Source organism: Bufo bufo, chromosome 2, assembly GCF_905171765.1.
Source record: "Bufo bufo chromosome 2, aBufBuf1.1, whole genome shotgun sequence".
NCBI lineage: Eukaryota > Metazoa > Chordata > Amphibia > Anura > Bufonidae > Bufo > Bufo bufo.
Window position 1 is genome coordinate 747,666 of NC_053390.1, and position 72,089 is coordinate 819,754.

At 48.1% G+C, this 72,089-nt stretch overlaps 1 protein-coding gene across 1 annotated transcript; it reads left to right on the forward strand.

Annotated features, from left to right (window-relative positions):
- The first annotated feature begins 4,855 nt into the window (after positions 1–4,855).
- On the forward strand, positions 4,856–52,500 carry HINT2 (histidine triad nucleotide binding protein 2). The gene is made up of 6 exons (XM_040420662.1): positions 4,856–4,947; positions 12,451–12,563; positions 46,729–46,857; positions 46,929–47,033; positions 52,198–52,270; positions 52,354–52,500. The coding sequence occupies exons 2-6, from the start codon at positions 12,453–12,455 to the stop codon at positions 52,443–52,445; spliced, it is 510 nt and encodes a 169-aa protein (XP_040276596.1). The 5' UTR covers positions 4,856–4,947; positions 12,451–12,452; the 3' UTR covers positions 52,446–52,500.
- Positions 52,501–72,089: the final 19,589 nt, after the last annotated feature.

Genomic DNA, 72,089 nt, shown 5'->3' on the forward strand with positions numbered 1-72,089 from the left:
AGGGGGGGCAGACGTTACAGGGGGAGCAGACGTTACAGGGGGAGCAGACATTAGTGCAGACGTTACAGGGGGAGCAGACATTAGTGCAGACGTTACAGGGGAGCAGACATTAGTGCAGACGTTACAGGGGGAGCAGACATTAGTGCAGACGTTACAGGGGGAGCAGACATTAGGGCAGACGTTACAGGGGGAGCAGACGTTACAGGGGGAGCAGACATTAGTGCAGACGTTACAGGGGGAGCAGACATTAGTGCAGACGTTACAGGGGGAGCAGACATTAGTGCAGACGTTACAGGGGGAGCAGACATTAGTGCAGACATTACAGGGGGAGCAGACGTTACAGGGGGAGCAGACATTAGTGCAGACATTACAGGGGGAGCAGACATTAGTGCAGACGTTACAGGGGGAGCAGACATTAGTGCAGACGTTACAGGGGGAGCAGACGTTACAGGGGGAGCAGACGTTACAGGGGGAGCAGACGTTACAGGGGGAGCAGACGTTACAGGGGGAGCAGACGTTACAGGGGGAGCAGACGTTACAGGGGGAGCAGACGTTACAGGGGGAGCAGACATTAGTGCAGACGTTACAGGGGGAGCAGACGTTACAGGGGGAGCAGACGTTACAGGGGGAGCAGACGTTACAGGGGGAGCAGACATTAGTGCAGACGTTACAGGGGGAGCAGACGTTAGTGCAGACGTTACAGGGGGAGCAGACATTACAGGGGGAGCAGACATTAGTGCAGACGTTACAGGGGGAGCAGACGTTACAGGGGGAGCAGACATTAGTGCAGACGTTACAGGGGGAGCAGACGTTACAGGGGGAGCAGACGTTACAGGGGGAGCAGACGTTACAGGGGGAGCAGACATTAGTGCAGACATTACAGGGGGAGCAGACATTAGTGCAGACATTACAGGGGGAGCAGACATTACAGGGGGAGCAGACATTACAGGGGGAGCAGACATTAGTGCAGACGTTACAGGGGGAGCAGACGTTACAGGGGGAGCAGACGTTACAGGGGGAGCAGACATTAGTGCAGACGTTACAGGGGGAGCAGACGTTAGTGCAGACGTTACAGGGGGAGCAGACGTTACAGGGGGAGCAGACATTACAGGGGGAGCAGACATTAGTGCAGACGTTACAGGGGGAGCAGACATTACAGGGGGAGCAGACGTTACAGGGGGAGCAGACATTAGTGCAGACATTACAGGGGGAGCAGACATTAGTGCAGACGTTACAGGGGGAGCAGACATTAGTGCAGACGTTACAGGGGGAGCAGACGTTACAGGGGGAGCAGACGTTACAGGGGGAGCAGACGTTACAGGGGGAGCAGACATTAGTGCAGACGTTACAGGGGGAGCAGACGTTACAGGGGGAGCAGACGTTACAGGGGGAGCAGACGTTACAGGGGGAGCAGACGTTAGTGCAGACGTTACAGGGGGAGCAGACGTTAGTGCAGACGTTACAGGGGGAGCAGACGTTAGTGCAGACGTTACAGGGGGAGCAGACGTTAGTGCAGACGTTACAGGGGGAGCAGACATTAGTGCAGACATTACAGGGGGAGCAGACATTACAGGGGGAGCAGACATTAGAGCAGACGTTACAGGGGGAGCAGACATTAGTGCAGACGTTACAGGGGGAGCAGACATTAGTGCAGACGTTACAGGGGGAGCAGACGTTACAGGGGGAGCAGACGTTACAGGGGGAGCAGACGTTACAGGGGGAGCAGACGTTACAGGGGGAGCAGACGTTACAGGGGGAGCAGACGTTACAGGGGGAGCAGACGTTACAGGGGGAGCAGACATTAGTGCAGACGTTACAGGGGGAGCAGACATTAGTGCAGACGTTACAGGGGGAGCAGACGTTACAGGGGGAGCAGACATTAGTGCAGACGTTACAGGGGGAGCAGACGTTAGTGCAGACGTTACAGGGGGAGCAGACATTAGTGCAGACGTTACAGGGGGAGCAGACATTAGTGCAGACGTTACAGGGGGAGCAGACGTTACAGGGGGAGCAGACATTAGTGCAGACGTTACAGGGGGAGCAGACATTAGTGCAGACATTACAGGAGGAGCAGACGTTACAGGGGGAGCAGACATTAGTGCAGACGTTACAGGGGGAGCAGACATTAGTGCAGACGTTACAGGGGGAGCAGACATTAGTGCAGACGTTACAGGGGGAGCAGACGTTAGTGCAGACGTTACAGGGGGAGCAGACGTTACAGGGGGAGCAGACGTTAGTGCAGACGTTACAGGGGGAGCAGACATTAGTGCAGACGTTACAGGGGGAGCAGACATTAGTGCAGACGTTACAGGGGGAGCAGACGTTAGTGCAGACGTTACAGGGGGAGCAGACGTTACAGGGGGAGCAGACATTAGTGCAGACGTTACAGGGGGAGCAGACGTTACAGGGGGAGCAGACATTAGTGCAGACGTTACAGGGGGAGCAGACGTTACAGGGGGAGCAGACATTAGTGCAGACATTACAGGGGGAGCAGACGTTACAGGGGGAGCAGACATTAGTGCAGACGTTACAGGGGGAGCAGACATTAGGGCAGACGTTACAGGGGGAGCAGACGTTACAGGGGGAGCAGACATTAGTGCAGACATTACAGGGGGAGCAGACGTTACAGGGGGAGCAGACATTAGTGCAGACGTTACAGGGGGAGCAGACATTAGGGCAGACATTACAGGGGGAGCAGACATTAGTGCAGACGTTACAGGGGGAGCAGACATTAGGGCAGACGTTACAGGGGGAGCAGACGTTACAGGGGGAGCAGACATTAGTGCAGACGTTACAGGGGGAGCAGACATTAGTGCAGACGTTACAGGGGAGCAGACATTAGTGCAGACGTTACAGGGGGAGCAGACATTAGTGCAGACGTTACAGGGGGAGCAGACATTAGTGCAGACGTTACAGGGGGAGCAGACGTTACAGGGGGAGCAGACATTAGTGCAGACATTACAGGGGGAGCAGACATTAGTGCAGACGTTACAGGGGGAGCAGACGTTACAGGGGGAGCAGACGTTACAGGGGGAGCAGACGTTACAGGGGGAGCAGACGTTACAGGGGGAGCAGACGTTACAGGGGGAGCAGACATTAGTGCAGACGTTACAGGGGGAGCAGACGTTACAGGGGGAGCAGACGTTACAGGGGGAGCAGACGTTACAGGGGGAGCAGACGTTACAGGGGGAGCAGACGTTACAGGGGGAGCAGACATTAGTGCAGACGTTACAGGGGGAGCAGACGTTACAGGGGGAGCAGACGTTACAGGGGGAGCAGACATTAGTGCAGACGTTACAGGGGGAGCAGACATTAGTGCAGACGTTACAGGGGGAGCAGACGTTACAGGGGGAGCAGACATTAGTGCAGACATTACAGGGGGAGCAGACGTTAGTGCAGACGTTACAGGGGGAGCAGACGTTAGTGCAGACGTTACAGGGGGAGCAGACGTTAGTGCAGACGTTACAGGGGGAGCAGACGTTAGTGCAGACGTTACAGGGGGAGCAGACGTTAGTGCAGACGTTACAGGGGGAGCAGACGTTACAGGGGGAGCAGACATTAGTGCAGACGTTACAGGGGGAGCAGACGTTACAGGGGGAGCAGACATTAGTGCAGACATTACAGGGGGAGCAGACGTTACAGGGGGAGAAGACATTAGTGCAGACGTTACAGGGGGAGCAGACATTAGGGCAGACATTACAGGGGGAGCAGACATTAGTGCAGACGTTACAGGGGGAGCAGACATTAGTGCAGACGTTACAGGGGGAGCAGACGTTACAGGGGGAGCAGACATTAGTGCAGACGTTACAGGGGGAGCAGACATTAGTGCAGACGTTACAGGGGGAGCAGACGTTACAGGGGGAGCAGACATTAGTGCAGACGTTACAGGGGGAGCAGACGTTACAGGGGGAGCAGACGTTACAGGGGGAGCAGACATTAGTGCAGACGTTACAGGGGGAGCAGACATTAGGGCAGACGTTACAGGGGGAGCAGACGTTACAGGGGGAGCAGACATTAGTGCAGACGTTACAGGGGGAGCAGACATTAGTGCAGACATTACAGGGGGAGCAGACATTAGTGCAGACGTTACAGGGGGAGCAGACATTAGTGCAGACGTTACAGGGGGAGCAGACATTAGGGCAGACGTTACAGGGGGAGCAGACGTTACAGGGGGAGCAGACATTAGTGCAGACGTTACAGGGGGAGCAGACATTAGTGCAGACGTTACAGGGGGAGCAGACATTAGTGCAGACGTTACAGGGGGAGCAGACATTAGTGCAGACGTTACAGGGGGAGCAGACGTTAGTGCAGACGTTACAGGGGGAGCAGACGTTAGTGCAGACGTTACAGGGGGAGCAGACATTAGTGCAGACGTTACAGGGGGAGCAGACATTAGGGCAGACGTTACAGGGGGAGCAGACGTTACAGGTGGAGCACAGATTAGTGCAGACATTACAGGAGGAGCACAGATGACAGGTGGAGCAGACATTACAGGAGGAGCACAGATGACAGGTGGAGCAGACATTACAGGTGGAGCAGACATTAGTGCAGACGTTACAGGGGGAGCAGATATTAGTGCAGACATTACAGGTGGAGCACAGATTAGTGCAGACATTACAGGAGGAGCACAGATGACAGGTGGAGCACAGATGACAGATGTTGCTCTCTGCAGTCCCCCTGCTGCTACACTGTACAGAGTCCCTATCACACTGAGCAGGACGCGGCTGACACCCGGGAGGAGAACATCCGGGTATTCTGTTGTCAGCCGCGCTGCTGCTCATCCCCATCGGGAAAATAGAAGACTACCGGCCCTTTAACTATAGACCCGGACAGATCACGTGCAGAGTGGGGAGGAGGGGGAGACATTGATCACATGACGAGGAAGTACACAGTCACGTGGCTGCAGTGACCTTCTGAGGGGCGTGTCCTGGACTGTGTCTGCTAGAAGTGAGTGTTCAGTATAAGTATACACCCCCCCTGTATGTTATATACACTCTGTACTGCTCATAAGTATACACCCCCCTGTATGTTATATACACTCTGTACTGCTCATAAGTATACACCCCCCCTGTATGTTATATACACTCTGTACTGCTCATAAGTATACACCCCCCCTGTATGTTATATACACTCTGTACTGCTCATAAGTATACACCCCCCTGTATGTTATATACACTCTGTACTGCTCATAAGTATACACCCCCCCTGTATGTTATATACACTCTGTACTGCTCATAAGTATACACACCCCCTGTATGTTATATACACTCTGTACTGCTCATAAGTATACACCCCCCCTGTATGTTATATACACTCTGTACTCCTCATAAGTATACACACCTCTGTATGTTATATACACTCTGTACTCCTCATAAGTATACACACCCCCTGTATGTTATATACACTCTGTACTGCTCATAAGTATACACCCCCCCTGTATGTTATATACACTCTGTACTGCTCATAAGTATACACACCCCCCTGTATGTTATATACACTCTGTACTCCTCATAAGTATACACCCCCCTGTATGTTATATACACTCTGTACTCCTCATAAGTATACACCCCCTGTATGTTATATACACTCTGTACTGCTCATAAGTATACACACCCCCCTGTATGTTATATACACTCTGTACTGCTCATAAGTATACACCCCCCTGTATGTTATATACACTCTGTACTCCTCATAAGTATACACCCCCTGTATGTTATATACACTCTGTACTGCTCATAAGTATACACACCCCCCTGTATGTTATATACACTCTGTACTGCTCATAAGTATACACACCCCCCTGTATGTTATATACACTCTGTACTGCTCATAAGTATACACACCCCCTGTATGTTATATACACTCTGTACTGCTCATAAGTATACACCCCCCTGTATGTTATATACACTCTGTACTCCTCATAAGTATACACCCCCCCGTATGTTATATACACTCTGTACTCCTCATAAGTATACACACCCCCCTGTATGTTATATACACTCTGTACTCCTCATAAGTATACACCCCCCCCCTGTATGTTATATACACTCTGTACTCCTCATAAGTATACACCCCCCTGTATGTTATATACACTCTGTACTCCTCATAAGTATACACCCCCCTGTATGTTATATACACTCTGTACTCCTCATAAGTATACACACCCCCCTGTATGTTATATACACTCTGTACTGCTCATAAGTATACACCCCCCCTGTATGTTATATACACTCTGTACTCCTCATAAGTATACACCCCCTGTATGTTATATACACTCTGTACTGCTCATAAGTATACACACCCCCCTGTATGTTATATACACTCTGTACTGCTCATAAGTATACACCCCCCTGTATGTTATATACACTCTGTACTCCTCATAAGTATACACCCCCTGTATGTTATATACACTCTGTACTGCTCATAAGTATACACACCCCCCTGTATGTTATATACACTCTGTACTCCTCATAAGTATACACACCCCCCTGTATGTTATATACACTCTGTACTGCTCATAAGTATACACCCCCCTGTATGTTATATACACTCTGTACTCCTCATAAGTATACACCCCCTGTATGTTATATACACTCTGTACTGCTCATAAGTATACACACCCCCCTGTATGTTATATACACTCTGTACTCCTCATAAGTATACACCCCCCCCCCCCTGTATGTTATATACACTCTGTACTCCTCATAAGTATACACCCCCCTGTATGTTATATACACTCTGTACTCCTCATAAGTATACACCCCCCTGTATGTTATATACACTCTGTACTCCTCATAAGTATACACCCCCCCCCCCTGTATGTTATATACACTCTGTACTCCTCATAAGTATACACCCCCTGTATGTTATATACACTCTGTACTGCTCATAAGTATACACACCCCTGTATGTTATATACACCCTGTACTGCTCATAAGTATACACACCCCCTGTATGTTATATACACTCTGTACTGCTCATAAGTATACACACCCCCCTGTATGTTATATACACTCTGTACTGCTCATAAGTATACACCCCCCTGTATGTTATATACACTCTGTACTGCTCATAAGTATACACACCCCCTGTATGTTATATACACTCTGTACTGCTCATAAGTATACACACCCCCCTGTATGTTATATACACTCTGTACTGATCATAAGTATACACACCCCCTGTATGTTATATACACTCTGTACTGCTCATAAGTATACACCCCCCTGTATGTTATATACACTCTGTACTGCTCATAAGTATACACACCCCCTGTATGTTATATACACTCTGTACTGCTCATAAGTATACACCCCCCTGTATGTTATATACACTCTGTACTCCTCATAAGTATACACCCCCCCGTATGTTATATACACTCTGTACTCCTCATAAGTATACACACCCCCCTGTATGTTATATACACTCTGTACTCCTCATAAGTATACACCCCCCCCCCTGTATGTTATATACACTCTGTACTCCTCATAAGTATACACCCCCCTGTATGTTATATACACTCTGTACTCCTCATAAGTATACACCCCCCTGTATGTTATATACACTCTGTACTCCTCATAAGTATACACACCCCCCTGTATGTTATATACACTCTGTACTGCTCATAAGTATACACCCCCCCTGTATGTTATATACACTCTGTACTCCTCATAAGTATACACCCCCTGTATGTTATATACACTCTGTACTGCTCATAAGTATACACACCCCCCTGTATGTTATATACACTCTGTACTGCTCATAAGTATACACCCCCCTGTATGTTATATACACTCTGTACTCCTCATAAGTATACACACCCCCCTGTATGTTATATACACTCTGTACTCCTCATAAGTATACACACCCCCCTGTATGTTATATACACTCTGTACTGCTCATAAGTATACACCCCCCTGTATGTTATATACACTCTGTACTCCTCATAAGTATACACCCCCTGTATGTTATATACACTCTGTACTGCTCATAAGTATACACACCCCCCTGTATGTTATATACACTCTGTACTCCTCATAAGTATACACCCCCCCCCCCTGTATGTTATATACACTCTGTACTCCTCATAAGTATACACCCCCCTGTATGTTATATACACTCTGTACTCCTCATAAGTATACACCCCCCTGTATGTTATATACACTCTGTACTCCTCATAAGTATACACCCCCCCCCCCCTGTATGTTATATACACTCTGTACTCCTCATAAGTATACACCCCCTGTATGTTATATACACTCTGTACTGCTCATAAGTATACACACCCCTGTATGTTATATACACCCTGTACTGCTCATAAGTATACACACCCCCTGTATGTTATATACACTCTGTACTGCTCATAAGTATACACACCCCCCTGTATGTTATATACACTCTGTACTGCTCATAAGTATACACCCCCCTGTATGTTATATACACTCTGTACTGCTCATAAGTATACACACCCCCTGTATGTTATATACACTCTGTACTGCTCATAAGTATACACACCCCCCTGTATGTTATATACACTCTGTACTGATCATAAGTATACACACCCCCTGTATGTTATATACACTCTGTACTGCTCATAAGTATACACCCCCCTGTATGTTATATACACTCTGTACTGCTCATAAGTATACACCCCCCTGTATGTTATATACACTCTGTACTCCTCATAAGTATACACCCCCCTGTATGTTATATACACTCTGTACTGCTCATAAGTATACACACCCCCTGTATGTTATATACACTCTGTACTGCTCATAAGTATACACACCCCCCTGTATGTTATATACACTCTGTACTGATCATAAGTATACACCCCCCCTGTATGTTATATACACTCTGTACTGCTCATAAGTATACACCCCCTGTATGTTATATACACTCTGTACTGCTCATAAGTATACACACCCCCCTGTATGTTATATACACTCTGTACTCCTCATAAGTATACACCCCCTGTATGTTATATACACTCTGTACTGCTCATAAGTATACACACCCCTGTATGTTATATACACCCTGTACTGCTCATAAGTATACACACCCCCTGTATGTTATATACACTCTGTACTGCTCATAAGTATACACACCCCCCTGTATGTTATATACACTCTGTACTGCTCATAAGTATACACACCCCTGTATGTTATATACACCCTGTACTGCTCATAAGTATACACACCCCCTGTATGTTATATACACTCTGTACTGCTCATAAGTATACACCCCCCTGTATGTTATATACACTCTGTACTGCTCATAAGTATACACACCCCCTGTATGTTATATACACTCTGTACTGCTCATAAGTATACACCCCCCTGTATGTTATATACACTCTGTACTGCTCATAAGTATACACACCCCCCTGTATGTTATATACACTCTGTACTGATCATAAGTATACACACCCCCTGTATGTTATATACACTCTGTACTGCTCATAAGTATACACCCCCCTGTATGTTATATACACTCTGTACTGCTCATAAGTATACACACCCCCTGTATGTTATATACACTCTGTACTGCTCATAAGTATACACACCCCCCTGTATGTTATATACACTCTGTACTGATCATAAGTATACACACCCCCTGTATGTTATATACACTCTGTACTGCTCATAAGTATACACCCCCCTGTATGTTATATACACTCTGTACTGCTCATAAGTATACACACCCCCTGTATGTTATATACACTCTGTACTGCTCATAAGTATACACCCCCCTGTATGTTATATATACTCTGTACTCCTCATAAGTATACACACCCCCTGTATGTTATATACACTCTGTACTGCTCATAAGTATACACCCCCCTGTATGTTATATACACTCTGTACTGCTCATAAGTATACACCCCCCTGTATGTTATATACACTCTGTACTGCTCATAAGTATACACCCCCCTGTATGTTATATACACTCTGTACTGCTCATAAGTATACACCCCCCTGTATGTTATATACACTCTGTACTGCTCATAAGTATACACACCCCCTGTATGTTATATACACTCTGTACTGCTCATAAGTATACACCCCCCTGTATGTTATATACACTCTGTACTCCTCATAAGTATACACACCCCGTATGTTATATACACTCTGTACTCCTCATAAGTATACACACCCCGTATGTTATATACACTCTGTACTGCTCATAAGTATACACCCCCCTGTATGTTATATACACTCTGTACTCCTCATAAGTATACACACCCCCTGTATGTTATATATATTCTGTACTCCTCATAAGTATACACACCCCGTAGGGTTTCTTATCTATGGGGAGGTTGCTCTCTGGGTCTTATCTATGGGACCGTTACTCAATGGGTTTATTATCTTTGGGGCGGTCACTCTCTGGGTCTTTCATCTATGGGGAGGTCACTCACTGGGTTTCTCATCTATGGGGAGGTCACTCACTGGGTTTCTCATCTATGGGGAGGTCACTCTCTGGGTCTTTCATCTATGGGGAGGTCACTTGCTGGGTTTCTCCTCTATGGGGCGGTCACTCACTGGGTTTCTCATCTATGGGGAGGTCACTCGCTGGGTTTCTCATCTATGGGGAGGTCACTCGCTGGGTTTCTCATCTATGGGGAGGTCACTCGCTGGGTTTCTCATCTATGGGGAGGTCACTCGCTGGGTTTCTCATCTATGGGGAGGTCACTCGCTGGGTTTCTCCTCTATGGGGCGGTCACTCGCTGGGTTTCTCATCTATGGGGAGGTCACTCGCTGGGTTTCTCCTCTATGGGGCGGTCACTCGCTGGGTTTCTCATCTATGGGGAGGTCACTCGCTGGGTTTCTCATCTATGGGGAGGTCACTCGCTGGGTTTCTCATCTATGGGGAGGTCACTCGCTGGGTTTCTCATCTATGGGGAGGTCACTCGCTGGGTTTCTCATCTATGGGGAGGTCACTCGCTGGGTTTCTCATCTATGGGGAGGTCACTCGCTGGGTTTCTCATCTATGGGGAGGTCACTCGCTGGGTTTCTCATCTATGGGGAGGTCACTCGCTGGGTTTCTCATCTATGGGGAGGTCACTCGCTGGGTTTCTCATCTATGGGGAGGTCACTCGCTGGGTTTCTCATCTATGGGGAGGTCACTCGCTGGGTTTCTCATCTATGGGGAGGTCACTCGCTGGGTTTCTCATCTATGGGGAGGTCACTCGCTGGGTTTCTCATCTATGGGGAGGTCACTCGCTGGGTTTCTCATCTATGGGGAGGTCACTCGCTGGGTTTCTCATCTATGGGGAGGTCACTCGCTGGGTTTCTCATCTATGGGGAGGTCACTCGCTGGGTTTCTCATCTATGGGGAGGTCACTCGCTGGGTTTCTCATCTATGGGGAGGTCACTCGCTGGGTTTCTCATCTATGGGGAGGTCACTCGCTGGGTTTCTCATCTATGGGGAGGTCACTCGCTGGGTTTCTCATCTATGGGGAGGTCACTCGCTGGGTTTCTCATCTATGGGGAGGTCACTCGCTGGGTTTCTCATCTATGGGGAGGTCACTCGCTGGTTTTCTCATCTATGGGGAGGTCACTCGCTGGGTTTCTCATCTATGGGGAGGTCACTCGCTGGGTTTCTCATCTATGGGGAGGTCACTCGCTGGGTTTCTCATCTATGGGGAGGTCACTCGCTGGGTTTCTCATCTATGGGGAGGTCACTCGCTGGGTTTCTTATCTATGGGGAGGTCACTCGCTGGGTTTCTCATCTATGGGGAGGTCACTCGCTGGGTTTCTTCTCTATGGGGCGGTCACTCGCTGGGTTTCTGATCTATAATTAGGTCTCTTCAGTGGGAAGGTTTCTCATCTATGGGGAGGTCACTCACTGGGTCTTTCATCTATGAGAGGGTGCTCTCTGGGTCTTATCTATGGGAACGTTACTCAATGGGTTTATTATCTTTGGGGAGGTCACTCGCTGGGTTTATCATCTATGGGGAGGTTACTCGCTGGGTTTCTCATCTATGGGGAGGTCACTCGATGGGTTTCTCATCCATGGGGCGGTCGCTCGCTGGGTCTTTCATCTATGGGGAGGTCAATCAATGGGTTTCTTATCTATGAGGAGGTCACTTGCTAGGTTTCTTATCTATGGGAAGGTCACTCGCTGGGTCTTTCATCTATGGGGAGGTCAATCAATGGGTTTCTTATCTATGAGGAGGTCACTCGCTGGGTTTCTCATCTATGGGGAGGTCACTCGCTGGGTCTTTCATCTAATGGGAGGTCGCTCGCTGGGTCTTTTCATCTATGGGGAGGTCAATCAATGGGTTTCTTATCTATGGGGAGGTCGCTCTCTGGGTCTTTTATTTATTGTGAGGACTGATCTATAAGGAGGTCTCTTCAGTGGGAAGGTTTCTTTTCTATGGGTAGGTCTCTTTCTCTGTCTGTTGCTGTAGATCTTTTCTTGTAAGTGTATTTCCTGACTGTTTTTTAGCAATGCCGATGCTGCCGCTGTGGAGGACGCTGTACACTACCTTTGCAGTAGGATGTGCAGGAACATTTCGCTCATCGTTGGCTTTGGATAAATCATGGACTCGGCAGCAGCAGGTAGGAGGGAAACACAGGTGATCCCACCACCATGATAACTCTCTGTAACTTGTGTGAATGTGTCATGTTACAGGATGGTGCCAATATACAGGCGCAGTGCCTCATATATTATAACGTCAGGTATGGACTAATAGTCAGCTAAAGCAGGCCATTTCCACTCTTGTGGATACTGAACCAATCAGGATATGGAATAATTGAAAACATAACTTTTACTTGTTCCAGAAATTAAATAAATGAGGCTCAAACAATTAAACATAAATTGGTGATAACATTATTTCTTACCACCTCTGGCGTGTGTTGCTGTTTCTTACCAAGTCCAAAGGGGTAGTAATTATCCTGCAAATCCTGGATCTTCCTGTCCGTAAATAATAATATCTTGGCGGGACACTGTGGTTGTTGTAATTTTACATATTAGGGACAATGGCTGTCTCACCCTTAGAAAACCCGATGTGTGAGTTAGGGTTGGGCGATTTACCTGTATCACGATATACCGCAGTATTAAAAAAACGGCGATATCGCTGTTTCCTAATTACCACGGTGTGGCGAAACCAACCTCGCCACTGGGTTTTGGAGAGGCCTGGCTACCAGCCTCTTGCCCCAGGATTATGGGCCCTCTCATCAGCCCATGCAAAACTTAAACCCCATGGGTGATTTGACTGTGTTTGTGGCATCTGAGCGCTCAGATCCAAGCCATATGGGGACATGTGGGGTTTTGAGATGTGTGACAGAACCATCTGTCTGTGTAATTGTATTGTATGTTATGTGATGGTACCCAGATAGCTCATGTTATTGTATTCATGTTGTCTGAGTGCCATTCACCTAATAATATGCACTCAGACTTGAGCTGTCTGGGAATGGGTTAAATGTCTATGTGTAATGTAAAGGGTGGGACATTGTATGTTTGAGTAAGTGATGTCTGTTCCATTGTCCCCACATGTGTATTCGTCTGTCTGTGGTGATTGCATCAACCGAGTGTGAGGTAATTCTATCACGGACAGAGGGGAGGATTTTGTGGGGATGTGTTATAATATATTGATTGGTTGTATTTCAAACCCCTGTGGGCAGTACTATGTTTTTGGTTTGTGAATAAAAGAGGCTGTACGTGAAGTGCAGTGAGTTCATGTTTTACCCTTTATCATGTTGAGGCTGATGTTTGGGTAACTGATCGACTGGGGGATTGCTATACGCTGGGAGATTTGCTATACTCCCCTGGCTATAACTACTAGCTCTTTTTAGAGCTGTTCCTGCTCTCTGGTTTTAGGAGAGGTTCACCCACTGGAGCCTTGGCGTAGGTCCAGGGTGGGTAGGAGACGGCAAGACCTCAACCAAGCTTTGGCGGTTCATGGGGTCTGCAGTGCTGACGGTGTGGAGCGGAGTGCTTGGAGTCCTCGGAAAGCACTAGGAGCACCTATCAACGGAGGTACCCGGTCGGGGTGCAAGGAGTTCCGTTACATTTGGTGGCAAGCGGTGGGATGGCGTCCTAGTGTGAGGAGAAGCAGCTCGGAGACACCGTTCATGGAGTATATTGAGGGCAACGCTAGTATCCGTACAGCACCCCTGGCTACAGCAGGATGAAATCGGCTAGTCTTCGGACAGTGTTCCATGGCGAGGAGGAGGAGGCGGCCGCAGACTACAGGGATGCAGACAGAAAGGAAGTCTGGTATGATGCCCTGGAAAATGCCCAGCAGCGGCGAGGTGAGAGTCTCCCCAGTTATGAGCAGCGGCTACAGAAGAGTGTGGCGATGCGGATGGGTCTCTTGGGAGAGCAGCCCCTGGATGACTGGGTAACAGAGCTCCAGAGCCTGGTATGTAAGGAGCTTTGGCTAGAGGACGCTTACCAGGCCCTAAGGTGGCATGTCATTCAACATTCCCCCTGGGCAGCTGAGCACGACAAGCCAGAGGGAGAGGAGTTTTATGGTCCAGGCTTGTTATGGGAGTCCTTTGCAGAGCCTGACTTCGGGACCCCTGCACAGTCCAGACTTCAGAACATCTTCTACGAGAGTGAGGCTAGGCTGGATTGGGAGGACCCCCACAAGGTAGTGAAAGACCTGGCTCACCTAGCAACCCTGGAGTGGGAACTGGAGCAGGACTACCGAGATCTCTTCCACTCCATTGAGAGGGCTCAGCGAGAGAGCAGAGTGTCTGACCCAGGTCCAGAGCCCTTCAGCTGGAAGGATATTGTGGAGGTGTTCTGGGAAGACCCAACTGAAGTATCCCCTGCTTCAGTGCCAGCTACAGAGGTAGGGGACCTCATAGACTGGTCCTGGGGGGAAACCCATATGGCAGGTGGAGATGGGACTGAGATCTCTCCACCGGCCCTACAGGGATGCTGGGCAGTCGGTCCAGATCCCCAACGGCAGCCGGAGTTTCAGGGAGTAGGGACAGTTGGTCCTGCTCCCCAGCGGCAGTATGTTTTGCAGGCAGAGGAGAGCATCGTCTCCATTCCCCAGCGCAGTGTACTTTGAAGGGAGAGGAGACAACCGGTCTCTCTCCCCAACCACAGGGGGACAGCACCCCTAACTCCGATGGTGCAGATGGGACCGCGGTCTCTGCACCAGGCCTACCGGGATGCTGGACGGCCGGTTCAGATCCCCCACCAACCCTGCAGGAATGCCAGGAGGAGGAGGTAAGCGATTCCTCCTCTCCACAGTCGATCTGCAACAAGGTCCTGGGGATAGGATTTCCTGACCACATCCCAGTGGAAGAGCTGGCATCTGGGCAGAGCGCAGTCAGCCTCTGCCCTCCTCTATCCTCTTTTCCAGAGCCTGACTCCCCACAGGCTACCCCAGCAGAAGAGCTGGCACCTGGGCAGAGCGCAGTCAGCCTTTGCCCTCCCCTATCCTCTTATCCAGAGCCTGACTCCCCACAGGCTACCCCAGCAGAAGAGCTGGCATCTGGGCAGAGCGCAGTCAGCCTCTGCCCTCCTCTATCCTCTTATCCAGAGCCTGACTCCCCACAGGCTACCCCAGCAGAAGAGCTGGCATCTGGGAAGAGCGCAGTCGGCCTCTGCCCTCCCCTATCCTCTTCTCCAGAGCCGGACTTCCCACAGGCTACCCCAGCGGAAGAGCTGGCATCGGGGCAGAGCGCAGTCGGCCTCTGCCCACCAAGTACCTACAGCTCCAAGCTAGAAAGCAACAAGGAAGCAAGGAGTAGCAGATGCCCCCTCAACAGCTGGGGACATTCAGAACAGAGCCAGGCCCTAAAATTCAACTGGTCCAGTATTTGGTTGTGGGTGGACTGCCAGACTAACTCAGGTACCGACCGGCATGAGGTCAGGTATCTGGTTAGTCTTCCCTGGGGGGGGGGAGATATGTGGCGAAACCAACCTCGCCACTGGGTTTTGGAGAGGCCTGGCTACCAGCCTCTTGCCCCAGGATTATGGGCCCTCTCATCAGCCGATGCAAAACTTAAACCCCATGGCGATTTGACTGTGGTTGTGGCATCTGAGCGCTCAGATCCAAGCCATATGGGGACATGTGGGGTTTTGAGATGTGTGACAGAACCATCTGTCTGTGTAATTGTATTTTAATCACAGGGAACGACCTGTTTAAAACGTAGCCTTTAATCTAATTATAACATAAAATAACAAAACTCCCACAGACATACATAGAAGAACAAAAAAAGAAAATATATCCTTGATGACATAGAAGATGATACTTGTAATTGTCCAGAAGTGCGGGTCAGGTTGGACTGGGGGGACAGAGATGAAGTCTAATCTGTCCCTATTCCTGGCCCTGGGCTGAATAGCCCTGCCTATAAACGGAATGGCCGCCCTGATAAGGACGATCCCGTATTCTGGAACCTCCTGGTGACCCTGGTAAGGCCCTGTGAACCTAATGGATCCCTACTCAGGGCCTGCTCTAGATACACAAAACAAAAACAAAGTATAGATAATCATATAGAAAGCAACAAACCAGCCACCCCACTGGATGCTCAGTGGTGTGGGTGGAAATGCTGCCAATAATAAATATGTCATAAAGAATATATAGACAACCAGAAGTGTGGCTATCTATGAATGTGCATCATCAATGGACGATATCACTGTGCAAACCCCACACTCCAGATACACTGTGTGACGTCAACACACCAAGATACGCCGTTAACATTTGTACATATCAGTGTATAATTTAAGATGTATATACATGTACGGCACCAGAAGCACTACATCTAGTATGCAATCAGATGCCAGTGTCCCAACGCGTTTCACCCTGATTGATTGTCGGGTTCCTCAGGGGACGTATATCAAAGTACAATGCTTTAATTAGGCATCAAGAAGAGGTAACCAACCTGGTGGCAAGGTCCTCATTTATGATGACACCGTTAGACCAGATCATATACTGGTCGCATTATGTTCATTCACTTAATAGCTTGAGATGATCAGATACAGGGACCACAATAGGGGGCCTTTGGAGTCTGCTCAAAAAGCAATCATTCGCCAGTGTGGTGATATACCCACATATATGTACCGGCGATGAGCCAACATAGGAATTCCCACATAAATAATCAAAGTGACGACCTCCTATAAACAGTCACATATGCATGATAACATGTGTGATCGCATGGCAAACAGGTAACAAGATACTACTTGCGTGTCCATATACGGCCAAGAATGGCCCAAGCCGTCTGTGGGGATAGTCATATGTCCACTCTCACTCTAGCCATGGCCCGCGTCTGCACTGTTTGAGACATAAATGGTAGTCAGGATTAAAAGCCAGATAAGGCCAGAGACTAACCTTCTGTTGGTAGGGGGAAACAGCCCCCTGTTTTCCCAGGAAACTCACAATTAGTGGTGCCTCACTGGTCCTGTATGTGAGGTCGCCGAGCAGTGAATCCTGCTTGGTTTAAATAGCCCGCCTTTGGGAGGTGGAGCAGGGGGCCGAATGTCGCCCCGCCCCTCCCCATACATACCTAAGATTAGGCGTGGGCCTATGGCCCGCTCACGCCTCCTATGGGCGTGCCTGTGCTGCTGGATAGATTCAACCAAACCTCCTGTCCCCTGGTGCTTAGTTTGTGCATGGTACCGCCCCCGTTCAGTCCCGCCCAAACGGGGTGTGTCCCCACGATGAGGGCGGATCCGGAGTACAAGCCGGCCGGCGTGCGAGCCTCGTGGATGACGTCACCGGGCGCGCCCGATCACATGGTCACACTGTTGTGGCCTCCTAGTGCCAGAGCGCCGCCCGATGACGTCACCCACCACCTCCGATCATGTGACAAGATGTAAGGGGACAGTAGAATACCTATAGTACAAGGTTCAAAACCGGGTCTTTTTATAAAGAGAGCACAGTTATGCAGAAAAGAGACCCAGTACAGATATATTATCCCTGATTAGGAAGAGAAGGGGTGGGGAAAGGGGGGGGGGCAGGCAATTAGCGCAGTGTGGATGCGCAGACCATAAATCAATATGGTATGATTGATTACAGTGGGGACAGCATTTGGGACCGGTATACGCCCGTAGGGGCACGGTGCAGGCTAAAAACAAGCTATTAGTAAAAACTCTATTACATCGTAGTGAATAGAGCATGTATATATGTATAAATTGATGTTCTATATGGGGTAGATCAAAAGCGGCACTGTAATGGGGGTGGCCACATATCCTCCCCTTCAAAATACTACAGTGCTCGAGATATATATGTTAACCCCATGTAAAATAGCATATGGCTGGCTAAAGAAAGCAGGAATAATCGATATTTTCGTTCAGTCCTGCAGGTGACATGGTGTTAAGCATATGTATCCATTTCGACTCTTTCTGTCTCAGGATAGTGTCAATGTCACCTCCCCTGATGGAATGTTTTACTGTTTCCACCATTGAGAAGTTTACAGCTTTTGGGTCTCCTCCATGTTTTAAAACCACATGTCTGGATAAAGGTTTATCGCGCTTGTGGCGAATATCGCCAATATGCTCCAGGATCCTCTTTTTAAAGGCTCTACAAGTTTTGCCGATGTATCTAAGGCTGCATTTACATTGGGCCATGTAAACCACGCCCATTGTATTGCAGTTTGCAAAGCCACGGGTCATATACGTATGGGTCTGTTCGGTGTTCGTGAAGGATTGGCCTACTGTTATGAAGGAACAAGCCTTACATTTACCACATCTATATGTACCATTTCTCCTATCTACTAGCCACGTAAACGAGGGGGAGGCAGGTTCAAAGTGGCTGTGTACCAGTTGATCCCCTATACTTCGACCTCGCCTGAAGGTAATTGAGGGATGCTCAGGAAGAAGATCAGTCAGGTCAGGATCGGCCTTGATCAGTGACCAATATCGTCCGATGATCTGGCGGACTTGATTAGCTTCAGTGTCATATGTACCTATAATTCTGATCACTTCATCCGATGTTTTCTTTTTCCCTACAGAGTGAATTAATGCTGATCTATCAAGGGATCCAGCATGGTTCCAAGCTTCATAGAGGCAGTCCTCAGAATACCCCCTCTGTTTAAACCGGTGGAATAGGGTACTTGCTTGTTTGTCAAACTCGGTTTGATCGGAACAGTTCCTGCGGATCCGCAGAAACTGTCCCTTAGGGATACCTTTTTTGAGTGGTTTGGGGTGAAAACTGTCCCATCTCAATAAACTATTTGTTGAAGTGGATTTACGGAACAGGGTAGTTGTTAGAGTGTTGTTTGTGTCCTTACTAATCTGTAGATCAAGGAAATTGATTGTTCTAGATTGTAGTTCATGGGTAAAAAATAGACCGATGTGATTGATATTAAGGTCCTTCATGAACCCATCAAAATCTTCTGCAGTGCCTGACCAGAATAACAGGATATCATCGATGAACCTCGACCAAGATATTATATGGCGGGTCCATCTCTGCATCCCTTCAGTAAAGACAATGGTGTCCTCCCACCAGCCCAGGAGCAGGTTGGCGTAAGTGGGCGCACAAGGGCTCCCCATCGCCGTGCCCCTGAGCTGGTGGTAGAACCGACCATTGAACACAAAGTAGTTATGTCTTAAAGCAAAATCTAGGAGTCTGATGACAAGATGGTTGTGTTCCTTGAGATCGGTGGATCTGGTGTCTAAAAAATATTTGATTGCTGCCAAGCCCTTATTGTGTGGAATAGAGGTGTAAAGAGCTTCCACATCAATGGAGGCTAGCCACACACCTGGATCCAATGAAATGCCATCTATCCGTTTCAGTAGATCATTTGTGTCGCGGAGATATGAGGGTAGAGACATCACAAATGGGCGCAAGATCTTGTCTATATAGGTGCCTACGTGTTCTGTAAGGCCCCCTATCCCAGATACAATTGGACGGCCCTTGAGGGGGACCGTGCCTTTATGAACCTTGGGGAGACAATAGAACGTCGCCACCCGAGGGTTAGATACTTCAAGGTAATCACATTCACGTCGGTCAATGAGTCTCCCCTCAAGGGCCTCCTGTAGGATCTGGGATAGTTCCCTCGCGTACAGCTGAGTTGGGTCCAGTTTGAGCAACTCATAACTGGATCCATCAGATAGGAGCGACATACACATGTTACAGTATTGTTCACTAGACATGACAACAATGTTCCCCCCTTTGTCCGATGGTTTGAATATAAGTTGTTTGTTGGTACTAAGATCCCGTAGTATTTCCATTTCCCTCTGTGTGTAATTTTTCATACCACTAACCTGTCTTGATGTTAGATTCCCCAAATCCCTGGTTACAGATTTAAGAAACAAATCAATATGAGCCTCACCCAATGTTTTGGGAGGCATCCTCGTACTCTTATTTCTGAGACTCGTAAATGGACCCTGGCCCGGAGGACGGTCATTGTCGTCCAATAGATCCACTAGGGCATCATAGCCCATGAGATCACTTGGATCAAGTCCAAGTTCGATGCTCCTCTTTTTGTCGGAGGCGCAGAATAGCTTTCGCCACCGTAATTTTCTCACAAATAAGTGGAGATCCTTTACCCAATCAAAAAGACAGAAGCGGGTGGTTGGCACAAAAGACAATCCTTTGTTTAATAATTTTAGTTCAACCTCAGATAGATTAATCCCGGATAGATTAAGAATCACAGGTTGACCCTCTGGTGAGATCAATATTTCTTTACAGGTTGGCAGTGTGTTTGTGTACGGTCTCTCAGGATGTAGGTGCTGGGTGGGGGCGGGCCTAAAAAAGAAGAGGAAGAAGAGTTGTTTACAACTGGTAAGATACCAGATGAGGAGGCAGTATCCAATAAGGTGGTCCCACTTGGGGCCATCATTAACTTGTTTGTTGGTTCTGGGTCGACAGTGGTATCTGTTCTTACAGTTTGGCGGGAGGGGGCCTGTATTCCCCATGATGCCCCAGACCTTTGGCCTGTGGGTTGGTAGCCTCGTGTCTGAGGCCTCTGAATATATTGACCTCTCCCTCTGCCTCGACCCTTGCCTCTCCAGTTACCACGGCGCCTAGAGTATTGGTGTTGTTGGGATTGGTAATAATCCAAGTCCGAGCTTTCAGCCTCAGAGGCCGAGCCCTCACTGGCGGAGGCTTTCTCAGTAGGCTGTGCTACTAGATACGCTGTCTTATTTCTAAAGTCCGACAAGTCCTTGATGAATTGTCGGTGCTTGCGTTCAACTAAGTTAGACTTGAACCTCTCAACATTGGTTTGTAGCTCAACTTCTTTCTTTGAGAACTCTGGGTGGTCCCTGAATCCCAGTGCTATCTCCACCTGGGTGTTCAGTGATCTCCCAACCGTCTCCAAGTTAGCCCGCTCCTGATCCAACAACAATCGCATAAGTCGTAGAGAACTGTCTATTATTTCACTTTCCCACCTGGTCAAGAAATCTGGGGTACAGATGCGTGGTGCAGGTTTTAGAAAGATTCGTAGGCCTCTAGGTATGATCGAATTCCTGATGTAGTTATCCAAAGACTGAACCTCCCACCAGGATTTATGATACTCCTTGTGGATTTCATAGAGGTCCTTAAAAGTGGTTTTAATTGAAGGAGCAGCGGTATTTGTGCCTGTCAGCTCTTTCTCTGAAAAAATTTCATTAGCTTCTAGGAGCCATTTATTGGTATCCAATTGTGTGCTAAGAAAGCCAGCCATATCAAGGCGTGAGACAAGCTCACGGGTATGTAGCAAATGGTTAAATTAATGTAATCACAGCTAAGACAATATCCCGTCAGAGGGAATAATAACCACAGGTGGTGTATAATCCAGCCCAGGGCCAGGAATAGGGACAGATTAGACTTCATCTCTGTCCCCCCAGTCCAACCTGACCCGCACTTCTGGACAATTACAAGTATCATCTTCTATGTCATCAAGGATATATTTTCTTTTTTTGTTCTTCTATGTATGTCTGTGGGAGTTTTGTTATTTTATGTTATAATTAGATTAAAGGCTACGTTTTAAACAGGTCGTTCCCTGTGATTACATTAATTGGATTATACACCACCTGTGGTTATTATTCCCTCTGACGGGATATTGTCTTAGCTGTGATTGTGTAATTGTATTGTATGTTATGTGATGGTACCCAGATAGCTCATGTTATTGTATTCATGTTGTCTGAGTGCCATTCACCTAATAATATGCACTCAGACTTGAGCTGTCTGGGAATGGGTTAAATGTCTATGTGTAATGTAAAGGGTGTGACATTGTATGTTTGAGTAAGTGATGTCTGTTCCATTGTCCCCACATGTGTATTCGTCTGTCTGTGATGATTGCATCAACCCAGTGTGAGGTAATTCTATCACGGACAGAGGGGAGGATTTTGTGGGGATGTGTTATAATATACTGATTGGTTGTATTTCAAACCCCTGTGGGCAGTACCATGTTTTTGGTTTGTGAATAAAAGAGGCTGTACGTGAAGTACAGTGAGTTCATGTTTTACCCTTTATCATGTTGAGGCTGATGTTTGGGTAACTGATCGACTGGGGGATTGCTATACGCTGGGAGATTTGCTATACTCCCCTGGCTATAACTACTAGCTCTTTTTAGAGCTGTTCCTGCTCTCTGGTTTTAGGAGAGGTTCACCCACTGGAGCCTTGGCGTAGGTCCAGGGTGGGTAGGAGACGGCAAGACCTCAACCAAGCTTTGGCGGTTCGTGGGGTCTGCAGTGCGTACGGTGTCAAGTGGAGTGCTTGGAGTCCTCGGAAAGCACTAGGAGCACCTATCAACGGAGGTACACGCTCGGGGTGCAAGGAGTTCCGTTACATTTGGTGGCAAGCGGTGGGATGGCGTCCTAGTGTGAGGAGAAGCAGCTCGGAGACACCGTTCGCAGATTTACTAAATTGAGGGCAACGCTAGTATCCGTACAGCGCCCCTGGCTACAGCAGGATGAAATCGGCTAGTCTTCGGACAGCGTTCTATGACGAGGAGGAGGAGGCGGCCGCAGACTACAGGGATGCAGACAGAAAGGAAGTCTGGTATGATGCCCTGGAAAATGCCCAGTGGCGGCGAGGTGAGAGTCTCCTCAGTTATGAGCAGCAGCTACAGAAGCATGTGGCGATGCGGATGGGTCTCTTGGGGGAGCAGCCCCTGGATGACTGGGTAACAGAGCTCCAGAACCTGGTATGTAAGGAGCTTTGGCTAGAAGATGCTTACCAGGCCCTAAGGTGGCATGTCATTCAACATTCCCCCTGGGCAGCTGAGCATGACAAGCCAGAGGGAGAGGAGTTTTATGGTCCAGGCTTGTTATGGGAGTCCTTTGCAGAGCCTGACTTCGGGACCCCTACACAGTCCAGACTTCAGAACATCTTCTACGAGAGGGAGGCTAGGCAGGATTGGGATGACCCCCATGAGGTAGAGAAAGACCTGGCTCACCTAGCAACCCTGGAGTGGGAACTGGAGCAGGACTACCGAGATCTCTTCCACTCCATTGAGAGGGCTCAGCGAGAGAGCAGAGTGTCAGACCCAGGTCCAGAGCCCTTCAGCTGGAAGGATATTGTGGAGGTGTTCTGGGAAGACCCAACTGAAGTATCCCCTGCTTCAGTACCAGCTACAGAGGTAGGGGACCTCATAGACTGGTCCTGGGGGGAAACCCATATGGCAGGTGGAGATGGGACTGAGATCTCTCCACCGGCCCTACAGGGATGCTGGGCAGTCGGTCCAGATCCCCAACGGCAGCCGGAGTTTCAGGGAGTAGGGACAGTTGGTCCTGCTCCCCAGCGGCAGTATGTTTTGCAGGCAGAGGAGAGCATTGTCTCCATTCCCCAGCGGCAGTGTACTTTGAAGGGAGAGGAGACAACCGGTCTCTCTCCCCAACCACAGGGGAACAGCACCCCTAACTCCGATGGTGCAGATGGGACCGCGGTCTCTGCACCAGGCCTACCGGGATGCTGGACGGCCGGTTCAGATCCCCCACCAACCCTGCAGGAATGCCAGGAGGAGGAGGTAAGCGATTCCTCCTCTCCACAGTCGATCTGCAACAAGGTCCTGGGGATAGGATTTCCTGACCACATCCCAGCGGAAGAGCTGGCATCTGGGCAGAGCGCAGTCGGCCTCTGCCCTCCCCTATCCTCTTCTCCAGAGGCTGACTCCCCACAGGCTACCCCAGCAGAAGAGCTGGCATCTGGGCAGAGCGCAGTCAGCCTCTGCCCTCCTCTATCCTCTTATCCAGAGCCTGACTCCCCACAGGCTACCCCAGCAGAAGAGCTGGCATCTGGGCAGAGCGCAGTCAGCCTCTGCCCTCCCCTATCCTCTTCTCCAGAGCCGGACTTCCCACAGGCTACCCCAGCGGAAGAGCTGGCATCGGGGCAGAGCGCAGTCGGCCTCTGCCCACCAAGTACCTACAGCTCCAAGCTAGAAAGCAACAAGGAAGCAAGGAGTAGCAGATGCCCCCTCAACAGCTGGGGACATTCAGAACAGAGCCAGGCCCTAAAATTCAACAGGTCCAGTATTGGGTTGTGGGTGGGCTGCCAGACTAACTCAGGTACCGACCGGCGTGAGGTCAGGTATCTGGTTAGTCTTCCCTGGGGGGGGGGAGATATGTGGCGAAACCAACCTCGCCACTGGGTTTTGGAGGGGCCTGGCTACCAGCCTCTTGCCCCAGGATTATGGGCCCTCTCATCAGCCCATGCAAAACTTAAACCCCATGGCGATTTGACTGTGTTTGTGGCATCTGAGCGCTCAGATCCAAGCCATATGGGGACATGTGGGGTTTTGAGATGTGTGACAGAACCATCTGTCTGTGTAATTGTATTGTATGTTATGTGAGGGCACCCAGTTAGCTCATGTTATTGTATTCATGTTGTATTAGTGCCATTCACCTAATAATATGCACTCAGACTTGAGCTGTCTGGGAATGTGTTAAATGTCTATGTGTAATGTAAAGGGTGGGACATTGTATGTTTGAGTAAGTGATGCCTGTTCCATTGTCCCCACATGTGTATTCGTCTGTCTGTGGTGATTGCATCAACCCAGTGTGAGGTAATTCTATCACGGACAGAGGGGAGGATTTTGTGGGGATGTGTTATAATATATTGATTGGTTGTATTTCAAACCCCTGTGGGCAGTACCATGTTTTTGGTTTGTGAATAAAAGAGGCTGTACGTGAAGTGCAGTGAGTTCATGTTTTACCCTTTATCATGTTGAGGCTGATGTTTGGGTAACTGATCGACTGGGGGATTGCTATACGCTGGGAGATTTGCTATACTCCCCTGGCTATAACTACTAGCTCTTTTTAGAGCTGTTCCTGCTCTCTGGTTTTAGGAGAGGTTAACCCACTGGAGCCTTGTCGTAGGTCCAGGGTGGGTAGGAGACGGCAAGACCTCAACCAAGCTTTGGCGGTTCGAGGGGTCTGCAGTGCGTACGGTGTCAAGTGAAGTGCTTGGAGTCCTCGGAAAGCACTAGGAGCACCTATCAACGGAGGTACCCGGTCGGGAGCAAGGAGTTCCGTTACACACGGTATTTTGTTATGTCATAGAAGAGGTCATGTGCGCTGACCGCTTCTATCTGCGTCCGCCCGCCCCAGCATGAACCGATACTGGACATTTGCAGAGTACTTGTACTCGTGCAAATGTCCCTGATACCTGCTGGCCGCTTGCGGCGGCGCTCTTAGCAGTTTGGCACGGGGGAAGGAATTCTGTGACTCGCATTCCCGGCACCCGACCTCTGAGAGGACGCTGTGATCCGTGCAATTAACCCCTCAGGTGTGGCGCCTGAGGGGTTAATTGCACGGATCACAGCGTCCTCTCAGAGGTCGGGTGCCGGGAATGTTCTTCAGTCTCTGACTCTGCATTGGTGGCAGATGGACAGGGAGGTGTCCCCATGTATCTCACCAAGTTGTCAGCGGCAGTGTTGAGCCATGCGCCGCCCCTCTATTTAAGACCTGCCCGCCTGTTCCTCATGCAATGTCCCGCCTACCGTGCTGCCGTCGTGGAACGCACGCCAACCGCGTGCTTCCGGGCAGCAAATGAAGGAGGCCGGGACCACGTGGCAGGAGGCGATGCCGAGACGGTAGCATCTGTGGTTGCCCAGCAACCTCCTCACCACTCATCGCTCCATAGGGTGGTGATTCCCATACCAATGATCACCCATTCATCACAAGCTAATTCTACGGATTTATATTGACTATCCTGCCACTGGAGTATGTATGTTTTACAATCTTACAACATCAATCAGGTTATGATTACAGAAATTAAATCAAATTAAATACAAAAATAATTCCAAGATTAAAAATAAAAAACGTCCAAATTATTATTTTTGTGAGCAGTTCCTCCTCAAGGATGGGGAGTTCCTGTGCCCCATCGTATGCAGTTCCTGGGCTGGTGGGAGAACACGTGCTTATTTAAAGATGGCTTGTCGATGGACGTATGCCACATTACCATGTGGCTGAGATTCATCGAATATATTTTTGTGGTGTGGAATGGCATGGAAGAGTCTTTTTCCACCTGGGTCTCAATAACAATGAGATTGGACTCAGATTTACTTCCAAGTGCCACCCCATGAAGCTACCATTTCTGGATGTCATTATCATGAACAATGCAGAAGGAGATACCTCAATTTTTAGGAAACCAACATTGTGGCGAAACCGACCTCGCCACTGGGTTTTGGAGAGGACTGGCTGCTGGCCTCTTGCCTCAGGATTATGGGCCATATACTAACTTTTAAACCCCTGAACCTATTCAAGTGAATTTTGGATAGGTTTGTCCCCAAGTTATACTGTTTGAATTAATGTAAGTTATATGTATGGCCAATGTAAACTCACAAAGTTGTAACAATTTATAATAAGTGTAACTTGTCAGCTTGGGAGGAATATGCGGGTGTGTTTCTATTGTGCCATTGTCCCATTGTGTGTTTAAAATGGTGATGTCTGTTCTGTTGTCCTCACATGTGTATTGGCGGTCTCCCTTTGTCCTCAGAGATAATTGGATTGCCCCTCAGGTTGTCTCCGGAGAGAGAGGAGGAAACCATGATGCATTCTGGGGATATGTTGTCCTATGTCACAGTCTTCATTCTGGTCCTCTGGGGGCGTGAACGATTGGTTGCTGTAGTTACATTGTATGTGTTGTAAATTACTGATTGGTTGTATTTCAAACCCCTGTGGGCAGTACTATGTTTGTGGTTTATGAATAAAAGAGGCTGTACGTGAAGTACAGTCAGACCACTGCTTGACCCTCAACACGGAGCCTTGTCTCGTTATTGGGGGGATTCACTGTATGCTGTTAGAGGACCGATTGCCAGAAGTGTAAGATTCCTGTTCGTCTGCTAGCAGCTATTCGTGAGGTTCCAGTTTGGAGTGCTACTTTGTATCCAGTTCGGGAGTTTGGTGTATCCTGCAGTAGCTGTGCCTGTCTCTCAGAAAGGGGCTTATCGCCTAAACGGATTTTAACCCCTTGTCTGCTGAAACGGTCCGTTACATTGGTGGCAAGCAGCGGGATCGTTCCTACAGCCAGAAGGACAGCTACAGGAGACACCATTTCTTTGGATTCTACAATTTAAAGGCAACGCATGTCCCAGTACAGCGACCCTAAAAGCAACAGGATGGAACCAGCAGTGTTATACGAGGAGGAGGACCTGGATGGCCGGGATGCATTAAGGAAAGGCATCTGGTACCAGGCCCTGGATAATCTACAATACCAGCGGGGTGAGAGTCTCCCCAGTGAAGAGCAACGGTTGCAGAAGCAAGTGGCCCTGCGGATGCCCTTCCTGGGAGAGCAGCCCCTGGAGGTATGGGTGAAGGAACTAGAGCACCGGGTATGGCAGGAGCTATGGCTGGAGGATGCCTACCAGGCGCTCTGGTGGTATATGGCACAGTATATACCCTGGACAGCCGAACATGACAAGCCAGAGGGAGAGGAGTTTTATGGTCCTGGCTTGTTATGGGAGTCCTTTGCAGAGCCTGACTTCGGGAGCCATGCACAGTCCAGACTTCAGGACATTTTCTATGAGAGGGAGGCTAGGCATGAGTGGGATGACCTCCATGAAGTAGAGCAAGAACTGGCTCACCTAGCAACCCTGGAGTGGGAACTGGAGCAGGACTACCGAGATCTCTTCCACTCCATTGAGAAGGCTCAGCAGGACGGTAAGGTGACAGACCCAGATCCAGACCCATTCAGCTGGGCAGATATTGTAGAGTGTTACTGGGAAGGACCCCAGGTGGCCGGTAGAGATGGGACCGAGGTCTCTCCACCGGTCCTGCAGGGAATTGGAAGCCCAGTCTCCATTCCCCAGCAGCAGTGTGAAGTGCAGGGAGAGGAGAGCAGCGCCCTCCCTCCCCAGCGGCAGGCTGAGTTACAGGGGGCAGAGGTAGTTGTTCCTGCCCCCCAGCAGCAGAGTGATATGCTGGGAAGGCAGTGTGAAATGCAGGGAGAGGAGAGCAGCGTCCTCCCTCCCCAGCGGCAGGCTGAGTTACAGGGGGCAGAGGTAGTTGTTCCTGCCCCCCAGCAGCAGAGTGATTTTTTGGGAATTTGGAGCCCAGTCTCCATTCCCCAGCGGCAGAGTGTCCAGCAGGGAATAGAGAGCCCAGTCTCCTTTCCCCAGCAACAGGACACTGTATTGGGAGCGGAGACGGTCGGTCGCCCTCCCCAGCGGCCGGAAGTATGTATGGGAGAGGAGCTTGTTACCCCCTCTCCCCAGCGGCAGCTTAACGCACCAGGGGGAGACAGTAAGCCCCACAACAGTGCAGATGGGACCGTGGTCTCTGCACTTACAGCACAGGGGGTAGAGACAGTCGGTCTCCCCCTCCAACAACCAGGCTCCAACCAGGCTTCTTCCGTGGTAGCGCTGGCACCAGGGCAGAGTACCGCTGATACCTGCCCACAAAGCAACCTCCACTCCAACCCAGGGAGCAACACAGAGACCGAGAGTACCAGCTTCCAACACAACCTTGGTGGACTCACTGGACAGAGACAGGCTACTAAAGTCAACAGGTCCAGTATTTGGTTGTGGGTGGGCTGCCAGACTAACTCAGGTACCGACCGGCGTGAGGTCAGGTATCTGGTTAGTCTTCCCTGGGGGGGGGGAGATGTGTGGCGAAACCGACCTCGTCACTGGGTTTTGGAGAGGACTGGCTGCTGGCCTCTTGCCCCTGGATTATGGGCCATATACTAACTTTTAAACCCCTGAACCTATTCAAGTGAATTTTGGATAGGTTTGTCACAAAGTTATACTGTTTGAATTAATGTAAGTTATATGTATGGCCAATGTAAACTCACAAAGTTGTAACAATTTATAATAAGTGTAACTTGTCAGCTTGGGAGGAATATGCGGGTGTGTTTCTATTGTGCCATTGTCCCATTGTGTGTTTAAAATGGTGATGTCTGTTCTGTTGTCCTCACATGTGTATTGGCGATCTCCCTTTGTCCTCAGAGATAATTGGATTGCTCTTCAGGTTGTCTGGACAGAGAGGAGGAAACCATGATGCATTGTGGGGATCTGTTGTCCTATGTCACAGTCTTCATTCTGGTCCTCTGGGGGCGTGAACGATTGGTTGCTGTAGTTACATTGTATGTGTTGTTAATTACTGATTGGTTGTATTTCAAACCCCTGTGGGCAGTACTATGTTTGTGGTTTATGAATAAAAGAGGCTGTACGTGAAGTACAGTCAGACCACTGTTTGACCTCAACACGGAGCCTTGTCTCGTTATTGGGGGGATTCACTGTATGCTGTTAGAAGACCGATTGCCAGGAGTGTAAGCTGATTCCTGTTAGTCTGCTAGCAGCTATTCGTGAGGTTCCAGTTTGGAGTGCTACTTTGTATCCAGTTCGGGAGTTTGGTGTATCCTGCAGTAGCTGTGCCTGTCTCTCAGAAAGGGGCTTATCGCCTAAACGGATTTTAACCCCTTGTCTACTGAAACGGTCCGTTACAAACATCCACTAATTCCCTCCTACGTTGGGAGTAGACATCCCTATTCCCTTAAAAAGGGGATCCCCCGAGGACAATATGTGCACTTGAGGAGGAACTGCTCACAAAGAAATGAGTTCCTTAAACAAGCCCGGGATCTATGGGATAGGTTCCTAGATTGGAGGTATCCACTAAGTACTCTTAAATCCTGGTGACAGGTTCCCTTTAAATAGAGGGTCCGGTGAATGGCTCAACACTGCCACTGACAACTTGGTGAGTTCTAGTCTAACCGCTGTTATCTATTGTGAGAGGAGGCGGGGGCTCTGTGTTTGTTAGGTAGGGACATATAGCCCCCTCCCTACTCACACATAGGGTTTTCTAAGGGTGAGACAGCCATTGTCCCTATGTAAAATGACAACAACCACAGTGTCCCGCCAAGATATTATTATTTACGGACAGGAAGATCCAGGATTTGCAGGATAATTACTACCCCTTTGGACTTGGAAAGAATCAGCAACACACGCCAGAGGTGGTAAGAAATAATGTTATCACCAATTTATGTTTAATTGTTTGAGCCTCAATTATTTAATTTCTGGAACAAGTAAAAGTTATGTTTTAAATTATTTCATATCCTGGTTGGTTCAGTATATTGTATGGTTTTGATGAGATTTTGCTGTTGTAATAGTCACCAGCTTGTGAGATAACACTTTTGAGAAGCTGCAGGAGTCTGTGTGATTTGGTTTACAGCGGGGGTGCAAAGTGTAATGGGGCATGGACTTTCCTACAGGGTCCCCGTGGTCATGATCCAGAGATGTTGTCTAAATTCCTTAACATTGACACCAACACAAAGAAGGACAAGCTGTAAGGATTTGCAAATAGAGGAAGTATTAAGATCTGCATATGATGACATTTTCAAGCTCCTACCTCCAATCTGTTGGTGTCGGGGGGAAGCGTAATGGGGACAAAATTTATCAAGTTGAGTGGGATGATTGTGCAATGTCTCCTATTGCTAGCGTACCAGTCGCCACTTGTCACAAACTGAGAGGCAAAGAATCCTTGACCTGAGAGACTTTGGTTGATCACTCCAGCAGATCGCTACGCTCCTAGGCCGAGATGTCAGCTCTGTCCAATGTTGTGTGTCCCAGTGGTTGGAAGAACAATGAGGAAGAAGAATGACAGCAAGAGATGCAGAGAGGAGAACCTCCGCAGAAATAGATCGTCTGATTAGAAGAATGACACTAAGTTGACTCTCACATCTCATGACCTACTTCACAAAGCGTCTCACTCCGCTCTAGGGTCTATTATCTGGATTGACCATGCCCCTGTCTGTTTGCATATACAAGATTCCTATCCTAATCCTAACCCACCCTCTTGGAGACTTAACTCCTATCTCTTGAAACATGATGAGCACCATCGCTCATTTTCTAAGTCGCTTCAAGAGTTCTTTCTACTGAATGACACCCCGGATAGCCACATATCCATTAATATGAGAGATATCTTCATACAGTCTGCCTCTAGATCAAAAAAACAAAGTGAACAACGGGTACAAGACTTATTAACCCAAATGTCTGCCTTGGAAGCACAATATAAGGCATCCCGTTCCGATATCCACATAAAACAACTCATGGAGTTAAAGGTTTTAGTTGCGCTCCTTTCTCCTGTATGACTATGAACACTAAAGCCAAAACGTACCACCTTAGGTGATGGAGCCGGAGCTATTTGTCACGGATGTAGTAGGGGAGAACACCAAAAGACAACAAGAAGGAAGGCAAAAGACACTAGGCCTCACCGCTAGGGAAGGAAAAGGGTCACCACCTATAAAACTCTAACTCCTATCCGTATGGGCACCTCTCGATGGTAGAGATGCCCATACACAGGAACCTAGAAAACCCTGGTAGCCTTCGGATGCCCTAATGTTAATGACAGGGCAGAGACTACCTGCTCTTTCCCTGGTGAAGGAACCAGCGTCTTGCTGAGGCCTAGTAAACAACAATGGTGGGGGGGAATACAAAATACAACAAACAGAACACTTAACTTCTGAGGCTGATGGATGATGGACGAACAGGACTTCACCACGAACCACACTCCAGCTTTTCCAAAAACCAAATGAAGCTATCCAGAGCAAGGAGTGATGGGTAAAGTCAGACTAAATAGGGGGAGGTAAAGGTCACATGATCCACACCTGAACAGGGGGTGTGGACATACCAGCAACACACAGACAACGTGAAACCAAAAGAGGCTGTCAGATAACTAATGTGCAGATAATCTTTCAGACCTTCTTAAACCTGTCACCGATGTGACAGTACCCCCCCCCCCCCCCCCTTCTACGGGTGACCTCCGGGCACCCAGGACCGACCTTATCAGTTTTAGCTCTGTGAATGCGAAATCAGTCGCTGGAACCCACATCCTCTCCTCTGGTCCGTACCCTCTCCAATTTACAAGATACTGGAGGGATCTCCGGTGAACTCGGGAGTCCACAATCCTGCTGATCTGAAATTCTAAATTGCCGTCCACCATGACAGGAGCGGGAGGCAAGGAGGACGGCTTAACAGGTTCGACACATTTCTTTAACAACGATTTATGAAAACGTTATGGATTTTCAATGCCTGAGGATGTTCAATACGGAAGGCTACAGGGTTAACAATGGCAGTGATCTTATATGGACCAATAAATCTTGGTCCCAACTTCCAAGAAGGTACCTTAAGTTTAATGTTTGTTGTGGACAGCCACACAGAATCACCCACTCTCAGGTCCGGACCACTCATACGTCTCCTGTCAGCCGCACACTTATACCTTTTACCCATCTTTTCCAGGTTATTTTGGATTTTCCGCCAAATAGAAGACAAAGAAGAGGAAAATCGTTCCTCCTCAGGAATGCCAGAATTATGAGCACCAGAAAATGTACCAAACTGTGGATGGAACCCATATGCCCCAAAAAACGGCAACTTATCAGTGGATTCCTGTCTACGGTTATTTATAGCAAACTCAGCTAACGACAAAAATGAAGACCACTCTTCCTGATTCTCTGAAACAAAACATCACAAGTAAGTCTCCAGATTCTGATTAGTGCGCTCCGTCTGTCCGTTTGACTGAGGATGAAAAGCCGAAGAGAAGGACAATTGTACACCCAGACGAGAACAGAACGCTTTCCAGAATCTGGAAGCAAACGGAGTCCCTCTATCGGACACCACATCAGAGGGAATGCCATGTAGTTTCACGATGTTGTCGACAAACACCTGCGCAAGAGTTTTAGCATTGGGTACACTAGGTAATGCAATAAAGTGTGCCATTTTACCAAAACGATCGACAACCACCAGAATCACGGTCTTTCCCGAAGAATTCGGTAAATCCGTGATAAAATCCATGGACAAATGGGTCCAAGGTCTGGACGGGATGGGCAATGGAAGCAGAGATCCGGAAGGCCGAGTATGTGTCACCTTAGCACGTGCACAGGTACCACAGGCTGACACATAGTCCTCAATACACTTACGCAACCCCGGCCACCAGAATCTGCGAGAGATGAGATCGACAGTCGATCTACTCACAGGGTGCCCAGCAAGCACCGTACAGTGATGTTCCTCAAACACCTTGTGACGCAATTCGGAGGGAACAAACAACTTCCCCTGAGGACAAGAGTCCGGAGCATCCTCCTGTGCCTCCAACACCCTGGCCTCAAGATCAGGATAAAGAGCGGATATAACCACCCCTTCAGATAAAATGGGACTAGGGTCATTAGACTCACCCCCCCAGGAAAGCTACGTGACAAAGCATCCGCCTTGACGTTCTGAACCCCAGGGCGGTAAGTGACGAAGTTAAATCTGGGGAAAAACAATGACCATCTGGCCTGCCTTGGGTTCAGTTGCTTAGCCAACTCCAAGTAGGCCAGATTCTTGTGATACGTAATTACCGTAATAGGATGAATTGCTCCTTCCAACCAATGCCGCCATTCCTCGAACGCCAACTTAATGGCCAGCAATTCCCTATTCCCTACATCATAATTCTTTTCAGCAGTCGAGAGTGTGGCGAAACCAACCTCGCCACTGGGCTTCGGAGGGGCCTGGCTACCAGCCTCTTGCCTCAGGATTATGGCCCATACTAACTTTAAAGGAGCAGACAGACCGGCCGCACAGCTTAAATCTATGGAACTGTTTTGGGCAGGAAATTGTCTTTGAGTCCTCGGAAAGCACTAGGAGCATCCAATCAACGGAGGTACCCGGTCGGGGAGCTAGGAGATCCGTTACAGAGAGTTCTTTAGAATAAAATGCACATGGGCGCCATTTACTGGGTGAAGGACCCTGCGACAATATTGCTCCTACCCCTACCTCAGACGCGTCAACCTCAACAATAAATGGCTGAGACACGTCCGGTTGTACCAGAATAGGGGCCGAAGCAAAACATTCTTTCACAGCAGAAAAGGCCTGTAATGCCGCATCAGACCAGATAGAAATATCAGCACCCTTCCTAGTCATGTCTGTTAAAGGTTTAACCACCGATGAATAGTTCAAGATAAATTTACGGTAGTAGTTGGTAAACCGCATAAGCGCTTTCAGATTTTCGGGTCGATCCCAGTCCAACACGGCACGGACCTTCTCAGGATCCATGCGAAAACCTGAGGATGAGAGCAGGTAACCCAGAAATTGCACTTCCTGTACAACAAATACACACTTTTCCATCTTAGCATACAACTTATTCTCTCTTAGGATCTGTAACACCTGTCTCACATGATCCTCATGAGTCTCTATGTCTGGAGAATAAATTAGTATGTCATCAAGGTATACAACGACAAACCTCCCCACCAGATGATGAAAGATGTCATTGACAAAGTGTTGAAAAACCGCAGGAGCATTGGTTAACCCAAAGGGCATGACCAGATTTTCAAAATGACCATCAGGGGTATTAAATGCGGTCTTCCACTCATCCCCCTCCTTGATCCTTACCAGATTATATGCCCCCCTCAGATCCAATTTAGAGAACATCTTGGCACCGACAATCTGACTAAACAAATCCGGAATCAAAGGAAGGGCATAAGGATCACGGACGGTAATACGATTGAGCTCACGGAAGTCCAGACATGGTCTCAGGGTACCATCCTTTTTCTTTACAAAGAAAAATCCAGCAGCCACTGGGGACTTGGATGGTCTAATATGTCCCTTTGCCAAACTCTCGGTGATATACTCTCGCATAGCCTTTCTTTCGGGTTCCGAAAGATTGTACAACCGAAAATTTGGGCAATTTAGCTCCGGGAATAAGATTGACAGGACAGTCATACTCCCGGTGCGGAGGCAACTCCTGATTACCACTCTCAGAGAAAACATCACAAAATTCTGAAATGAACGAGGGTACAGTTTTAGTGGTCACCATAGAGAATAATGCATTAAGACAGTTGTCCATGCAAAAATCACTCCAATCGAGAATCTGTCTCGCTTGCCAGTCAATGTTAGGGTTATGTTTGCTTAACCATGGTAAGCCCAACACCAACGGAGCAGGCAGACCCTCCAACACATAACAGGAGATAGATTCCTGATGCAAATCACCCACTCTTAAATGAATGTCATTCACTACCTGCGACAGGCATTTTTGGGCGAGAGGTGCTGAGTCAATTGCAAAGACAGAAATACTATTCTCTAATGCATTAGTAGTCAACCCATGAATGCGTAGAAACTGTCAATCAATCAAGTTAACTCCTGCCCCACTGTCGATAAATGCTTTGATTTTCACAGTTTTGGACTCTAGCGCCACCTTGGAAGACAGGAGAAAATGGGTACTACCAGCAAAAGACAAAAGTAGGTTTTCTTGTTCCCCACCCACACCACCAATAGTAATTTGGGGATTAAACTTTTTTTTTCTTTTTGTTTACACCTTGATGCTGCAAGTACGGACAAATATTCACAAAATGTCCCTTCTTGCCACAATAAAAGCAGACTCCTTTCACATGACCCAAGCTTTTGCCAGTAGTTCCAGGAGTAGCTCCTCCTAACTGCATAGGCTCATCACAAGGCACAACCCCCAGTGTCTCTCCACCATAAGTGTCAAAGGAAGCAGTACCCTTATTTGACAGTACTTCCTGAAGGTGAGGACCCCTAGATCTCTCCCTCAGGCGTCTATCTAGACGTACAGCAAGGGACATAGCTGCTTCCAATGACTCAGGATTTTCATAATAAAGCCAATGCGTCCTGCAGTCTCTCAGAGAGACCCTGGCAGAATTGGCTACGGAGAGCAGAATCGTTCCACTCTGTATCCGTAGCCCATCTCCTAAATTCAGAGCAAAAGGTCTCCGCAGAACGTTCTCCCTGCCACAAACCCTGTAACTTGGTCTCGGCCTGAGAGATCCGATCCGGGTCATCATAGATAAGACCCAAGGCTCTAAAGAATTAATCTACTGATCAGAGGGGCGGTGATCTGGTCGGCACAGAAAAAGCCCAAGATTGGGCGTCCTCTTTAAGCAATGAAATAATCATACCCACACGTTGACACTCATCACCAGAAGAGTATGGACGCAGCTTAAAGTATAATTTACACGACTCCCTGAACCGGATGAAATTGTCACTACCCCCGGAAAACCTGTCCGGGAGAGCCACCTTCGGTTCAGGGCAGGCCTGGAAACCACCATCGTAACCGGCAGCCTGTGGACTCTGAATCTACAAAACCATCGCACGGAGGTCTGCTACCTCCAAAGTCAGATTCTGTAGCTGTTAGACCCGTGCAGTCATAGCATCCATAGCTGCACAGATCAAAACAAAAAATGGCAGTATTGGCTCTGGATAATGTCACGGATGTAGTAGGGGAGAACACCAAAAGACAACAAGAAGCAAAGGAAAAGACACTAGGCCTCACCGCTAGGGAAGGAAAAGGTTCATCACCTATAAAACCCTGCTCCTGGCCCTAACTCCTATCCGTATGGGCACATCTCTATGGTAGAGATGCCCGTACACAGGAACCTAGAAAACCCTGGTGGCCCTCGGATGCCCTAATGTTAATGACAGGGCAGAGACAACCAGCTTCTTCCCTGGTGAAGGAACCAGCGTCTCACTGAGGCCTAGAAAACAACAAAGGTGGGGGAGAATACAAAATACAACAAACGGAACACTTAACATCTGAGGCTGATAAATTATGGCTGAACAGGACTTCAACTAGAACCACACTCCAGCTCTTCCAAAAACCAAATTAAGCTATCCAGAGCAAGGAGTGATGGGAAAAGTCAGACTAAATAGGGGGAGGTAAAGGTCACATGATCCACACCTGAACAGGAGGTGTGGACATACAAGCAACACACAGACAAGTATATTTTTACAGTGGTGGATTACGCCACCCGCTACCCGGAAGCCATTCCCCTATCCAATATCCAGGCTGACACGGTAGCTGATGCCTTACGGCGGGTGTTCACTACGGTAGGATTTCCCCAGGAGATATTGTCTGATCAAGGAAATCAGTTCACCGCCGAGCTGATCCAGCAGCTCTGGCGCCTCTATGGTATTAAAACCCCCTCTGATTGCATATTCTCATGGACTAGCTCGGTAAGTTCCCGCAGTCGCTCCCTGAGTTCCAAGACGTAACTAAGGATGGGGAGGCCTTCTGGATCCTCAACCCCCTTCCCACTGGGCCCTCACTAAGTCTAAGGGTCCCCTAACCCTTCGCCCATACAACAGCTCAAATGGTGAAAACCCTGTGGACTCTTGAGGTACCTCCCTGTAGGCGAACAGTAGGTGGGGAAGATATTTCTCCCAATCCTTCCTACTCTCCATAAAGGCCCGAAGTAGCTGCTTTACCTGCTTTAGGGTCCCATTAAATCTCTCGCACAGCCCGTTCATTTGGGGGTGGTAGGGTGCGCGACTATTGACCTGTGTAAGAGCTACTGGCAGATTCCCCTGGAGGCAGACGCCATTTCAAAGTCGGCCTTCATCACCCCGGCTACCTTCCAACGAATGATAAATCAACTCCTCGGTGGTCTGCAGGATTTTGCATGTGCATATCTTGATGACATCGCAATCTATAGCCAGACATGGGAGGGGCATCTCAGACACCTGGGCATAGTGCTAGACAGAATCAGAGTTGCAGGCCTGACTCTGAAGCCAGACAAGTGTAATATCGGGATATCTGAGATACAATAATCTGGGAAATAGAGTGGGATGTGGGAAGCAGAAGCCGGAGCCTGCAAAAATTGAGGCCATCCTAAACTGGCCGGTTCCCAGGGACAGCCGGGTACTACAGAAAGTTTGTACCCCACTATAGTGACATAGCCAAATCACTGACGGACCTGACCAAAAATAATCTCCCTAGACAGGTCCTGTAGTCCCCGGAGTGCGAAACATCATTTCAACAGTTGAAAACCACCCTAACACAAGCTCCCATACTGGCGGCACCCGATCCTAACAAACGCTTTGTCGTACATACAGACGCCTCCATGTTCGGACTGGGAGCCGGGAGGGAGCACCCGGTGGTGTATCTCAGCCGCAAGTTGTTACCCCGCAAAGTTGGATATGCTGCGGTGGAAAAAGAATGTTTGGCTTTAGTCTGGGATTTAAAGAAATTGCAGCCCTACGTCTATGGACGCTCTTTTACCATCATGACGGACCACAATCCCTTGATATGGCTAAACCGGGTGGTGGGAGAGAATGGCAGATTACTAAGGTGGAGCCTGGCTTTGCAACCCTACAATTTCACCATACAATATCGGCCAGGGCCTCAAAACGGGAATGCGGATGGATTATCTCGGCAGACGGACCTGGAATCTTAAGACTACTTTTCCAACATCCTCAAGTTGACCCGGTGAGGGTCCCACTGTGGCAGTTGGACTGTTTCCCGGGAGGGGGGGTAATGTCATGGTTTGACTCTCTCTGTGACAGTGGCCACACCCATCTGCCTCCCAGCCAAGTTCTTGAACTAATCCCTGCTTACCTAATTTGCATAGCCAATCAGAGGGGGTTTTACAATTCACCAATTGAAAGAGGTGTTCCAACTGTCAATATAAATATATGTGATGCATTCAATAAAGATTTTGTCAGTTTGAACTCGCATACAGCCTGACTGGTGTCAGTTCTGTGAGAATTAAAACGACACGAGCGGTCGTCTGAGGCCGGATCATCAACGGCGGAACCAGCAGATATTGTGGTCACATCAGGGAGTGCCGTGAGAGCAGAATAGAGCGAGCAGGGGCTCGTTACATGGAACCAGCAGATATTGTGGTCACATCAGGGAGTGCCGTGAGAGCAGAATAGAGCGAGCAGGGGCTCGTTACATGGAACCAGCAGATATTGTGGTCACATCAGGGAGTGCCGTGAGAGCAGAATAGAGCGAGCAGGGGCTCGTTACATGGAACCAGCAGATATAGTGGTCACATCAAGGAGTGCCGTGAGAGCAGAATAGAGCGAGCAGGGGCTCGTTACATGGAACCAGCAGATATTGTGGTCACATCAGGGAGTGCCGTGAGAGCAGAATAGAGCGAGCAGGGGCTCGTTACATGGAACCAGCAGATATTGTGGTCACATCAGGGAGTGCCGTGAGAGCAGAATAGAGCGAGCAGGGGCTCGTTACATGGAACCAGCAGATATTGTGGTCACATCAGGGAGTGCGGTGAGAGCAGAATAGAGCGAGCAGGGGCTCTTATTTGGAACCAGCAGATATTGTGGTCACATCAGGGAGTGCCGTGAGAGCAGAATAGAGCGAGCAGGGGCTCGTTACATGGAACCAGCAGATATTGTGGTCACATCAGGGAGTGCCGTGAGAGCAGAATAGAGCGAGCAGGGGCTCGTTACATGGAACCAGCAGATATTATGGTCACATCAGGGAGTGCCGTGAGAGCAGAATAGAGCGAGCAGGGGCTCGTTACATGGAACCAGCAGATATTGTGGTCACATCAGGGAGTGCCGTGAGAGCAGAATAGAGCGAGCAGGGGCTCGTTACATGGAACCAGCAGATATTGTGGTCACATCAGGGAGTGTCGTGAGAGCAGAATAGAGCGAGCAGGGGCTCGTTACATGGAACCAGCAGATATTGTGGTCACATCAGGGAGTGCCGTGAGAGCAGAATAGAGCGAGCAGGGGCTCGTTACATGGAACCAGCAGATATTGTGGTCACATCAGGGAGTGCCGTGAGAGCAGAATAGAGCGAGCAGGGGCTCGTTACATGGAACCAGCAGATATTGTGGTCACATCAGGGAGTGCCGTGAGAGCAGAATAGAGCGAGCAGGGGCTCGTTACATGGAACCAGCAGATATTGTGGTCACATCAGGGAGTGCCGTGAGAGCAGAATAGAGCGAGCAGGGGCTCGTTACATGGAGCCAGCAGATTTTGTGGTCACATCAGGGAGTGCCGTGAGAGCAGAATAGAGCGAGCAGGGGCTCGTTACATGGAACCAGCAGATATTGTGGTCACATCAGGGAGTGCCGTGAGAGCAGAATAGAGCGAGCAGGGGCTCGTTACATGGAACCAGCAGATATTGTGGTCACATCAGGGAGTGCCGTGAGAGCAGAATAGAGCGAGCAGGGGCTCGTTACATGGAACCAGCAGATATTGTGGTCACATCAAGGAGTGCCGTGAGAGCAGAATAGAGCGAGCAGGGGCTCGTTACATAGAACCAGCAGATATTGTGGTCACATCAGGGAGTGCCGTGAGAGCAGAATAGAGCGAGCAGGGGCTCGTTACATGGAACCAGCAGATATTGTGGTCACATCAGGGAGTGCCGTGAGAGCAGAATAGAGCGAGCAGGGGCTCGTTACATGGAACCAGCAGATATTGTGGTCACATCAGGGAGTGCCGTGAGAGCAGAATAGAGCGAGCAGGGGCTCGTTACATGGAACCAGCAGATATTGTGGTCACATCAGGGAGTGCCGTGAGAGCAGAATAGAGCGAGCAGGGGCTCGTTACATGGAACCAGCAGATATTGTGGTCACATCAGGGAGTGCCGTGAGAGCAGAATAGAGCGAGCAGGGGCTCGTTACATGGAACCAGCAGATATTGTGGTCACATCAGGGAGTGCCGTGAGAGCAGAATAGAGCGAGCAGGGGCTCGTTACATGGAACCAGCAGATATTGTGGTCACATCAGGGAGTGCCGTGAGAGCAGTATAGAGCGAGCAGGGGCTCGTTACATGGAACCAGCAGATATTGTGGTCACATCAGGGAGTGCCGTGAGAGCAGAATAGAGCGAGCTGGGGCTCGTTACATGGAACCAGCAGATATTGGGGTCACATCAGGGAGTGTCGTGAGAGCAGAATAGAGCGAGCAGGGGCTCGTTACATGGAACCAGCAGATATTGTGGTCACATCAGGGAGTGTCGTGAGAGCAGAATAGAGGGAGCAGGGGCTCGTTACATGGAACCAGCAGATATTGTGGTCACATCAGGGAGTGCCGTGAGAGCAGAATAGAGCGAGCAGGGGCTCGTTACATGGAACCAGCAGATATTGTGGTCACATCAGGGAGTGCCGTGAGAGCAGAATAGAGCGAGCAGGGGCTCGTTACATGGAACCAGCAGATATTGTGGTCACATCAGGGAGTGCCGTGAGAGCAGAATAGAGCGAGCAGGGGCTCGTTACATGGAACCAGCAGATATTGTGGTCACATCAGGGAGTGCCGTGAGAGCAGAATAGAGCGAGCAGGGGCTCGTTACATGGAACCAGCAGATATTGTGGTCACATCAGGGAGTGCCGTGAGAGCAGAATAGAGCGAGCAGGGGCTCGTTACATGGAACCAGCAGATATTGTGGTCACATCAGGGAGTGCCGTGAGAGCAGAATAGAGCGAGCAGGGGCTCGTTACATGGAACCAGCAGATATTGTGGTCACATCAGGGAGTGCCGTGAGAGCAGAATAGAGCGAGCAGGGGCTCGTTACATGGAACCAGCAGATATTGTGGTCACATCAGGGAGTGTCGTGAGAGCAGAATAGAGCGAGCAGGGGCTCGTTACATGGAACCAGCAGATATTGTGGTCACATCAGGGAGTGCCGTGAGCAGAATAGAGCGAGCAGGGGCTCGTTACATGGAACCAGCAGATATTGTGGTCACATCAGGAAGTGCTGTGAGAGCAGAATAGAGCGAGCAGGGGCTCGTTACATGGAACCAGCAGATATTGTGGTCACATCATGGAGTGCCATGAGAGCAGAATAGAGCGAGCAGGGGCTCGTTACATGGAACCAGCAGATATTGTGGTCACATCAGGGAGTGTCGTGAGAGCAGAATAGAGCGAGCAGGGGCTCGTTACATGGAACCAGCAGATATTGTGGTCACATCAGGGAGTGCCGTGAGAGCAGAATAGAGCGAGCAGGGGCTCTTATTTGGAACCAGCAGATATTGGGGTCACATCAGGGAGTGTCGTGAGAGCAGAATAGAGCGAGCAGGGGCTCGTTACATGGAACCAGCAGATATTGTGGTCACATCAGGGAGTGCCGTGAGAGCAGAATAGAGCGAGCAGGGGCTCGTTACATGGAACCAGCAGATATTGTGGTCACATCAGGGAGTGCCGTGAGAGCAGAATAGAGCGAGCAGGGGCTCGTTACATGGAACCAGCAGATATTGTGGTCACATCAGGGAGTGCCGTGAGAGCGGAATAGAGCGAGCAGGGGCTCGTTACATCGAACCAGCAGATATTGTGGTCACATCAGGGAGTGCCGTGAGAGCAGAATAGAGCGAGCAGGGGCTCGTTACATGGAACCAGCAGATATTATGGTCACATCAGGGAGTGCCGTGAGAGCAGAATAGAGCGAGCAGGGGCTCGTTACATGGAACCAGCAGATATTGTGGTCACATCAGGGAGTGCCGTGAGAGCAGAATAGAGCGAGCAGGGGCTCGTTACATGGAACCAGCAGATATTGTGGTCACATCAGGGAGTGTCGTGAGAGCAGAATAGAGCGAGCAGGGGCTCGTTACATGGAACCAGCAGATATTGTGGTCACATCAGGGAGTGTCGTGAGAGCAGAATAGAGCGAGCAGGGGCTCGTTACATGGGACCAGCAGATATTGTGGTCACATCAGGGAGTGCCGTGAGAGCAGAATAGAGCGAGCAGGGGCTCGTTTCATGGAACCAGCAGATATTGTGGTCACATCAGGGAGTGCCGTGAGAGCAGAATAGAGCGAGCAGGGGCTCGTTACATGGAACCAGCAGATATTGTGGTCACATCAGGGAGTGCCGTGAGAGCAGAATAGAGCGAGCAGGGGCTCGTTACATGGAACCAGCAGATATTGTGGTCACATCAGGGAGTGCCGTGAGAGCAGAATAGAGCGAGCAGGGGCTCGTTACATGGAACCAGCAGATATTGTGGTCACATCAGGGAGTGCCGTGAGAGCAGAATAGAGCGAGCAGGGGCTCGTTACATGGAGCCAGCAGATTTTGTGGTCACATCAGGGAGTGCCGTGAGAGCAGAATAGAGCGAGCAGGGGCTCGTTACATGGAACCAGCAGATATTGTGGTCACATCAGGGAGTGCCGTGAGAGCAGAATAGAGCGAGCAGGGGCTCGTTACATGGAACCAGCAGATATTGTGGTCACATCAGGGAGTGCCGTGAGAGCAGAATAGAGCGAGCAGGGGCTCGTTACATGGAACCAGCAGATATTGTGGTCACATCAGGGAGTGTCGTGAGAGCAGAATAGAGCGAGCAGGGGCTCGTTACATGGAACCAGCAGATATTGTGGTCACATCAGGGAGTGCCGTGAGAGCAGAATAGAGCGAGCAGGGGCTCGTTACATGGAACCAGCAGATATTGTGGTCACATCAGGGAGTGCCGTGAGAGCAGAATAGAGCGAGCAGGGGCTCGTTACATGGAACCAGCAGATATTGTGGTCACATCAGGGAGTGCCGTGAGAGCAGAATAGAGCGAGCAGGGGCTCGTTACATGGAACCAGCAGATATAGTGGTCACATCAGGGAGTGCCGTGAGAGCAGAATAGAGCGAGCAGGGGCTCGTTACATGGAACCAGCAGATATAGTGGTCACATCAGGGAGTGCCGTGAGAGCAGAATAGAGCGAGCAGGGGCTCGTTACATGGAACCAGCAGATATTGTGGTCACATCAGGGAGTGCCGTGAGAGCAGAATAGAGCGAGCAGGGGCTCGTTACATGGAACCAGCAGATATTGTGGTCACATCAGGGAGTGCCGTGAGAGCAGAATAGAGCGAGCAGGGGCTCGTTACATGGAACCAGCAGATATTGTGGTCACATCAGGGAGTGCCGTGAGAGCAGAATAGAGCTAGCAGGGGCTCGTTACATGGAACCAGCAGATATTGTGGTCACATCAGGGAGTGCCGTGAGAGCAGAATAGAGCGAGCAGGGGCTCGTTACATGGAACCAGCAGATATTGTGGTCACATCAGGGAGTGCCGTGAGAGCAGAATAGAGCGAGCAGGGGCTCGTTACATGGAACCAGCAGATATTGTGGTCACATCAAGGAGTGCCGTGAGAGCAGAATAGAGCGAGCAGGGGCTCGTTACATAGAACCAGCAGATATTGTGGTCACATCAGGGAGTGCCGTGAGAGCAGTATAGAGCGAGCAGGGGCTCGTTACATGGAACCAGCAGATATTGTGGTCACATCAGGGAGTGCCGTGAGAGCAGAATAGAGCGAGCTGGGGCTCGTTACATGGAACCAGCAGATATTGGGGTCACATCAGGGAGTGTCGTGAGAGCAGAATAGAGCGAGCAGGGGCTCGTTACATGGAACCAGCAGATATTGTGGTCACATCAGGGAGTGTCGTGAGAGCAGAATAGAGCGAGCAGGGGCTCGTTACATGGAACCAGCAGATATTGTGGTCACATCAGGGAGTGTCGTGAGAGCAGAATAGAGGGAGCAGGGGCTCGTTACATGGAACCAGCAGATATTGTGGTCACATCAGGGAGTGCCGTGAGAGCAGAATAGAGCGAGCAGGGGCTCGTTACATGGAACCAGCAGATATTGTGGTCACATCAGGGAGTGCCGTGAGAGCAGAATAGAGCGAGCAGGGGCTCGTTACATGGAACCAGCAGATATTGTGGTCACATCAGGGAGTGCCGTGAGAGCAGAATAGAGCGAGCAGGGGCTCGTTACATGGAACCAGCAGATATTGTGGTCACATCAGGGAGTGCCGTGAGAGCAGAATAGAGCGAGCAGGGGCTCGTTACATGGAACCAGCAGATATTGTGGTCACATCAGGGAGTGCCGTGAGAGCAGAATAGAGCGAGCAGGGGCTCGTTACATGGAACCAGCAGATATTGTGGTCACATCAGGGAGTGCCGTGAGAGCAGAATAGAGCGAGCAGGGGCTCGTTACATGGAACCAGCAGATATTGTGGTCACATCAGGGAGTGCCGTGAGAGCAGAATAGAGCGAGCAGGGGCTCGTTACATGGAACCAGCAGATATTGTGGTCACATCAGGGAGTGTCGTGAGAGCAGAATAGAGCGAGCAGGGGCTCGTTACATGGAACCAGCAGATATTGTGGTCACATCAGGGAGTGCCGTGAGCAGAATAGAGCGAGCAGGGGCTCGTTACATGGAACCAGCAGATATTGTGGTCACATCAGGGAGTGCCATGAGAGCAGAATAGAGCGAGCAGGGGCTCGTTACATGGAACCAGCAGATATTGTGGTCACATCAGGGAGTGCCGTGAGAGCAGAATAGAGCGAGCAGGGGCTCGTTACATGGAACCAGCAGATATTGTGGTCACATCAGGGAGTGCCGTGAGAGCAGAATAGAGCGAGCAGGGGCTCGTTACATGGAACCAGCAGATATTGTGGTCACATCAGGAAGTGCTGTGAGAGCAGAATAGAGCGAGCAGGGGCTCGTTACATGGAACCAGCAGATATTGTGGTCACATCATGGAGTGCCATGAGAGCAGAATAGAGCGAGCAGGGGCTCGTTACATGGAACCAGCAGATATTGTGGTCACATCAGGGAGTGTCGTGAGAGCAGAATAGAGCGAGCAGGGGCTCGTTACATGGAACCAGCAGATATTGTGGTCACATCAGGGAGTGTCGTGAGAGCAGAATAGAGCGAGCAGGGGCTCGTTACATGGAACCAGCAGATATTGTGGTCACACCAGGGAGTGCCGTGAGAGCAGAATAGAGCGAGCAGGGGCTCGTTACATGGAACCAGCAGATATTGTGGTCACATCAGGAAGTGCCGTGAGAGCAGAATAGAGCGAGCAGGGGCTCTTTACATGGAACCAGCAGATATTGTGGTCACATCAGGGAGTGCCGTGAGAGCAGAATAGAGCGAGCAGGGGCTCGTTACATGGAACCAGCAGATATTGTGGTCACATCAGGGAGTGCCGTGAGAGCAGAATAGAGCGAGCAGGGGCTCGTTACATGGAACCAGCAGATATTGTGGTCACATCAGGCAGTGCCGTGAGAGCAGAATAGAGCGAGCAGGGGCTCGTTACATGGAACCAGCAGATATTGTGGTCACATCAGGGAGTGCCGTGAGAGCAGAATAGAGCGAGCAGGGGCTCGTTACATGGAACCAGCAGATATTGTGGTCACATCAGGGAGTGCCGTGAGAGCAGAATAGAGCGAGCAGGGGCTCGTTACATGGAACCAGCAGATATTGGGGTCACATCAGGGAGTGTCGTGAGAGCAGAATAGAGCGAGCAGGGGCTCGTTACATGGAACCAGCAGATATTGTGGTCACATCAGGGAGTGCCGTGAGAGCAGAATAGAGCGAGCAGGGTTACAGGGCTCGTTACAGTCTACTAGAGCAGCTACTAGCAAGCCTCACAAGGTGAACACCTAGGACCTGCTGGCCGACTCTCCTCAGATAACACTTAGTATTTTGCCTTTTAGAAACAGATTGGGGAAAAATGGTAACAATAGAGGAAACATAAAAACCCTTCTAATTAAGAGAACTGTAAGGGCACAGACGAGTGTGTGGCAGTGTGAGCCGTTTGTCCCTAAGAGTCCTGGAATCTATTGAATTCCACCGACCTAAGTCTGTACGATCCCTAAAAGGCCCATCTGACTTGTGTCTTCTCCAAGTCTTCCTCTGTACTCGAGGTCTCTGACTGCTTGTCTGCTGTATTCTCAGAGGTCGTATTGTGCCAGTGACGAGGTACAGAGGGCGATGCAGGCGGCGGCACAGGGAGCATCACCCACCATCTTCTCTCGGATCCTGGATAGGACTCTTCCTGCAGATATTATCTATGAGGATGAACAGGTAATGACATCTGTCTCCTCCGGTCACCCTGACGCTCAGTGTCACCTGCTGACCACACGCCTCTCTTACAGTGTTTGGCATTTCGGGACGTTGCTCCTCAGGCTCCAATTCATTTCCTAGTGATTCCAAAAATTCAGATTCCCAGAATAAGTCAAGTAACTACAGCAGACAAGGAGGTAAGTAGAAGCGAGCTGACCCCCCCCCCCCCCACCCCCTTCCAGATATACAGACCCCTCTACTTACTGCTGATTACTGTATATAACCTCTCTACTGACCTCCTAATATACAGACCTCTCTACTTACTGCTGATTACTGTATATAACCTCTCTACTGACCTCCTAATATACAGACCTCTCTACTTACTGCTGATTACTGTATATAACCTCACTACTGACCTCCTAATATACAGACCTCTCTACTTACTGCTGATTACTGTATATAACCTCTCTACTGACCTCCTAATATACAGACCTCTCTACTTACTGCTGATTACTGTATATAACCTCTCTACTGACCTCCTAATATACAGACCTCTCTACTTACTGCTGATTACTGTATATAACCTCACTACTGACCTCCTAATATACAGACCCTCTACTTACTGCTGATTACTGTATATAACCTCACTACTGACCTCCTAATATACAGACCTCTCTACTTACCGCTGATTACTGTATATAACCTCTCTACTGACCTCCTAATATACAGACCTCTCTACTTACTGCTGATTACTGTATATAACCTCTCTACTGACCTCCTAATATACAGACCTCTACTTACTGCTGATTACTGTATATAACCTCTCTACTGACCTCCTAATATACAGACCTCTCTACTTACTGCTGATTACTGTATATAACCTCTCTACTGACCTCCTAATATACAGACCTCTCTACTTACTGCTGATTACTGTATATAACCTCTCTACTGACCTCCTAATATACAGACCTCTCTACTTACTGCTGATTACTGTATATAACCTCTCTACTGACCTCCTAATATACAGACCTCTACTTACTGCTGATCACTGTATATAACCCCTCTACTGACCTCCTAATATACAGACCTCTCTACTTACTGCTGATTACTGTATATAACCTCTCTACTGACCTCCTAATATACAGACCCCTCTACTTACTGCTGATTACTGTATATAACCTCTCTACTGACCTCCTAATATACAGACCTCTCTACTTACTGCTGATTACTGTATATAACCTCTCTACTGACCTCCTAATATACAGACCCCTCTACTTACTGCTGATTACTGTATATAACCTCACTACTGACCTCCTAATATACAGACCCCTCTACTTACTGCTGATTACTGTATATAACCTCACTACTGACCTCCTAATATACAGACCTCTCTACTTACTGCTGATTACTGTATATAACCTCTCTACTGACCTCCTAATATACAGACCTCTACTTACTGCTGATTACTGTATATAACCTCTCTACTGACCTCCTAATATACAGACCTCTCTACTTACTGCTGATTACTGTATATAACCTCTCTACTGACCTCCTAATATACAGACCTCTCTACTTACTGCTGATTACTGTATATAACCTCTCTACTGACCTCCTAATATACAGACCTCTCTACTTACTGCTGATTACTGTATATAACCTCTCTACTGACCTCCTAATATACAGACCTCTCTACTTACTGCTGATTACTGTATATAACCTCTCTACTGACCTCCTAATATACAGACCCCTCTACTTACTGCTGATTACTGTATATAACCTCACTACTGACCTCCTAATATACAGACCCCTCTACTTACTGCTGATTACTGTATATAACCCCTCTACTGACCTCCTAATATACAGACCTCTCTACTTACTGCTGATTACTGTATATAACCTCTCTACTGACCTCCTAATATACAGACCCCTCTACTTACTGCTGATTACTGTATATAACCTCTCTACTGACCTCCTAATATACAGACCTCTACTTACTGCTGATTACTGTATATAACCTCTCTACTGACCTCCTAATATACAGACCTCTCTACTTACTGCTGATTACTGTATATAACCTCTCTACTGACCTCCTAATATACAGACCCCTCTACTTACTGCTGATTACTGTATATAACCTCACTACTGACCTCCTAATATACAGACCCCTCTACTTACTGCTGATTACTGTATATAACCTCACTACTGACCTCCTAATATACAGACCTCTCTACTTACTGCTGATTACTGTATATAACCTCACTACTGACCTCCTAATATACAGACCCCTGTACTTACTGCTGATTACTGTATATAACCTCTCTACTGACCTCCTAATATACAGACCCCTCTACTTACTGCTGATTACTGTATATAACCTCTCTACTGACCTCCTAATATACAGACCTCTCTACTTACTGCTGATTACTGTATATAACCTCTCTACTGACCTCCTAATATACAGACCTCTCTACTTACTGCTGATTACTGTATATAACCTCTCTACTGACCTCCTAATATACAGACCCCTCTACTTACTGCTGATTACTGTATATAACCCCTCTACTGACCTCCTAATATACAGACCTCTCTACTTACTGCTGATTACTGTATATAACCTCTCTACTGACCTCCTAATATACAGACCTCTCTACTTACTGCTGATTACTGTATATAACCTCACTACTGACCTCCTAATATACAGACCCCTCTACTTACTGCTGATTACTGTATATAACCTCACTACTGACCTCCTAATATACAGACCTCTCTACTTACTGCTGATTACTGTATATAACCTCTCTACTGACCTCCTAATATACAGACCTCTCTACTTACTGCTGATTACTGTATATAACCTCTCTACTGACCTCCTAATATACAGACCTCTACTTACTGCTGATTACTGTATATAACCTCTCTACTGACCTCCTAATATACAGACCTCTCTACTTACTGCTGATTACTGTATATAACCTCTCTACTGACCTCCTAATATACAGACCTCTACTTACTGCTGATTACTGTATATAACCTCTCTACTGGCCTCCTAATATACAGACCTCTCTACTTACTGCTGATTACTGTATATAACCTCTCTACTGACCTCCTAATATACAGACCTCTACTTACCGCTGATTACTGTATATAACCTCTCTACTGACCTCCTAATATACAGACCTCTCTACTTACTGCTGATTACTGTATATAACCTCTCTACTGACCTCCTAATATACAGACCTCTACTTACTGCTGATTACTGTATATAACCTCTCTACTGACCTCCTAATATACAGACCCCTCTACTTACCGCTGATTACTGTATATAACCTCTCTACTGACCTCCTAATATACAGACCTCTCTACTTACCGCTGATTACTGTATATAACCTCTCTACTGACCTCCTAATATACAGACCTCTACTTACTGCTGATTACTGTATATAACCTCTCTACTGACCTCCTAATATACAGACCTCTCTACTTACCGCTGATTACTGTATATAACCTCTCTACTGACCTCCTAATATACAGACCTCTCTACTTACCGCTGATTACTGTATATAACCTCTCTACTGACCTCCTAATATACAGACCTCTACTTACTGCTGATTACTGTATATAACCTCTCTACTGACCTCCTAATATACAGACCTCTACTTACTGCTGATTACTGTATATAACCTCTCTACTGACCTCCTAATATACAGACCTCTCTACTTACCGCTGATTACTGTATATAACCTCTCTACTGACCTCCTAATATACAGACCTCTCTACTTACCGCTGATTACTGTATATAACCTCTCTACTGACCTCCTAATATACAGACCTCTACTTATTGCTGATTACTGTATATAACCTCTCTACTGACCTCCTAATATACAGACCTCTACTTACTGCTGATTACTATATATAACCTCTCTACTGACCTCCTAATATACAGACCTCTCTACTTACTGCTGATTACTGTATATAACCTCTCTACTGACCTCCTAATATACAGACCCCTCTACTTACTGCTGATTACTGTATATAACCTCTGTACTGACCTCCTAATATACAGACCTCTACTTACCGCTGATTACTGTATATAACCTCTCTACTGACCTCCTAATATACAGACCTCTCTACTTACCACTGATTACTGTATATAACCTCTCTACTGACCTCCTAATATACAGACCCCTCTACTTACTGCTGATTACTGTATATAACCTCTCTACTGACCTCCTAATATACAGACCCCTCTACTTACTGCTGATTACTGTATATAACCTCTCTACTGACCTCCTAATATACAGACCTCTCTACTTACTGCTGATTACTGTATATAACCTCTCTACTGACCTCCTAATATACAGACCCCTGTACTTACTGCTGATTACTGTATATAACCTCTCTACTGACCTCCTAATATACAGACCTCTACTTACTGCTGATTACTATATATAACCTCTCTACTGACCTCCTAATATACAGACCTCTCTACTTACTGCTGATTACTGTATATAACCTCTCTACTGACCTCCTAATATACAGACCTCTCTACTTACTGCTGATTACTGTATATAACCTCTCTACTGACCTCCTAATATACAGACCTCTCTACTTACTGCTGATTACTGTATATAACCTCTCTACTGACCTCCTAATATACAGACCCCTCTACTTACTGCTGATTACTATATATAACCTCTCTACTGACCTCCTAATATACAGACCTCTACTTACTGCTGATTACTGTATATAACCTCTCTACTGACCTCCTAATATACAGACCTCTCTACTTACTGCTGATTACTGTATATAACCTCTCTACTGACCTCCTAATATACAGACCTCTCTACTTACTGCTGATTACTGTATATAACCTCTCTACTGACCTCCTAATATACAGACCCCTCTACTTACTGCTGATTACTATATATAACCTCTCTACTGACCTCCTAATATACAGACCTCTCTACTTACTGCTGATTACTGTATATAACCTCACTACTGACCTCCTAATATACAGACCTCTCTACTTACTGCTGATTACTGTATATAACCTCTCTACTGACCTCCTAATATACAGACCTCTCTACTTACCGCTGATTACTGTATATAACCCCCACTATTAGGGGATCTCCTCAGGAGACAGGATCTCACATAAGTTTGTGAACCCCTGACATTTCTGTAAATCTTCTCTTCTCTCTTTTCCTGGGACAACCCAGAAGATCTGACCCTGTGATACAATGTAACGTCGTCAGTGTACGGCTTGTATAACTATATATCACAGTGTATATTGGGCCCTCAGAATAGCTCCGCACAGCGCCATTAATGTCTTCTCCCTCACCCCGGCTTGTTCTCTTTCTCCAGCTCCTTGGTCATCTGATGGTCACGGCCAGTCACTTGGCACAGAAGGAAGGTCTAGCTGATGGATACAGGATAGGTGAGTATATACACTATACATGGGGGGGGGGGGCACAGTACTAATGTCTCCGTCCTCACCTCTATTCTCTCCTCTCCCTACAGTTATCAATGATGGCCAGCAGGGGGCGCAGTCTGTCTATCACCTCCATTTACATGTTATCGGTGGCCGCCAGATGGGCTGGCCTCCGGGGTAATAACCTCATGTAACTGAATGTCACCAATCTCTGCAATAAAACGAGACATGTATAATTCTGCAGTCCTATGTAACACCACAGATAACACAGTGATAACTCTCTGAGTACAGATAATGTAGTAGATGTCACCTGCAGTCCTATGTAACACCACAGATAACACAGTGATAACTGAGTACAGATAATGTAGTAGATGTCTCCTGCAGTCCTATGTAACACCACAGATAACACAGCTATAACTCTCAGAGTATACATAATGTAGTAGATGTCACCTGCAGTCCTATGTAACACCACAGATAACACAGTGATAACTCTGAGTATAGATAATGTGGTAGATGTCACCTGCAGTCCTATGTAACACCACAGATAACACAGAGATAACTGTGTACAGATAATGTAGGAGATGTCACCTGCAGTCCTATGTAACACCACAGATAACACAGTGATAACTGAGTACAGATAATGTAGTAGATGTCACCTGCAGTCCTATGTAACACCACAGATAACACAGTGATAACTCTCTGAGTACAGATAATGTAGTAGATGTCACCTGCAGTCCTATGTAACACCACAGATAACACAGTGAGAACTGAGTACAGATAATGTAGTAGATGTCACCTGCAGTCCTATGTAACACCACAGAGATAGCTCTCTGAGTACAGATAATGTAGTAGATGTCACCTGCAGTCCTATGTAACACCACAGATAACACAGTGATATCTCTCTGAGTACAGATAATGTAGTAGATGTCACCTGCAGTCCTATGTAACACCACAGATAACACAGTGATATCTCTCAGTACAGATAATGTTCTAGATGTCACCTGCAGTCCTATGTAACACCACAGATAACACAGTGATAACTCTCTGTGTACAGATAATGCAGTAGATGTCCCCTGCAGTCCTATGTAATACCACAGATAACACAGTGATAACTGAGTACAGATAATGTAGTAGATGTCACCTGCAGTCCTATGTAACACCACAGATAACACAGTGATAACTCTCTGAATACAGATAATGTAGTAGATGTCTCCTGCAGTCCTATGTAACACCACAGATAACAGTGATAACTGAGTACAGATAATGTAGTAGATGTCACCTGCAGTCCTATGTAACACCACAGAGATAGCTCTCTGAGTACAGATAATGTGGTAGATGTCACCTGCAGTCCTATGTAACACCACAGATAACACAGTGATAACTCTGAGTACAGATAATGTAGTAGATATCACCTGCAGTCCTATGTAACACCACAGATAACACAGTGATATCTCTCTCAGTACAGATAATGTAGTAGATGTCACCTGCAGTCCTATGTAACACCACAGAGATAGCTCTCTGAGTACAGATAATGTAGTAGATGTCACCTGCAGTCCTATGTAACACCACTGATAACACAGTGATAACTCTGAGTATACATAATGTAGTAGATGTCACCTGCAGTCCTATGTAACACCACAGATAACACAGTGATATCTCTCTCAGTACAGATAATGTAGTAGATGTCTCCTGCAGTCCTATGTAACACCACAGATAACACAGCTATAACTCTCAGAGTATACATAATGTAGTAGATGTCACCTGCAGTCCTATGTAACACCACAGATAACAGTGATAACTGTGTACAGATAATGTAGTAGATGTCACCTGCAGTCCTATGTAACACCACAGATAACACAGTGATAACTCTGAGTATAGATAATGTGGTAGATGTCACCTGCAGTCCTATGTAACACCACAGATAACACAGAGATAACTGTGTACAGATAATGTAGGAGATGTCACCTGCAGTCCTATGTAACACCACAGATAACACAGTGATAACTGAGTACAGATAATGTAGTAGATGTCACCTGCAGTCCTATGTAACACCACAGATAACACAGTGAGAACTGAGTACAGATAATGTAGTAGATGTCACCTGCAGTCCTATGTAACACCACAGAGATAGCTCTCTGAGTACAGATAATGTAGTAGATGTCACCTGCAGTCCTATGTAACACCACAGATAACACAGTGATATCTCTCTGAGTACAGATAATGTAGTAGATGTCACCTGCAGTCCTATGTAACACCACAGATAACACAGTGATATCTCTCAGTACAGATAATGTTCTAGATGTCACCTGCAGTCCTATGTAACACCACAGATAACACAGTGATAACTCTCTGTGTACAGATAATGCAGTAGATGTCCCCTGCAGTCCTATGTAATACCACAGATAACACAGTGATAACTGAGTACAGATAATGTAGTAGATGTCACCTGCAGTCCTATGTAACACCACAGATAACACAGTGATAACTCTCTGAATACAGATAATGTAGTAGATGTCTCCTGCAGTCCTATGTAACACCACAGATAACAGTGATAACTGAGTACAGATAATGTAGTAGATGTCACCTGCAGTCCTATGTAACACCACAGAGATAGCTCTGAGTACAGATAATGTGGTAGATGTCACCTGCAGTCCTATGTAACACCACAGATAACACAGTGATAACTCTGAGTACAGATAATGTAGTAGATATCACCTGCAGTCCTATGTAACACCACAGATAACACAGTGATATCTCTCTCAGTACAGATAATGTAGTAGATGTCACCTGCAGTCCTATGTAACACCACAGATAACACAGTGAGAACTCTGAGTACAGATAATGTGGTAGATGTCACCTGCAGTCCTATGTAACACCACAGATAACACAGTGATATCTCTCTGAGTACAGATAATGTAGTAGATGTCACCTGCAGTCCTATGTAACACCACAGATAACACAGTGATATCTCTCAGTACAGATAATGTTCTAGATGTCACCTGCAGTCCTATGTAACACCACAGATAACACAGTGATAACTCTCTGTGTACAGATAATGCAGTAGATGTCCCCTGCAGTCCTATGTAATACCACAGATAACACAGTGATAACTGAGTACAGATAATGTAGTAGATGTCACCTGCAGTCCTATGTAACACCACAGATAACACAGTGATAACTGAGTACAGATAATGTAGTAGATGTCACCTGCAGTCCTATGTAACACCACAGAGATAGCTCTCTGAGTACAGATAATGTAGTAGATGTCACCTGCAGTCCTATGTAACACCACAGATAACACAGTGATAGCTCTCTGAGTACAGATAATGCAGTAGATGTCACCTGCAGTCCTATGTAACACCACAGATAACACAGTGATAACTCTGAGTACAGATAATGTAGTAGATATCACCTGCAGTCCTATGTAACACCACAGATAACACAGTGATAACTCTCTGAGTACAGATAATGTAGGAGATGTCACCTGCAGTCCTATGTAACACCACAGATAACACAGTGATATCTCTCTCAGTACAGATAATGTAGTAGATGTCACCTGCAGTCCTATGTAACACCACAGATAACACAGTGATAGCTCTCTGAGTACAGATAATGTAGTAGATGTCACCTGCAGTCCTATGTAACACCACAGATAACACAGTGATAACTCTCTGAGTACAGATAATGTAGTAGATGTCACCTGCAGTCCTATGTAACACCACAGATAACACAGTGATAACTCTGAGTACAGATAATGTAGTAGATGTCACCTGCAGTCCTATGTAACACCACAGATAACACAGTGATAACTCTCTGAGTACAGATAATGTAGTAGATGTCACCTGCAGTCCTATGTAACACCACAGATAACACAGTGATAACTCTCTGAGTACAGATAATGTAGTAGATGTCACCTGCAGTCCTATGTAACACCACAGATAACACAGTGATAGCTCTCTGAGTACAGATAATGTAGTAGATGTCACCTGCAGTCCTATGTTAGGCTACATTCACACGTCAGTATTTTTCTATAATCCGATTTTCTGTCAGTTTTTTGCGGATCCGTTGTTCCTGAAAATGTTTCCGTATGTCATCCGTATGTCATTTGTTTTTTGCGGATCCGCAAAAAACGGAAACATGTATAAATTTCAATAATCAAAAAAAGTTGTTTGGATTTCTTTAAAAAAATAATAAAAAATAAATAAAATGTAATTTCCAGGAACGGATTCCGTATAAAACGGATGACATACGGAATGACATCCGTTTTTTGCGGATCCATTGACTTTGTATTGTACCAGGATCCGATTTTTCAGGAAAAGAATAGGACATGTTTTATATTTAAACGGACATGCGGAACGGAACAACAGAAACGGACAGCACACATTGTGCTGTCCGTTTTTTTCCAGGACCCAATGAAAATGAATGGGTCCAGATCTGGTCCAGATCTGTTCCAGAAAAAAACGGAACAGATCAGGAAAGAAAAAACGGATGTGTGAATGGACCCTTAGGCTGAGTGGAGGTAATATACATACAATAAGTGGATCTGGCCCCCTCATCTCCGATACTGTAATATGGTAGCCTCACACACTTTTTTTGGGTCGGCCCAGTGACAGCTTTTGTTTTTGAACCATCAGAATCCAGCCGTAGATGTTCTGCACAGACCCTTCATCGTGGTAAGCTGGTCAGTGGACCCCCATAGAGCTAGCCCACCTACCAAGCTTCAGCACTGGAAAACCACTTAGGGGATTCCAACCCCACCCAACAATAATAAGGCCCATTTAGCGCCATTCTGGAGGAGCAATGTCTTATGTCAGTAGATGTACGCCATGAGGTCTCAACAATTGGCAGTTGTCCCTTTCCAGCAGGCAGTACTTCGCCAGGGTGGAAGCAGACGAACCTCGGGGGCATTAACAGTGCGACAGATCTCAAGCGCCCTGTCAGACAACCCTCATTAGGATCTCACTAGGAAGAAACCTGGAAGGTGCTCAAGCTCACAACCTCTTCCTTCTCCATAGAGGACCAAATAGACAGGAGAAGACACTGCCCCGCTACTTTTCATAGTCCTATGTAGGACCTGCGACCATCATAGTCCGAAATCTCTCGTGAACACCTCCCAGAAACTGATGCTCTTACTTCCCAGCAAAAGCGCATCAGCTAAGATTCCACCGATCCTGCACAAAGAATGGGTCCCAAACTTACCTAGATGCCAAGGCAGTGCCAAGGCTGACCTGCAGTAGCACAAAGTCCACTGGAACTGAACAGAGATGAAGGGGCTCCGTCCTGACGAGGAAATGAACACACCGTCGGGTGCCAAACAATAGATAGACAGGCAGGATCGGGAACCACAGAATCAGAACCCACATCCGTCGTGCACTACCATATACAACCTAGAATGTGTCGGCAGATAAGAACCATGTGGCCCATCTAGTCTGCCCAATATACTGAGTACTATGGATAGCCCCCGGCCCTATCTTATATGAAGGATGGCCTTATGCCTATCCCATGCATGCTTAACCCCTTCACTGTATTTGCAGCTACCACTTCTGCAGGAAGGCTATTCCATGCATCCACTACTCTCTCAGTAAAGTAATACTTCCTGATATTACTGTTAACCCTTTGCCCCTTTAATTTAACACTGTGTCCTCTTGTAGCAGTTTTTCTTCTTGTAAATCTTCTCTCCTCTTTTACCTTGTTGATTCCCTTTATGTATTTAGCAGTTTCTCTCATCTCCCCTCTGTCTCGTCTTTCTTCCAAGCTCTACATGTTAAGGTCCTTTAACCTTTCCTGGTAAGTTTTGTCCTGCAATCCATGGACCAGTTTAGTAGCTTTTCTCTGAACTCTCTCCAAAGTATCAGTATCCTTCTGGAGATATGGTCTCCAGTACTGCGCACAATACTCCAGATGAGGTCTCACTAGTGCTCTGTAGAGCGGCATGAGCGCCCCCTCTGTCTACTGGTAATGCCTCTCCCTATACACCCCAGCATTCTGCTAGCATCTCCTGCTGCTCTATGACGTGGTCTGCCTACCTTTAAGTCTTCTGAAATAATGACCCCTAAATCCCTTTCCTCAGATACTGAGGTCAGGACTGTATCACTGATTTTATATTCTGCTCTTGGGTTTTTACGCCCCAGGTGCATTATCTTGCACTTATCAACATTACATTTTAGTAAAAATGCTAGTACAAGGCAATGTCTCACTCTACCGTATACCAAGGTTGGCGCTCTAGTCCAATTGAATCACCCTTCCAATGATAAGTAGTACAATAAATAAATAATGGATGGACTGGCACTCAAACATAGGTGACTCACATGGATACACGTAGATTTATTATGATAATAAAAACTATGTATAAAAAAAGCTGGATAGTGCAGCTAAGGCCTCTTTCACACGCCGGATCCGGAAAAACGCAAGTGAACTGAAAGCATTTGAAGACGGATCCGTCTTCAAAATGCGTTCAGTGTTACTATGGCAGCCAGGACGCTATTAAAGTCCTGGCTGCCATAGTAGTAGTGGGGAGCGGGGGAGCGGTATACTTACAGTCCGTGCGGCTCCCGGGGCGCTCCAGAATGACGTCAGAGCGCCCCATGCGCATGGATGACGTTATCCATGTGATCACGTGATCCATGCGCTTGAGACGCCCTGACGTCACTCTGGAGCGCCCGGGGAGCCGCACGGACGGTAAGTATACTGCTCCCCCGCTCCCCACTACACTTTACCATGGCTGCCAGGACTTTAGCGTCCCGGCAGCCATGGTAACTATTCAGAAAAAGCTAAACGTCGGATCCGGCAATGCGCCGAAACGACGTTTAGCTTAAGGCCGGATCAATGCCTTTCAATGGGCATTAATTCCGGATCCGGCCTTGCGGCAAGTCTTCAGAATTTTTGGCCGGAGCAAAAAGCGCAGCATGCTGCGGTATTTTCTCCGGCCAAAAAATGTTCCGTTCCGGAACTGAAGACATCCTGATGCATCCTGAACGGATTTCACTCTATTCAGAATGCATTAGGATAAAACTGATCAGGATTCTTCCGGCATAGAGCCCGACGACGGAACTCTATGCCGGAAGAAAAGAACGCAAGTGTGAAAGAGCCCTTAAATATAACTAAAATATTGCACACTAAAAACAAAAAGATAGCATCATAAAAACACGCATGTATGTACACGAATATGGTAGGGTATGTGAACCGCAGTCACTCCACATATGTTCCGTGTTCTCACACAAGTCCTATATATAGGTATTTCAGTAAATCCAGTTGTAGAGCAGGATATTATAGTGCGATCAGTGGTACACAGTTCATATCAAGCAGTTCTGCTATATGGGGCTCATATGTAGAACAAAGATGTGGCTTAGGCTTTCAATTTTGATATTGATATTTGTATATATCTTACATGGATAAGTACCCGCTTGAATGGTTACTTACAGTTCAGTCGGTCAGCCCGTTGTGGCATCCCACTTCTGTGGGCTTACCTGACCCTGTATGTCGCCTTTGCTGTGATCAGTGTTGTCGAATTGGAAAGTCGCGTTTTCAGCATGGAGTTTCAGCCTCTGGTGCAGTAGTATGCGATCTTGGCCTCTCACGCTGTGCCTCGGCGTCTCATGCTGTGTTTGTTGTTGGCGGTTCACGTGACTCCTCACAACTCGCGGGAAAATTCTAATTCTCGTCAGTATTCGAATTTTTTGCATCCAATTTTTTGCATCCGATTTTTCGCAATATGCTGAATTGCTTCAGACTTATTTTTGCATATATTCGGACATTAAATATATAGTCTTACAGTTCCCAGGCGCGTTTCGGGGAGTACTTTCCCCTTCAATTTTTAGTTGCCAGATTTTTGACCATTCCTCTAGTTTTCCTAAATCCTTTTCCATTTGGTGTATCCCTCCAGGAACATCAACCCTGTTACAAATCTTTGTGTCATCAGCAAAAAGACCCACCTTACCATCGAGGCCTTCTGCAATTTCGCTGATAAAGATATTAAACAATATGGGTCCCAGAACAGACCCCTGAGGTACCCCACTGGTAACAAGACCTTGGTCTGAATATACTCCATGGACTACAACCCTCTGTTGTCTGTCCCTCAGCCACTGCCTAATCCATTCAACAATATGGGAGTCCAAGTCCAAAGACTGCAATTTATTGATAAGCCTTCTATGTGGGATAGTATCAAAAGCCTTACTAAGGTCCAGATAATCGTTAATTTCTAACGATAATTTGTTTTCCCTTAGTCCTAACAGCAGCACAGATGGGGTTAACTGCCCCTGTGGACTGGTAGGACCGGCGGAATTTTTAATGAGCCCAAGAACCAATAAACGATCTTCAGCTCCCTGAAAGGGAGGAAATCACCCCCAGCCCACCGTGTTTTTAACAAGCATAATGTATTTTAGGGTGGGATATTTGTGTGCTGCTGTTAGGACTAAGGGAAAACAAATTATCGTTAGAAATTAACGATTCCCTTACGTCCTACCAGCAGCACAGATGGGGAGATAGCAAGAAGAATCCCCTAGGGAGGGTCCTCATGCCTGGCAGAACTAAGAACAGTCTGCCCAAAAGCCGAAAACTCTGCCATCCTAGCATCTATCCTATAATGGGAGATGAAGGTTGACTCAGAGCTCCAGGAGGCCGCCTTACAGATCAACTCTAAGGGGAGGAGTCTTCTCTCCGCAACCGAGGTGGAGACCGCCCTAGTAGAATGGGCTCTCACAAACTCAGGAGGATCTAAGGATTGAGAGACGAAAGCTTCCATAATGGCCTCCTTGATCCAGCAACCAATGGTAGCTTTAGACGCTTTATGGCCTTTAGACTTACCGGCAAACAGGATAAGGAGATTCTCATCTATCCTGAATTCTCTAGATCTATCCACATAGATCTGGAGGCATCTTGAAATATCCAGCGGGTCTCTAGCTGGAGTATCAGAGGAGGAGGCTGTAAACAAAACTGGTAAAGAGATTACCTGATTGATATTCTGGAAAGTAGGCACCTTAGGCCTGAAGTATGGTAAAAACTTCAGGAGTAGTCTATCCTGTAGAAAAATAATGTACGGGTGAACTGCAGAGAAAGCCTGCAATTCAGAATTTTTTTTGGCTGAAGCTATAGCCAGAAGAAAGACCATCTTTAAAGTCAAATATTTGAAATTTACCTCCTCCAAGGGCTCGAAGGGGGGAGATGCTAGCCCCCTGAGCACTACTGAAAGATCCCACTGGGGGATAGGTTTCAGTATAGTAGGCTTTAGTCTTTCAGCTCCCTTCAGGAAGGGTTTGATGAGTGGGTCCCGAGAATGTGGCCTGTTGAGACAGGCCGAGATGGCACAAACCTGTACCTTCAAGGTAGCTGGAGATAGGCCTCTATCTAATCCATCTTGAAGAAATTGAAGTATCGCAGGAAGGGGCGGATCTGCAGACGCCACCTGTCTGGAATCACACCATGCCACGAAGATTCTCATGATCCTGGAGTAGGCCTTCTTTGTAGACTCTGCTCGGGAATGCGACAAAGTTCTCAGGACCGACTCGGAAAGCCCTTCTATATGGGGAAGGGACTGATCAACCTCCAGGCTGTCAGGTTGAACCTGTGCAGATCTGGGCAGAGGTGAGTGTCCCACGACACCAGGGTCTGCTCCGGGGGGAGTCTCCAGTATTGTCCCCGACTCATCTGAATGAGTTGGGTAAACCAGGATCTTCTGGGCCAAAACGGTATGATGGCTATTACCGAGGCCTGATCCTGACGGATTTTCATCAATACCCTCGGTATCATGGAAAACGGAGGGAAGATGTAAGCCAGCCTGAACCTCCACGGTATTGACAGAGCATCTATCGCCAGGGGGTTGTCTTCCCTGTAGAGGGAACAGAACCTCAGCACCTTGGCGTTGAACCTGGTTGCCATGAGATCCACTTCTGGCATACCCCATCTGTGAACTAGCTGCCTGAAGATCTCCGGATGCAGAGACCACTCCATGGTCGGTAATCCTCGACTTAAGCGGTCCGCTATCATATTGAGGGAGCCTCGAATATGAACGGCAGATAGATGGGAAAGGTTCGTCTCTGCCCACCGAAGAATCACCCCGATCTCTGACAGAAGGGGCAATGATCTTGTGCCTCCCTGTTTGTTTATATAGAGAACTGCAGTCATATTGTCTGACTGGATTTTCACTGCTTTGCCCCGGATCTGAGGGGCAAAGTGAAGGAGGGCTAGCCGGATAGCTCGCATCTCGCGAAGATTGGAAGAAAGACGCCGCTCCAGAGGAGACCAAGATCCCTGTATTGGGGATCCGTCCAGGTGAGCGCCCCAGCCTACAAGGGACGCGTCTGTAGTCAATATGACCCAAACTGGTTGGGTCATAGACTTCCCTGGTGGTAGCTGAAACCATCATCTGAGGGAATTCCGGGTTTGACCGGACAGGGAGCACAGGGAATCTAGCCCCGCAGGGCTGCCGTTCCATAGGTGTAAGACCTCCGACTGAAGAGGACGGAGGTGCCATAGCGCCCAAGGGACTGCATCCGCAGCCGCTGACATGAGTCCCAGCATCTTCATGAGAGTCCGGATAGAGACTCGACGAGGGACATAAAGGACCTTTGCTAGGTCCTGAATCCGCGCTCTCCTTTCTGGAGTCAACCGGAGGGACATCTCCACAGAGTCGACCACGAATCCTAAGTAATGGATTGAAGTCGATGGGCTCACATTCGACTTCTGCCAGTTGATAATCCAGCCTAGGCGGAAGAGAAAAGAGATTGCGACCTGAAGATGGTGGGTAAGGATCGGAACTGAAGAGGCTATGAAAAGCCAATCGTCCAGATAAGTAATAATAGTCAGTCCTTGAAGTCTCAAAGCTGACACCACCACCTTGGTGAAGATAAGGGGGGCAGAAGAGATTCCGAAGGGAAGCGCGGCGAACTGAAAGTGCCTGCGAACCCCTGATATCTGGACCGCGATCCTGAGGAGTTTCCGGGACGCGAAATGGATCGGAATGTGAAGATACGCATCTTTGAGGTCCAGAGTAGCCATGACATCCCCAGGGTTGAGGATATGGCTGACTGACCTTATGGTTTCCATGCGAAACCTTGTTTTCCTTATAAATCGATTGAGAAATCTCAAGTCGATGATCATCCGGAGATCTCCCGTCTTTTTGGGAACCAGGAACACCGGTGAATAAATCCCTAGGCCCCTCTCCCCTGCCGACACCTCCTCTAGGGTTCCCTTGGAAATATAGTCCTGAATGTAAGCTTCTAGGACCACTTGTTTGGCAGACCCGAAGTTTCGTGTGGCGATTAATCTCTCTGGGGGGAGAGAGATAAGATCTACCCGGTACCCGAGGGAAACTATGTCCTGGACCCAGGGGTCTGCAATCAACCGGCTCCAAGAGTCTTTGAAATGGGTAAGACGACCCCCCACGGGAATCTGGGGGAGGGGTACGGGAAAATCTAGGGGAGATACTGCAGGGGCAGCAGGGCTTATCCCAGAGCCTCGAAGAGGCCCATAGTCAGGAGGGCTTTGCCTCCCTGGTGGGTTTACGGGAGCGTCTCGAATATTTACGAGATGGTGCCCCCCAATCTCTGCGCCTAGACTGCTGCCCTGGACGACCTCCGCCTTTCTTCTCCTGCCTGGGGCGTCCCCGAAAGGGCTGCTGGGGGAGGCTCTTCCCCTTTTTATCGGAGAGCCCCTCCATTATCTTGTCCAATTCGGACCCGAATAGCCTATCCGGTTTGAAGGGGAGCCCACAAAGATTGAACTTGGACGCGTTATCAGCGATCCAAGGTTTCAGCCAGAGTGGTCTGCGGGCAGCCGAAATTAGGGCCATAGTTTTGGCGGCCAGCTTCAGCTGCATCTGGGTAGAATCGACCAGGAAGTCCATGGCCAGATTGGCCGACTTGAAGGCTGCCAGGATATCATCCCTTGATACACTCTGATCAACGTCCGTCTGGATACTGTTAAGCTTAGAGCGTAAATAGGCGGCTACCTCCGTGGCCGCAATAGAAGTTGATGCGGAGGCAGCAGCCGCCACGTAACTCCTCCTAAGGGTGCACTCTACCCTCCGGTCTAGAGGGTCCTGCAGACTAGACCCATCGTCTGCAGGAACTAGAGTGCGCCGGGACAACTTGGCAATAGCCATGTCCACCTTGGGAACGGAACCCCACGATTCCACCAAGGGTTTAGCCATCGGGTACATCAGTTTGAATTTTCTAGTGAGAACTGGACCCTTCTCAGGCTTTCTCCATTCCGTGCGCATCACGGAGAGAAGGGTCTCATCCGCTCTAAAGACACGCTGTGTCCGTCCGGCGGGATCGGAGGACTCCCCCATGTCAACATCATGGTCCCCCGACCTGATGGACTTAAGTAACTTCTGCGTCTTTTCTGGAGGAAAAAAGCAAGAAGTAGATTCTTCTTCCTCAGAAGAAGAAGACCCAGGAGAACAGGGGGTAGGTCTTTCGACCGGTGCGACCACCTCCATGGGAGTCCTGGTAGCCTCTCATTCAGCAGCCGCACCACTCCCTTAATGGAGTCGTCCACGTATGTCTTCGTCCACTGAAACATTTCCTGCATCGTGGGTTCTGTGGATGCCGTGCGACAACTCTCACATCTAGAGTACGGACAGCTGTCGTCTAAGGGGGTGTTGCATTCGTAACACGCCAGATGCTTCCTCTTGGCCCCAGCTTTACGCTGATCCGGATGCAGAAAATAGAGCTGTAAAAAAGGAAACCACAATCCCAAGCCAAGCAATACAAAATATCTCAAGGCACAGGGAACTCTGGAGCTAACTTGTGAAAGCGACGCAACCAGAGCACTGACTGACAGAGGGATAAACAGAGCCTAAACAGGCTCAGCAAGCCCTAAATGTCTCCCCCACCTAATCCTGGATCCCAGGGTGAGAAAGGGAGAAAGCTTTTAATAGAAGCAGTGAGGTTTACCCTCACGGCATCGCTATGAAAAAACCGGAAGTGACGTAGCGCACCTAGTGCGCGTCACTTCCGGAGATGGCGGCGCCCATAGCGCCGCCACATGCGGCGAGAGAACGGACGGGATACCGCAGCACTCGATGGAAGAAGAGGGGAGGGGACACCCCCCTCCCCGACAGTACCCCAGCGGCACCCGACGGCCATAGCGCCACTCACATGCGGCGAGGGAGGACGGGATACCAAGCTGGATACAAGAAGAGGGGAGGGGACACCCCTCACCCTGACAGTACCCCAAATAGAACGCCGACAAGGCAATGAGAGGCCATAGAGGGCAAACTTTAGATTTAAAGAAAAATAGAGCCCCTAGCACTCTTCAGCTCCCTGAGGGGGAGAGCCGCCAGTCCACCTGTCCAGAGGACAGAAAAAAACACGGTGGGCTGGGGGGTGATCTCCTCCCTTTCAGGGAGCTGAAGATCGTTTATTGGTTCTTGGGCTCATTAAAAATTCCGCCGGTCCTACCAGTCCACAGGGGCAGTTAACTCCATCTGTGCTGCTGGTAGGACGTAAGGGAAGCGATGTCTACTGCACCTCCTCCATCTATTATTTTAGTCACCCAATCAAAAAAATCTATAAGATTAGTTTGACATGATCTCCCTGAAGTAAACCCATGCTGTTTTTCATCTTTCAATCCATGGGATTTTAGATGTTACACAATCCTCTCCTTAAGTATGGTTTCCATTAGTTTCCCCACTATTGATGTCAGGCTTACTGGCCTATAGTTGCCCGATTCCTCCCTACTACCTTTTTTGTGAATGGGCACAACATTTGCTAATTTCCAATCTTCTGGGACGACTCCTGTTGCCAGTGATTGGTTAAATAAATCTGTAAATGGTTTTGCTAGTTCACCGCTGAGCTCTTTTAATAGCTTTGGGTGTATCCCATCAGGCCCCTGTGACTTATTTGTATTAATTTTAGACAGCTGACTCAGAACCTCTTCCTCTGTAAAGACACATGCATCAAAAGATTCATTAGTCTTCTTTCCCAACTGAGGTTCTTTTCCTTCATTTTCCTTTGTAAAGACTGAACAGAAGTATTCATTGAGGCAGTCAGCTAGTTCTTTATCTTCTTCCATATACCTTCCTTCTGTTTTTAATTTGGTAATTCCTTGTTTTAGTTTCCTTTTTTCATTTATGTATCTGAAGAATGTCTTATCGCCTTTTTTCACTGACTGAGCTCATTTCTCTTCTGCCTGTGCTTTAGAAGCTCTTATACTTGCTTGCCTTCTCTCTGCCTAATCTTATAAATTTCCCTGTCATCCTCTTTTTTTTTTTTTTATAATTACTAAATGCTATCTTTTTGTTGTTAATGATTTTGGCCACTTCTGCTGAGTACCACAGTGGTCTCTTCCTTTTAAGTAGTCCCATTTCTCCTGGACTCCATTGAAACTGTTCCAATCTGACAGGGACTCGTATACCACTAATCTAATTTTAGAAAAGTCAGTTTTTCTAAAATCTAAAACTTCTGTTTTAGATGAAGATATAAGGACCACAGATGAGCCACCAAAACCGTGGTCAGAAATAATAATAGCAGCAAGATATAATCAAGTAAAGCAGGACATACCTCCAAACTGGTATACAACACCACACACAAGTAATACACAACCCCAACATGCGTTTCACTGTGTGCTTCCTCAGGGGATAGATAGAGGGCACCTACCGGATATGAATACCTCCTCAGGGGGCAGATAGAGGGCACCTACCGGATATAAATACCTCCTCAGGGGGCAGATACAGGGCACCTACCGGATATAAATACCTCCTCAGGGGGCAGATACAGGGCACCTACCGGATATAAATACCTCCTCAGGGGGCAGATAGAGGGCACCTACCGGATATAAATACCTCCTCAGGGGGCAGATACAGGGCACCTACCGGATATAAATACCTCCTCAGGGGGTAGATAGAGGGCACCTACCGGATATAAATACCTCCTCAGGGAGCAGATAGAAGGCACCTACCGGATATAAATACCTCTTCAGGGGAGTAGATAGAGGGCACCTACCGGATATAAATACCTCCTCGGGGGGGGGGGGGGGGGTAGATAGAGGGCACCTACCGGATATAAATACCTCCTCAGGGGGCAGATAGAGGGCACCTACCGGATATAAATACCTCCTCAGGGGGCAGATAGAGGGCACCTACCGGCTACTGTATATAAATACCTCCTCTGGGGGGTTGATAGAGGGCACCTACCGGATATAAATACCTCCACAGGGGGCAGAAAAGCACACCTACCGGATATAAATACCTCCTCAGGGTTGTAGATAGAGGGCACCTACCGGATATAAATACCTCCTCAGGGGGGTAGATAGAGGGCACCTACCGGATATAAATACCTCCTCAGGGGGGTAGATAGAGAGCACCTACCGGATATAAATACCTCCTCAGGGGGCAGATAGAGGGCACCTACCGGATATAAATACCTCCTCTGGGGGGTAAATAGAGGGCACCTACCGGATATAAATACCTCCTCAGGGGGCAGATAGAGGGCACCTACTGGATATAAATACCTCCTCAGGGGGCAGATAGAGGGCACCTACCGGATATAAATACCTCCTCTGGGGGGTAAATAGAGGGCACCTACCGGATATAAATACCTCCTCAGGGGGCAGATAGAGGGCACCTACCGGCTACCGGATATAAATACCTCCTTTGGGGGGTTGATAGAGGGCACCTACCGGATATAAATACCTCCTCAGGGAGGTAGATAGAGGGCACCTACTGGATATAAATACCTCCTCAGGGGGAAGATAGAGGGCACCTACCGGATATAAATACCTCCTCAGGGGGAAGATAGAGGGCACCTACCGGAAATAAATACCTCCTCAGGGGGCAGATAGAAGGCACCTACCGGATATAAATACCTCCTCAGGGGGCAGATAAAGGGCACGTACCGGATATAAATACCTCCTCAGGGGGTAGATAGAGGGCACCTACCGGATATAAATACCTCCTCAGGGGGTAGATAGAAGGCACCTACCAGATATAAATACCTCCTCAGGGGGTAGATAAAGGGCACGTACCGGATATAAATACCTCCTCAGGGGGTAGATAGAGGGCACCTACCGGATATAAATACCTCCTCGGGGGGCAGATAGAAGGCACCTACCGGATATAAATACCTCCTCAGGGGGCAGATAGAGGGCATCTACCGGATATAAATACCTCCTCAGGGGGTAGATAGAGGGCACCTACCGGAAACAAATACCTCCTCAGGGGGCAGATAGAAGGCACCTACCGGAAATAAATACCTCCTCAGGGGGCAGATAAAGGGCACATACCGGATATAAATACCTCCTCAGGGGGCAGATAGAGGGCATCTACCGGATATAAATACCTTCTCAGGGGGTAGATAGAGGGCACCTACCGGAAATAAATACCTCCTCAGGGGGCAGATAGAAGGCACCTACCGGATATAAATACCTCCTCAGGGGGCAGATAAAGGGCACGTACCGGATATAAATACCTCCTCAGGGGGTAGATAGAGGGCACCTACCGGATATAAATACCTCCTCAGGGGGTAGATAGAAGGCACCTACCGGATATAAATACCTCCTCAGGGGGTAGATAAAGGGCACGTACCGGATATAAATACCTCCTCAGGGGGCAGATAGCGCGGATATTATCGAAATCATCACAAAACATGGAGGTGCAACGCCGCCAGTGCAAGTGCACTTATTGGTGTTGCTAGTTTGGTATCTGCATCGTTTCCAGTGGGCCCCATGTTTATGGGTCTTCATTACCGTGTAGCCGGGATGCTCAACCTGCAGCTCTCCAGCTGTTGCAAAACTACAACTCCCAGCATGCTCGGACACCCTACAGGGGGGCATGGTGGGAGTTGTAGTTTTACAACAGCTGGAGGGTCGCAGGTTGAGCATCCCAGATGTAGACAGTCAAACTGAATCAAAGTCCAAGACCACATCATCAAACTTCAACCCACCTGGGTGAGTGGTAGATTGGGGAACAACCGCACCCACCCAAAAAAGGACCGATGGAAAGTGAGTGAAAACAATGCGGCCTCAAACGGGAGCAAACCCTTTCAGGCAAATGTCTACTGAGTGGAACAAAAGCAAATAAGACACCAGGCCCGTCCACTCTGATAGGCTTCTGGTGGACCTCAAAGCCTCCATGGAAATGAAAAGCAGACGCTACTGTACAACCAGACACAAACATGTCCTCCTGTCAGACATCCCTACCGCCCACCTATTCTGACCACTCGCCCCAGAGATGGGGTGGGCAGGGATGATCTTCTACCTCCGCTCCCGGGTGCAATCCTGCCAACAAACATGAAAGAAGTAGCCATCACATTGTGAACCCCACTATATCAGAAGAGCCTCCTTTGAGAGCTTCGAGAAGCAGATGTGGAGTTCCAGAAACTTCACGCCCTGGCTTACAAATCAGCAAAAAGAAACCCACCAGCGATATGACCCGGCATTGTCAGACGAGTAATCCCAGGTGGGACCTCCTTCTCCACAATGTGACTTTTGAAACTAACAAAAACCTTCCAACAGCTGTAAAAGTTCGAAGAGTTTCTCCCGAAGCAGGCGAATCTCAACACCCAGGGGAACGGCAAACCGTTCTGTAACGGATCCGCTTCCATTAATGGATGCTTCCTAGCTTGCGCCGAGGACCACAAGCACCGCACTGGACACCACAGCCACCGCAGACTCCACAACCGCCGTAGCTTAACTGGAGCCCCGCCGTCTTCCTTCCACCCTGAACGAACCTCCAGCATTCAGGACCGTGTGGGAAAGATCTCTCCTCCAGGGAATATGCAGAGCATAGCAATCCCCAGCGTGATGCAGCAATTCCCTCCAATAACGAGACGAGGCTGCGTTTTGAAGGGTTAGAAAAACAGGAACTGAACTGAACACTTTGAGGGCTACCCGCCCGTATTTATGCAGGTCCCCACAATGCATCATGGGTTCCTCCTCTCTGCCCTGGAGACAACCGAAGTGCAATTCAATTATCTCCCAGGACAAAGGGAGATCACCAATACACATGTGGGAACAATAGGAGAGGAATCACCACCCGAATACACAAAATCCTCTCTTCTGTCTGTGATATAATTATGGATTAACATAACTATCACAGACAGTAAAAATACAGTTTTTAAACATACACTGTAACTTTAAAACCATACATTCCATCTCCATAAAAATTACATATTTAAACTCAGCATACATCAAACATAAACACTTCCAAAAATCACACAAATCCCTCCAGCGGATCAAAAGTTTAGTGGAAGTCCTTTATGACCGACCGCAAGCACAATTTCCTGCCCGAAACACTTCCATAGATTTGGGCTGTGCGGTCGGTCAATTCCATGCAGAAAACGACTAAGTCCCATCTTCGAACGGGACTTAGTCTCTGGAGCTGAAAGTTCAGTATGGCAGAAGGTAAGGGTCAGCGGCGTTCGTGTATCTGCGCATCCGATTCCAGCTCCACAGAATCCCCAGCATACACCGCTGACCGCGTTCGGTCCCACCAACAGTCCAGACATGCGGCACAGTTCTGTCACTGTTCCTGAAGGGCAACATGTCCCAGGGCCATAGTCGTAGGGCAGGAGGCTAGCCATAAGTCCTCTACAATGCCCAGTGGCAAATGGCAGTTTGTCACACGTTCCATGGCAAAATGCACAGTGAAGTGAAAGACCCCCTGGTTGGTTAAAGGAGGTGACAGAAATGGGCCTTTACTGCAACCCCCTTCACAATCCTAACCTCCGAGTGCTCCCTGACAGGCTCTACATTTTCAGAAACAATGGGCTCCATGCAAAGCAGGAAAATTATTTAAAAAAAATAAGCTGTTGTGCTGCAGCATCTGTATTGGGGCAGAGAAGAAGCCATGGCCTCATTACGGCCACGGTCATTGGAGCCTTTTGACTCCATGCTGCTGTTGGTGAAGGGTCCAGTGTCCTGCTGCTTGTGGTCCCCTGAAAAATGATCATGCACTGGGATGTCTGTCTGACAGACACGGGACATTGGGCCGAAGTAGCCATGAAGACAACAGCCAAGTTGGGAAAAAGCAACCATACGCATCAGTCCTAATCCACCTACCAATTTGAGGATGTAAAGCCAGACGCCTGTGAAACCATCACCAGGCGGTGCTGCCACACGACTTGTATGCAGGGCCGGTGCAAGGATTTCTGCCAACACAAGCGAAGCTGCAGCAGCTGGCTTCTCCTCTGTGTGGTCCTGGTATCTTCTCTCTGCTTCAATCGCTGGTTTGAGGACCGTATTTTTCACCCTCTAAGATGCACCGGCCCATAAGACGCACCTAGGATTTAGAGGAGGATAATAAGAAAATAATATTTTCCATTGCACCTTAGGTCAGACCAGCAATCAGACCCCCAATGTTAATCAGACCTCAGATCAGACCCCCAATGCCTCAGATCAGTCCTCCATGTCAGCCATCATGCCCCCCATGTCAGCCATCATGCCCCCCCATGTCAGCCATCATGCCCCCCCATGTCAGCCATCATGCCCCCCCATGTCAGCCATCATGCCCCCCCATGTCAGCCATCATGCCCCCCCATGTCAGCCATCATGCCCCCCCATGTCAGCCATCATGCCCCCCCATGTCAGCCATCATGCCCCCCCATGTCAGCCATCATGCCCCCCCATGTCAGCCATCATGCCCCCCCATGTCAGCCATCATGCCCCCCCATGTCAGCCATCATGCCCCCCCATGTCAGCCATCAGCACAAATAAAATAGAAAATAAAAATAACGTACCTCTCCTGCTCCTGGCCGCGGCCGCTCCTCACCACCAGCGCTCGCTCTCTTCTTCCTGGTTCTCGGCTGTCAGCTGTGAAGGCTGCGCACACAGTTACAGCAGACAGCCGAGCGGAGGACCAGGAAGCAGCGAGTACAGATCCTTCACCGCT

Excerpts from the sequence above, each read along its gene's own strand:
- HINT2 (XM_040420662.1), top strand. The coding sequence starts at position 12,453 with ATGCCGATGCTGCCGCTGTGGAGGACGCTGTACACTACCTTTGCAGTA. Across the intron at positions 47,034-52,197 it reads TAACTACAGCAGACAAGGAG|CTCCTTGGTCATCTGATGGT; the intron begins GTAAGTAGAAGC and ends CTCTTTCTCCAG. Across the intron at positions 52,271-52,353 it reads AGCTGATGGATACAGGATAG|TTATCAATGATGGCCAGCAG; the intron begins GTGAGTATATAC and ends CTCTCCCTACAG.